At 41.1% G+C, this 72,089-nt stretch overlaps 1 protein-coding gene across 1 annotated transcript; it reads right to left on the minus strand.

The window, feature by feature from the left end:
- Window positions 1-4,047: 4,047 nt before the first annotated feature.
- On the minus strand, window positions 4,048-59,588 carry DIPK2A (divergent protein kinase domain 2A). Its single transcript, XM_089672556.1, has 3 exons — window positions 58,690-59,588; window positions 19,718-20,021; window positions 4,048-11,105 (listed from the first exon to the last, which is right to left on the minus strand). Exons 1-3 carry the CDS (start codon window positions 59,341-59,343, stop codon window positions 10,774-10,776), a joined length of 1,290 nt encoding a protein of 429 aa, XP_089528682.1. The 5' UTR covers window positions 59,344-59,588; the 3' UTR covers window positions 4,048-10,773.
- Between the last annotated feature and the right edge of the window lie 12,501 nt (window positions 59,589-72,089).

Raw genomic sequence — 72,089 nt, forward strand, 5'->3', positions numbered from 1 at the left:
AATATATTTGAAACTTTTTTGGGGGTTGGTCCTGCTATCTTTTGCAATCTGTCGGTCATTTTCAATTTTTGCGGCCTTTATTTCCTTTTTGCATATTCTGTTATATTCTTTGTAATGTTTCAACGATGATAGCATTCCTTCATTTTTATATTTAATAAAAGCGCTTTTCTTATTATCTAAAGCTTTTTTAACTTTGGCCATAAGCCACATAGGTTTGATTTTTAGCCTTTTAAACTTGTTGCCCATGGGAATATATTTTGCAGTGTGTTCACATACAGTCATTTTGAAGAACTCCCATTTCTGTGTTGTGCTCATTGATGCCAATATTCCCTCCTAGTCTAAGTCTTGGAGGGCAGCTCTCAGCCTTGGAAAATTAGCTCTCTTAAAATTGAGCATTTTTATTTTTTCCATATGTGCCCCTTTAAATGTTCCTGCAGTACCATTTCTCCAGTCAATTTCTGGGTAGTTAAAATCCCCCATTATTATCACTGTCCCAACCCTTTCGACCTGTGCAAGGAGCCGAGTCTCCACATCCTCATTAACACTGGGAGGCCTATAACAAACTCCGATGATTACCTTTGTACTATGCACCCCCATGTGCAGTTCCACCCATAATACTTCAGCCTCATCACACTCTCCATCAACTAGGTCCACTTTCACACTCACTCTGAGATCATGTCTCAGAGACATACGCCTCCACCTTTCCTATTTACCCTGTCTCTCCGAAAGAGAACACAGCCTGGAATATTAATGGCCCAGTCATCTGAAAAATGAAGCCAAGATTCAGCACTACCAATTAAATCACAGTTCTCTTCATGCACCAAAGCTTCCAAGGCATCTATTTTGCTTGGCAGACTTCTGGCATTGGTAAACACTTTAATTCATTGACACCTTGTTCACACGTATTTTGAATATTTTTTTTATTTTCATACAACTGGTACCAATTCCACTGGTTGTTTGTAACATGGGAACCTTCTTATCTGCCATATCCTTCCCCCCATCTTTCCCCATTCCACCCACCAATAAGTATAGACCCCTGTCTGATCTGTCTACCCCGTTATAATCTAATTCTTCCTCACCCCTCCATCCTAGTTTAAATACTCCTCCAACCTTCCCATAAATCTCTCCACTAGCACAGCAGCCCCCCTTCCATTTAGGTGCATACCATCTCTAGCATATAGGCTGCACCCCAATGAAAAGTCAGCTCAGTGCTCTAGAAACCCAAATCCTTCCCTTACACCAGGTCTTCAGCCATGCATTGAGTTCTCTAATCTCCACGTCTTTCCTGAGTTGCGCATGGCACAGATAATATTTCAGGGTATATCACCTTGGAGGTCCTTTCCTTAAACTTGCAGCCTAGTTCTTTAAATTGATTCTTAAGGAGCCTCCACCTTCCATGTAATCTGTCATTGGTTCCAACATGAACCAAGACCGCTGGGTCATGCCCAGCCCCTCCCATTTATTTATCAACCTGGTCCACCACATGCCACACCCTGGCTCAGGGAGACCGCAAACCAAACCATTCGGTTGAGGCAATGCTGGCGACAAATTATTCTATCAGTTCTTCTGATTAAAGAATCCCCTACTACCACCAGCTTTCTAGGCCTTCCTGCACTACCTTTTCCAGATTATCTGCCCTCCTGGCTGTTAGGGATAGCAGTGACATCCAGGGCTGCCACCCCCACATCCTCACCCAACTTGTCAAATCGGTTTGGGTGCACAAAGCCAGGGCCAGCCTTTCTTTTCTGTAAGCCCCTACCACTCCGTCTCATTACACTAACCCATCTACCAACCTGATAATCCTGATTAGCCCCTCCGCCCTCCTCATCAATCGCATTAGCTTGTCACTTACAGGTTTAGTAGACTCCTGTTATCTCCTATTTTGCACTCCTTTTATCAAATGTCCACTTAGTCAAAAGGTCCGACAAGCAAAATACAGGCAAGCTCAAAGTAAGCTCTACAGCAAGTTATACAAGACCTGTATCACCTGTGACCAATTAACCCCTGCCTTTAATTAGACTGAAGGAAGACAAGGAAAGGAAGAAAAAAAATGCTATTTAAAAAGTGACAGAAAAAGAGATTTAAAAAAGTAAAAGCTTTTATCAAGACCCAAAGAAGAAAATAAAACTACAAGCACCAGCAGTCAAAAGTAAAACTTTCAAATGTCCCACTCTTTTTAGCTATCAGCCAGCAAAAAAAGTGGAGAGCACATTCCCTCGCACCTAGACGTTGACAAATAAGAAAGTTGGCCTGACGATCTTCTACGCCTGAAATGACAGAGCGGAACGTGAAATTCTGTCCAGAAAAGAAATAAGTCTGCTTCCCTTTAAGCAGCACGTCTGGGGTCTCCATGATGGTTGATGTAGGCAATGTCCACCTGGATTCTTGTTGAGTGACCTCACAACTGAGTGGTCCTCCATAGAATGAGAACACTCTAATTGCACTCAAGTTCCAAGATGTTAATGGGAAAGAGGAGATTCCTCAAATTCCCCTGAATTTGGGACTCCTAGTCAGACACAAGGATAGAGACAGTTTGCGACAGAATGTTAAGCTGCAACTGTATGGAATGCAAATGGGTATACAGCACCACTTTGAAGGAGGCTACCATCAGGCCAAAGACCCTCATGCAGACATGAAGCATGGGTCAATCCTAACATCTGAAAGGCCCAAGTATGACAGCAGAGGGGCAGAAGGATCCCAGACAGGGCCATATGCAATGTCGGGCCCAAGTACTAAAATCAGTGGGTTGGTTTCAGTTACAACTTCAAAGGGTTAAGGATCTAAATCTCTGCAGAGGACAAATCCTTTAGTAAAGGGGTCATCCACATAACCGATCTGAATAGTGTTTATACACTGGAGCAGATGTGCATGTCAACCAGTTTCTATCACAGTTATTCCAGATTCTGGATGCTCCAGTTTTGATAAAAATATTTTGCTGTGTCCGATGGTCATTTTATCTATTTTTACAGCAAAGATCTGCCAGTTGGAAGTTGCCGGCAAGTGCAAAGGGGCGGCAGTACAGGACTGGTGATGATTTGCTGAAGGGAAATTGACTGTTTCCTTTGAAAGAAATTTCCCTGCTGCTTAGTGTATGAAGTGATTCTTAGCTGATTGCCATTAACCATCTATTTTTTTTTTTAATATTTTCCTTGTACATGATTGGGTATTTTTGCAAAGTGAAATTTCACCACATTCACTAATCTCTGGGGAAGATTCTAAAAGTGCAACTTCCCTTAAAATGTTAGCATATTTTCAGTTAGAAAGACAGCCCTCACTGTGTACTTTGACGTTACTTTGGGTAACATGCCAGATGTCCACAACTGGTTAACCAGAGGCAGAAATCCTGCCCACCCTACTCCCAGCTTTGGTTACCGTAGATGCGCTCCCTTTCAAATGCCCACATAGCAGTTTGCAGGCTTAATCCTGAACAGCACACTTACACACAGTGCAGCGCTGCTCGGCTAACCCCAGCCTCCCACCCACTTTCTCCCCACAGGCTGCTTGACAGCAGGAGCCATAGTTCCCGCTGCTGCCCCCATATCCAGTGATGAGAGAGAGAGAGAGATATAAGACAGCCACTGCTCTAAAGGACAGATGATCAAGATTAGGCAAGTATTTGGGGGGGGGGGGGCCTGAGGGGAAAGCTGAACACAGGGTGTTTTTACCTTAATGCAGAGAGAATGCATTAAGGTAAAAAAAAAAAAACTTCTCCCTTTACAACCACTCATTAAATGAAATCCAATTACCTAAAAATTCCCTGACGCCATAAGCATTTTGTTTTGCATGCTCCAACTGATGTGCAAAAAATTACTTGCATGCAGGTCACTGGGCAGCTGGTAAGCTTTAAAATGTGTTTATATTTTCATGAATAGAAATGTAACCAATAATTCTTGATGGGTGCTATATTTGATGGAGTAGCCCAAGCTTATAAGATCAAGACACGTGCCCTTTTTAACATTGTATTTTCATAAGCAATGTACATCTGTAACTAGGTCGATAACATCTTCCACCTAAACCCACAATACCAGTAAAGAATGAGAGGACACATGAAATCAAACTATTCTTTATTATTCAATTGCATTAAAAGCTGTAGAAATGACTTTTAAATGTAAAAGGCACAGGAAGACCATTCTGATGAAAACATGAAATTAAATGATAATTTACAATACATAAAAGACATTGTTGGTGCACAAACCTTGGAATTGCTCTTTTAAAAACAGAAATGTTTAACATTTATGTGAAACTATACTAAAATAAAAACTGTATAATGCCATTTACAACCATATATTATCTGGTGCAAAGTAAGAAATTATTGCTCCTTACATGAACTCCTCCCTTACCATCCCCAATTACTTGTGAATTTTTCAATTAGAATATTTTAGTGCCTTCTGTATCATGTATATCAATTTCATCAGACCATTCTAACAGTATAAACCTATTCTGAGCAGGGCTGGCAGTGTTTTCTCTTCTGTGGTTTAGCAATCAGGAAAAATGTACAAACCTGTTCATCAGGAAAAGAAAAAAAAGCACATTTAATTTTCAATCAGCTGGCATGATTAAACAATGACTCCAAGACATGCTTATATTGCTGGGTGAGGAGAGCTCTTCACATTCTTCCTTCTGAGAATTTCACTGCTTTTGCTTTGAGTGGAAAGCAAGGAAGAATGCAGCTGTGCTATGGAAAAGAATAATTGCCACGAACACCGTGACACTGAAAAAGAATCAGTAAGTTGTTATAGCAACAAATTTGGCATTATGGTTTTCAAGGCTAACTAAGCTTATTAAATTGTTAACTCATTTATCGATCTCAGTGACAAGTGAACAGTCATTATGTTGAATATTTTACTGGTATAAGCCTACATTACTAACCAAGTGATTAAGGACAAAAAGAAAAAATCTTCAAATCTTTTCATAGTTGTACTAAATCTCTACTGTTGCACATTTTTTTTTTTATTTTGAAGGAAAAGTACTTTATTCTAAAGTATGTGTATGAAAATTAAGTATGCATGTATTGAACAAAGTTCCCTTTTAAGAAACAAATGTAGAAACGTGCCTGGCTGGTGTTTACAAGACACTATGACTAACATACGATCATGGATCATCAACATAATACTTTACAAATGTAGAAAAGCTCCAGAGGGTAGGTTTATCAAACCTGAAGCAAGAAAATCCATAGAAATTTGGGGTAACTGCCTAATTCAACACATATGGTTGTATCTTTTATTCACATAGAGCCAAAACTGAAATCTGGGTGCTATGGGCAACTTGCTCCTCTTGATAGCAAAAACAGGCTACAATATATAAACCATTTCTATTTAACAGATATCTGTCTCTGAAGTTATAACATGTAAGGCTTCATTCACACAGGCATCAGTAGAGTTTAAGCACTGTTCCATTTACCTTTGTGTAGTGGCTGACCTGCTCTGGTTCAATGCAGCTTTGTTTTTAAAATGTAAAACCCTAGGTACATAAGAGTATAAAAGTACCAAAATCTAAGCTCCGTCCAGCAGCCAGTCATGTAGTGTCTCCGGAAGGCATGTGAGGGACATGACAATCTCACTGGTCTACAAAAGGTGGCTTTGGTTAGGATAACTTCACCCTAAAAAAATTAAACGCACATCTTTTTGTAGATAAAAAAACATTTTTTTAAAACCGAATTAGAAGCTGTAAAGCATTGCACTCACAATCAGAATGCTGGTGCAATGCAGGGCTTTTGCAGACTGTCAGGGCAAGCTGTCTGCTCACAACTCGTATGGGTGGGCAGTTACACACTGACAGGAAGCATCAATTAATCACCTAAACCACTCAAAGTGCTGCCCTGGTAGTTTATAGAGAACTACAAGCTGATAGCCACGAGGCTGACAATACTTGTAGTTCAATCATTCACAGAGCTCTGTGAATGAACGCCGTTGTGTGGGCAGAACCCTGCACAGCCATACTCTTCAAATAGTGACAGCAGGTACAGGGAGAAAATCCTCAGCCTGCTGCCACAGGGAGTGCGAGGATTGGGGAGCAGCAGCAGGAACATGTTACATGTTCCATCTTAAAACCGGGTGCAACATATCCCCAAAGGTGAAGTTATCCTTTCATTTTGAAATCTTCAGTTTGTGTGTTTCTTTTGAGAAAAACATTGGGTCTGTTTAATCCTCCCAACATTTCACCAACCCCCCAAGAAAAACACAAAAAAACAAAACACCACATAGTAAAGTCTTGTACACACACAGGCATACTACAGCATATGCCTCTGCAAGACCATGTTTACCTGCACAGGATATCACATTCCCATGCATTCCTGTGCAGGCAGTCCCATTGTGGTCATACAGTATGTGGCAACTACACGAATACTGCCATTGCTCCCAAGCTGACATCCATGTGGGTCCGAAAGCATTTCCCTAAGCTCACAATATCAGCGATCAGAGACGTGCACACACACAGATGTCAGATTGGAAGCAGCAGCTACATCCCAATGGACATGAATGGGACTGCCTGCATGGGGATGCACAGAACACCAGGGCACACTTTAGTATGCCCGATGTGAATGAGGCCTTTGTAGCAAATTAGTTGGAATTCTGCAAGTTGTGGTGTTTTTGTTTACACCAATAATGATTTGTGTATTTTTAGTGAAAATAGTGATTTTATGAAAATCTGTGCAACTATTGCGGGGCTTAAAAAAATATGTAGCGCTTTTTTTTTTTATTATATAGGTCCATTGCTTTGGGGGGGGGGGGGGTACAATAACCTCAGTTTTTTTATCAGAGTAAATTGTATTTAGCTTTGCATATCTTCAGTTTTCAGCACACAGAAAGGCGCAATTCAAAATTTACAAATATTCATTATGCACCAACTCAATACTTTCATTTTAAAAACAATGGAAAAAAGTCCTGGCCACTCGAATTTAAAAGTGGAACAAAGGCCCTGGAAGCAGAAGGGTTAATCATTTAAAAAAAACATTGTAGGCATAGCCCATTTTTTTTTCATTTCAGTTTGAGATTTTGCTGTGTGCCATTATGGAGATTTTCCTACACACCTGTCCCAGAAATGCAATAGCAAGTGAAAATAAATCAAGTCAGGAGGATTCACCTTTTAGATGGCTGCCACTACAACATGAATCCATTGGAAGAGTTTCCCTCAGCTCACCTCTTCCGGTAACATGCTGAATTGTCACACTGACAGATCTAAATAGCAGTGAGACTATCACTTTAGGCTGATAGCAGGCTTTAATAAAGTTTTAAGTAGCACTGAAGCTCACTGAAACTTGCAGGCAGTTTTTTTTTCCTTTTTAATGGCTGCACTTACAGTAAGACCCATTCTCAACATCCACAAACTGGAGCTCATGGTTGCTTTTAAGGGCTCTATCACAGATGCAGTGTTCTTTGAAGAGCAATCCACACTGGATCACTTCAGAGGGCATCTGAAAAGTGGTGAGAAATTATGTTGCCTTCTCCTCGCCCGACTTAATCCTGTAAATGCTTAACTATCACGCCACAATTGCATGCATTGCATGTTGCTGCTGCACAAAACACCCTGGCTTGCACTGGTCTTGTTAGGGGGCAGCAACACATAGCATAGTGCCTGCGGCATGTGTACAGCCCTGAGCTACTGTATGTCCAGTTTCAGGCAGGCGGTTTGGGGCAGTAAAACCACAGCTCAACCGTTTGGATTTACAACCCTAGCCACATATGTGATTGAAGCCTAAAAGTTTAAAAAAAATGCTACGTAAAGTTTGCTGAAAGCTTTGTGAATCCTTTGTGAAAGCCTAACATATACACACAGCCAAAGCCTATGTGAACATCCAAATCTATGAATCCCTTTTTGCTAGCTGATCAACTATTGGGGGAAAAAAAAAGGAAAAGAAAAGCTAAAGAAAAAATTACTAGAAACTAGTAGAAAGGTCTAACACAAAATGTCATAAAAAGTCTGCATACCATTTTTTTTCAACATTGTGGCACAGACCTGTAAGCTCAATATTGTACTTTGTGGAGTGATGAGTAAAAAAACAAAAAACAAAAACAAAAACAAATGCAGCTTCTTTGTATCAGCATGTGATTTGATGCAAACTGTTTAAAATCAAATGCACAACAATTTAAAAAAACCTTTTTTGATCTGAACTCCCAGTTTATACACTTTATAAACAGATTAATGTAAGGGCTTTATAAAAAAAAGAGCTTCAGAATTTGATCACAGTGTAAATAAAAAATTAACCAAAAAAACAGTTGCAAGAGAAACTAGATTTCCCCTGGTTATCTTCCTTCATAGCTTTAAGCTCCATTCACACTTAGGCATTTCAAATCATGGGTGGAATCTCTGCGATTCTGCCCACAATTTGAAAACGCGCTGTGAAAATGAGTGTTCAGGTGCCATTCATTTCACTGGCAACTGAAAACAAGGAGCCATTTTCCAAGCGTGAAATGCGCTGCAAGCAAAAATCGTGGGACACACAACGCCCAAAAAGGGTTCCAGAAAAACACGTCGCGATTGTGCCAGCAACGCCCTGCGTTTTCAGGTGCTACTGAAATGAATGGCCCTTCCCACGCGGATGCGCATTTTCAAATCGTGGCGATTCCCCCCACGATTTCAAACGCCTAAAGGTGAATGGAGCCTAAAAAGGGAAGAGCAAGTGTTCACGCAAGACCAACATTTTCACATTGTATAACATACTACTGTAGTGTTTTATTACAAAGTGTGGGATCTAAAGTGTATTTCCACTTTAGTCAAATTGGGATATTATCTACATATATGTGAGGTACATGTTTCTATTAATAAGAAGGATGTAAACATTGCTGGTTACCTTTTTACTTAAAATTCTTACATACTCTCCCTGCTTTGTAATTTATAGGATGGTCCTGTGGAGTAATCTTTGAAAAAATTAACCCTGTCTGTATTGTCTTCACAGTTCTTCATTATCAGCTGTAAACTAGATTTGGACACCTTCTGTCCTAACAAAGGGTTCAAAATTTAGAAACTGCCCTCCTGCATTGTATGTCAACTAGGCATAGAGCTGACCACAGACAGAATGAAAAAAAGGATTGATCTCAAGACTAACACAGGTAGCATAAGGTTCATACACTCTACAACTGTTGTAATCTTACAATAACTTTAAGTAGGGATAGTCTTCCGTTAAAACACTTGTCTAGTCGAAGTGGAAAACTAGTGATGTATAAAGCAAAGCTTTCATCTGCTGCTAGGCATCATTACAACTTTTCTTTCTGGCAATCTAGAAAGCCTACATAACATTATCCATAGGCAATAAAGAGCTAGTTTTTATTTAAAATTAAAACAATTTAAAATTAGCTTTTAAAAATGAATACCTTTTTAAGAGAGTTATAAGAATGTCTCAGATCCAAACTGCACAAAAGAAAAGAAAAACACAACACGCCTTGACATATTACAAGATAATTTTGCATGTGTTGAAGCCACTTTCAATTTTACCTAATTTCTTTAGAAACAATTGAGTATTCTCCATGATATTTTTATTTGCACGAACATATAATTTTCAGGACAAGCTTTCGGGGGGATGTCCCCTTCTTCAAGGTCCAAACAGTACTGCATACATTGCAAGCTTGTCCTGAATATTGTATGTTCATGCAAAAAAAAAAAAAAAATGTATCATGAACAGTACTCAATTGTTTTTGTCACAAGTGCACTAATACAGCTACAATCACCTTAAACCTAATTTCTTTCAAATAACTTTATTCTTGGTAAATTTACTTTACAATGCACAACCAAAAGATGGCTGAAAATACGCAATATCAGATGCTGCAATAAGTCTTGCCTTAACACAGATAAAAAGGTGAAAAAAAAAACACCAAAAACATGGCCTGTAAAGCTAGCCATACACCTAAATATTCAGCACCCACAGCTGTCAGAATAGATGCAGTCAGTCACTGTCAGGCCACCAATTTTCCACAAGATTGAAAAAGTGACTTGTTAAGCCAACTGGCCCACCTACATCTTCAGGTCGCAGAAATTGGATAAAATTCAAGCTATGGCAGCCTTAACTTCTCCAAAAAGCTCTCCTTAACCTGTAAATCTGCATCCAGGAGTTTTGCTTGTCATCTCTTTGGTGTAAATCTTATGTATCCAATTCATAACAACTTGGGTGCACCAATATTGGCAGGAAACGATAATAATGAGAGAACACAGGGTCAAGTCAAATAAATTGTTTAAAGAAAACTAAACAATGACTATATTTTAATGCAGAATTAGAATATATTTACAGCATATGTAAAAAAATTAATAGGAAACAGGACGCAACATAGAGAAGACCCGAAACAAATCAAAAGCTGGAAAAAAAAATATTGGTGCCTCAACATACAAATATGAAATGATTTAAGAAAAAAGCCTTTAAAACAGGCCAGCAGTCTTAACTTGAACTTTCCAAGTAAAGGCATCAGCTTCACAAAAATTGTGATACCAATGTAATATGCCATGTCAACTACTATTTGACACATGAATAATCAATTAAGCTACCAAAGTCCGTTTTCCTCCAGTCACCTGGAGATCTTGTGTGATCCGTCTCTCGGGTAATCTGAGAGAAAAATCAATAGTAGTTTCTTAAGTTTTAATTAGATAGAAACACGTACCTGGCTTGATTGCAAAGGATTGGATACCACTCTCCATTCCACTTCAGTTCAATATCATGGCATTTAAAAAGTTTCTATTTAGAATGCCTGGCTAATACAACAGTAATTTAAGCTGGTACGTGCTCTAGCTAATTACACTTTTCATTTGCTAGACAGAAAAAATAAAATAAAATAAAAAGAACAGTATAGACTACCTCACATTATTACTTAGCTGTGCAAGGTATTCTCTTAATTCCTTAGCAGCTTTAAACCTGCCATATCTTTTCTTTGGGTTTGCACATTCGTCCAACAGTGCCCCAAGATGGTCATCTTTGGCAATCTCTGCCGGAGGGTCGTGAAGGAGTCCCCCAGAAGTGCCACGCCAGGTAGCATGTCTAGATAAGAGGTTCTGGCAAATAGCATAGTAGTTATGGTCCACTGTAGTTCGAGAACAAAGAATTTCTTTTGAGAAGGATAAGCATGCTTCTTTGTCACAGTCATCAAATTTGCTTTCATACCATACATCCCAGTTTTCTTGTTTATCTAGAAAAGCAGAGAGGAGTTTTTATTAAAGGTGTAAACACAAACAATATTGTACAGAAACATACAATATCCCAATTTAAATAAAAGCTTTAGTACTAAAATTTGCTTTCAAAAAGTAAACTAGAAATGGATCTCCACAGAAGACACTACAGTGGGGATCGAAAGTTTGGGCACCCCAGCTAAAGGTTTGTATTAATGTGCATAAAGAAGCCAAGGAAAGATGGAAAAATCTCCAAAAGGCATCAAATTACAGATTAGACATTCTTATAATATGTCAACAAAAGTTAGATTTTATTTCCATCATTTACACTTTCAAAATAACAGAAAACAAAAAAATGGCGTCTGCAAAAGTTTGGGCACCCTGCAGAATTTATAGCATGCACTGCCCCCTTTGCAATGCTGAGACCTGCCAGTGTCATGGATTGTTCTCAATCATCGTCTGGGAAGACCAGGTGATGTCAAGCTCAAAGGTTTTAAATGCCCAGACTCATCTGACCTTGCCCCAACAATCAGCACCATGGGTTCTTCTAAGCAGTTGTCTAGAAAACGGAAACTGAAAATAGTTGACGCTCACAAAGCTGGAGAAGGCTATAAGAAGATAGCAAAGCGTTTTCAGATGTCAATATCCTCTGTTCGGAATGTAATTAAGAAATGGCAGTCATCAGGAACAGTGGAAGTTAAAGCAACATCTGGAAGACCAAGAAAAATATCAGACAGAACAGCTCGCAGGATTGTGAGAAAAACAATTCAAAACCCACGTTTGACTGCACGATCCCTCCAGAAAGATCTGGCAGATACTGGAGTTGTGGTACACTATTCCACTATAAAGAGATACTTGTACAAATATGGTCTTCATGGAAGAGTCATCAGAAGAAAACCTCTTCAACGTCCTCACCACAAAAATCATCGTTTGAACTTTGCAAATGAACATATAGACAAGCCTGATGCATTTTGGAAACAAGTTCTGTGGACCGATGAGGTTAAAATTGAACATTTTGGCCGGAATGAGCAAAGGTACGTTTGGAGAAGAAGGGGCACAGAATTTAATGAAAAGAACCTCTGTCCAACTGTTAAGCATGGGGTTGGATCAATCATGCTTTGGGGTTGTGTTGCAGCCAGTGGCACAGGGAACATCTCACGAGTAGAAGGAAAAATGGATTCAATAAAATTTCAGCAAATTTTGGATGGTAACTTGATGAACTGGAAGACTTTTGTAAGGAAGAATGGGCAAAGATACCTCAAACAAGAATTGAAAGACTCTTGGCTGGCTACAAAAAACATTTATAAGCTGTGATACTTGCCAAAGGGGGCAGTACAAGATATTAACTCTGCAGGGTGCCAAAACTTTTGCAGACGCCATTTTTTTGTTTTCTGTTATTTTGAAAGTGTAAATGATGGAAATAAAATCTAACTTTTGTTGACATATTATAAGAATGTCTAATCTGTAATTTGATGCCTTTTGGAGATTTTTCCATCTTTCCTTGGCTTCTTTATGCACATTAATACAAATTTTAGCTGGGGTGCCCAAACTTTCGATCCCCACTGTATATGATGAAAAAAGAAGATCTTCCATCTCCACCATCCTTGTTTCACTTAAAAATTGAAACCAGTAACTATTTGTGTACTTTTGCTTTCTTTACAATATCTAGGCTTGTATTCCTGATTTGCTTGCGATAGCTGACTGGCTTCAATACTGGTAGTCACTGTGTCCAATTTCTACAGTGTTTAAAGCAAGGCAAAGTACAATGAAATGAAGTTTACTTGTGTTCACCTCAAATCTCTAATTCTGTGCAAAAAAGGTTTTTTTCCTTTCTATACATAACTGCATGTTTGATACTTCACCCAACTTTAGACTTCAGTAAACAAGCACCAAGGGTGTAAAGATCTGATTTTACTGGCTGCTTACTTTATTACTAATCAGTGATTCAAACTATAATTGAATGACAGTCAGGCAACTAGGATTAAAGACGGGCTTACACTTTTTTTTTTGTAAACCAGCAGGCTGAACAAAAAACAGGTTCCTCCATCCATACAAATGAGGTATATCCCCCTTGCTATGAGATTGTATCCAGACTGCGGCATCTTCAGGTTTCAGAATACACTGCTGCTGGTCGACAAATTTTCCAGCATGTCCCTTCAAAAAAATTTGATCAAATGACAAACTTATGTTGAGGGTAGGGTTGTCCTACCAGAGTTTTATGTAGCCTTAAAACACTTCTTATCCTAGGCTCAAAACATTGCTCAGTACGGTTGTCTGCTTAAGTTAGGAAGTGTGTTAATTACAGGATTACAAGGTTAAAATAAAGGGGAAAAGAAAATAACTGCAGCCACCACATAAAGGACAGGTAAGCTGTAATACTATCTTATTTTCTCTTGAGTTTAGATACACAAACTCAGTACAGTTATTTAACCACTTCCCCTCCGGAAGATGTACCCCCCTTCATGACCAGGCTATGCGGAACTGTGCTACTTTGACAATTGCGCAGTCATGCAGAGCAGTACCCAAAATAAATTTATATCCTTTTTTCACACAAATAGGAGCTTTCTTTTGGTGGTATTTGATCACATCTGGGTTTTTTATTATACAGAAAAAAACAACAATTTTGCTATAAAACATACCCAATTTAAAAAAAAAAAAATGTCTTTGGTAAAAATAAAGTGTAAATGACATATTATAATATACTGGTTTGTGTGAAAATTATAGCGTGTACAGACGACAGTATATATACCAGATTTATTTGTTTACTAGTAATGGCAGCGATCAGAACTTATAGCGGGACAGTGATAGTACGGTGGGTACTGACATTGCGTGGGAATTGCCACCACCACTAACTGCCTGGTGACATCACCCGTGACACTAATACAGTGACCAGTGCTAACATTATGCACTGACACTGTACTGACTGGATAGGAAGGGGTTAAAATCTTGAGCAATCAAAGGGTTAACTGAAGTGTTTGTGTGGATTTTACTAAGGGATGTGTAGATTCTATTCCCGGCTTTGCAGGGAAACAAATCGGCACACCCCAGCTGACACTACAGAGCTCTGTCCTGTCTTCCTCTTCATCAATCAGCGTGTCCTGGCTGTCAATCATTGAGCAGTACTTACTGATCAGCTCGTACTGCAATGAATCACAGCACAGCCAGGTCAGCGGGCATGCGCGCCACCCAACTTGGAAGAGCTGGATCACACACTAGGTACATGATCCAGCACAGAAGAGCCACTCTAATGCCAAATAACCAAGTTATATGGTTGGCAAACAGTTAAAGTAAGCCAGTTTTTACAGTTTAAAGCATAGCTCTGAGCTTAAAGTGGTAGTAAAACTAACTGTAAACTTTGCCCTGCTCATAAGCAGATAATACATTTTACCTGTATATACCTTGGAAACAGCCTAAAGTTGCACTGTTTAGTACTCACACCGGCTCCAGCCAACCTGTGAATAAACACTACACTCTACATTTATGGCACACTCAGTGTTGGCCGTTATGTTGACCCACAGGCATCAGTTTCTTTAGTTATTTGTAAGGCAACTCATGCATGAGTATTTCGTTCAACCAGCGGGTTGAACAGGGAAAGAAAAAATTTAAAAAAAAAGACTGGATTCACCCACACATTCAATGTTGATGCTTGAATCACTCCCTCTGAGGTATTGTACTCAGACAGCAGGAAGACTTGCCCAACAGAATATACTGATCAGCACTGCCGGCCTTAGCCAGCAGCACTGATCATGTGAAAATTTTCCAACATGCTGCTTGTACAGAAGTCAAATTAAGAGCCACCTGAGTTTCAATCCATGTATGGCCAGATTAAGAAACTTTTAGGTGCATGCTTGTTTTAGGTCAGCAATGGCAGCCTGTACGAGGAAGCATTCATTGTTGAACTTTCCTGAAATTTTGCTGGTTGCCTGACACATGTTGACAGCCTTTACTTTATTCTGGAATCACTTATCTGGAACTGGAATTCAGATAAGGGCTTTTAACTTTACCTCAACTTCCTTAATCTGCAACATGTTCTGACTCGGTAACTCAGAACTATTCAAGCCGGAATGTAATAGAAGCATGGCAATTTGCAATTTAAGGTGAGCAAAGGGAGCCTTCATTTCTCTCATGACAGGTTTTAATAGACAGTGACTATTTACATGAGATCTAGCTAAATCAACCAATAGAAAAAAAAAGTGAAAAAAATGGTGCAAGAACACCACTCCATGTTACTATAACATAAGGTCTTGAAGCTACTGGATTTTGAAGTACAGATGTACCTCGGTTAACGTAATTTTCAGTTTACGAATGAAAATCCATTGAAAATAATGCCTCGGTTTACAAATTTTTTTTGCAATACGAAGTGTATGTCGGTGCCGATTTTTCAATGCAATTGCCAGCTTTTTTTCTTCACTATAGCTCACAGAACTAGCTGCCACTTTCCCCGGAGCTAAAGGATACTTTGTTTCTTTTAACTCTTTTAACTGCAATTACATTTAAACACCGGCACTGACCTATAGTGACAGCGACTTTTTTTTTTTAAACTTTTTTCTGACCTCCGGAATGGATTAATTGGTTTTCAATGCATTCCTATTAGGAAACTGCGTTTTGGTTTACAAATTTTTCTCAATACGAAATGTCCCGGAAAACGCATTAAATTCCTAAACCGAGGTACACCTGTAGAACTAAACTTTTTTGCCCAACACCACATGGGCAAGTCTCCTAGGTATCTTTGTACTGAACTAGCTTTCAAAGGTTTTTTTTTTCTCCTGGTGTTATTTTGCTCTGCCTTGCAGACCTTGCAAGCAATGCTCACAAAACTTCCAGTAACAGGCAGACAGCCTCAGACTGAGCTCCTTGCACACTAGAGTTTTTTTTTTTTTTTCTCTAAAGTGCTGGTTCACATATATGTCGTTTGGATGCACATAGGTCCCATGCACTGGCAGTGCAGATTCAGTGCTGTTTGAAAAAGAGCTGTGTATGATTTCTGAGCAGTGTAGTTCAGTTCAGGTGCGGATTACAGGCTATTAACTTCTATGGGGACCGTTTCTAAACCGCATATGTGCAAACAGGATAATCCTGAGAGCTAATCCCGTCCTGAACCTGAAGTAAACCTGACATGAACCGGTTAACTACTGTGTCAATTAGCTGTGAAAGCTGAGCTTCCATCCGTACGGCACACGTGAGTCAGCTCTTAAGCTCCCAGGAGCGGCTATAAGCTTTTGTCTGCTCCTAGAAGCTAAATAGTGTTTTCCTATGTGTCCATGTACACTATTTTAGGCTAGTGGTATTTTTCAAGCTTCAGCGTTTAGGAGCAGAAAAATAAAAAAATAAAAATACTCTGAATGTTTCTAAAATGCTACTAAAAACATGCTATTACCATCGTCTTCTGAGCTTAAAAAAAGTGCATGGAGTCGCAATCTTCCATGGTACCTTGTACTGCCATTCAGCAATGCAAACATTTGTCAAGAAGGGTGACTACAGTAGCCTTCCATAGCCACCCTACACAAGAAATTCAAAATCAATATTTTCTAAGGGCATTAGAAGTTATTTATTTTTATTACTTGAATTTAGTTGCATTTTAAAGGCCAGTTGCACACAGGCATAGTAATTTACAGATTTTTCTACTCAGGATCTTGTTGACAGAAAGATCCTGAGTAATGTTCCATAAAGACTTTGTGTAAATACACGTATAGGGGCGTGAAGGCGTGCAAGTGTATAGACAAGTAAAATTCTTCACTGTGAGTGTTGTAATATACTCATTTATGCTTGCATAAACATGCTTATAGATGCCCAAATATGCGTATGTGCATAAATTACTGCACTCAAAGTGTAAAATTTTCTACTTTTGTTTTACACCTCTACTTTTCACTGTATCTTTACTCAGAAGCATTGTTGGCTATGGAACAACGCACACAACTAATTTCAAATGAGTAAAAAACATGGCTTTTTTACTCCCATGTGCAGGAGGCCTAAATGTGTAACTAAACCCTTCATGGATTTCTTAATATCATCCACAGACCAACTGCTTCAATCAATACTGCAAACTTTACATACAGTCATATATTACAGTCTAATCGTATAGAGGTCTTAAACTTTCGTGTTACTGTGTTGTGAGGGCAAACAATTCAGTGCACATAAAGCTATTGCTAGTAAATTTAAAAAGGGGTTTACAATCAGAATTTAAACTGCATAGACAACTTCAGTCTTTTCAGTATGATATTTAAACAAATCAGTAAATTATTTCATTTTAGACCCACCATGGTTAAGAGGCTAGAAAGTTAAAGAATTAAAAACATTTTTTTCAAACATACACCGACTAGCTATATGACCACTGACAGGTTACGTGAATAACATTGATTATTCTTTGCAAAGACATCTGAAGGTCAGTGGGACATATTAGGCAGCAAGTAAACATGTTGCCATTGAAGTTGATGCGTTGAAGCAGTTTATTTATTGGTCTTTGAAGCTGTAGACTGGTTAGGAAGCCAATGCTGACCTGTGTCCACAGCCGAAAGTGACTACAATGGGCACGTGAGCTTCAGAACAGGACCATGGAGCAATGGAAGAATGTGGCCTGCTCTGATCAGTCATGTTTTCCATCAAACGGATGGCGGAGTGCATATGCGTTGCCTAACTGGGGTAGAGATGGCACCAGGATGCACTATGGGAAGAAGGCAAGCCAGCAGAGGCATTACGATGCTTTGGGCAATGTTCTTCTAAAAAAAAACCTCAAGTCCTGCCATTCACTTGGATATTACTTGACCCATACCATCTATCTAAACATTGTTGCTGTCCAAGTACATCATGGAAATGGTATTCAGATAGCAGTGGCCTCTTTCAGCAGGGTAATGCGCCTTGCCACACTGCAAAAATGGTTCAAGACTGGCTTGAGAAACTTAAGTTTGATGTGTTGACATGGCTTCCTAACTCTCCAGATCCCAATCTGAACATTTGTGGGATGTGCTGGAAGACAAGTCTGATCCACTGAGACCATACCACGCAGCTTATAAGATTTAAAGAATCTGCTAGTGACGGCATAACTTCAGAGGTCTAGTGGCATCCATGCTCAAAGGATCAGGCTGTTTTGGCAGCAAAAGGGGGACCTACTCAATATTACGTGGGTTGTCAAAGTTATGGCTGATCGGTGTATATCACATGCAGTCAAGAAATTTATATTTAAAGCAGCACACGATACAATCTGACAAATATGACTGGTGATAGAGTAATATCCGCTGACTTAGATATGGAAGGCCCCTGTCCATGCTCTGGGCACTTGTTAACCAATTAGCATACTACATGACCATCTCTGCCTATGCATCTCATTGTGGGTGTGTATAGGTAATACTGGATGGGCCAATTTACATAGTTAGTCTGGCTGAAAAAAGACAAAAGTCCATCCAGTTCAACCATAAAAAAAAAAAAAAAAAAAAAAAAAAAAAGTTGTGCTATACCCACAGTTGATCAATTTGTAATAAAAATATCACAAACCACATGCAACATTATCATGGGTATCATGCATAAATAGATTTAAGGCATGAAAGTCTGCTTATGTATGAAAGCTACTTGTAAAATGGATGCAGCTCCACAAAACATGGCTACATAAAAAAATCAGTTTATCATTCTCAACATATGGGGCAAAAAGCAAAAGATTAATCTGTAAAACTTCACCAATCAATCATGTTTGCCTCGTAGAGAAGCAGCTGGTGAACTCACAGGTCATGACAAATATGGGCATAATCTAGAAGCAAGCAGACAACTGGCCAGCTTTCCTGAAAATGTAACTAACCCCGCTTGATTTTGAGCCAATTTGCCTGTGTATTTTTACACGCCAATATTTCAGTGCTACATGTCTTTTCCTTAGAATAACTATTCAGTGACATTATTCACTGCTGATGCTCCAGAACAAGGATTAAAGTCCATGAATATGTGGATCAAAAACATGTTATGTGCACCTTCAGTGTTGAATGTTAGAACAGGAGAAAAATTAAAATAATGCAAATGAAAATGTTTAATAAATAACATTTTTATACAAAAATGTTTAAATAGGATTACATTCTTTGTAATGCAGTCAGTATGTCATTCAAAATAGGTAGCGGTTCTTTGCCATCCACTTGAATGCATACAAAATGTAGGATATATTTGGTTTTGTTAGTCATCCTTAGAAATGAAATCCTATCACTACCACTTTTTGCTAACCTGCACTCCCTTAATTGTATAACAGAAGAAATGCAGCAAAATAAAAAAAGAAAATAAAAAAAGGCCTCTTCTAACACAGAAAGAACTGGGTAAAAGTGAAAAATCAGATGCAATCCATGTACACCCATATTTCATCCATACCTATGCAATAAAATCCAAATCTTCAAAGCTTTCTTTCTCCTGTAAATACTTGCATGAATGGACAATACGGGGTTGATTTTACCAGAAAGTGTAAAAATAAGTAGAAGCTGTGCATGGTAGCCAATCAGCTTCTTAAAATAAATAAATAAAAAAACAAAACTGAGAGCTGACTGCAAAATCTGGTCCAGCTCTGCATAGCAACCACTGCCCAGTTTTAGTAAAGCAACCTGTGTGTCATTCAGTTAAGCAGCTAAAATGCCTAAAAGATTAGACGCCATTTTAGAGGTACACTTACTTTGCTTTATTAATTTTTTATCAGCTACCAAGACATTCTCAGCATCAACGATGATTACTTTTCCATCTCGAGGTCCAACTGCAAAGTTGTCAAAGCTGACATCTAAGAGGTAAAGTGCAAATTCAAAGTCATTATTTGTGAGCTGCTCAGCAATTTCCATTAGCTGCCATGCAAGGTCCACACGCTTTTCCCACGGAGCATTGTAGAAACTCCAAAGTTCTTCGCCTACATAATTCACAGCCACCATTCTTCCACATGCTCCCAGGTATTTAGCGAAAGGCCAGCCTTCATCCGATGGGAAGCTCTGGGTAAGAAAAAAAAAAAAAAAAAGAAAGTCTTTGGGTTAGATTACTGCACATGAACCATACACAGTATATGAACATTAAAGTCTTATTTGAGTAAAAGGAAAAAAAGACTAAAGTTATGACAGTGAAATATTGAGAATGGCAATAACTATACTAAGAATATGCCAAGTATAGTAAGCTGGGCTTCATGTGTCAATACGATTTACTCCATTTCCCCACAGCCACCTATCAGACTAAAAGTTTGATTGCCAAGCATCATTTTACAAAACAGATTAGGGAATTATTGTTAAGTTTGTGGGGACAGTACAGAAAGCGGAGCCATAACAAACAAGGACAAGTAACATAGCAGCATTAGAACCTAAACAGCTGAGTGATGTTCACCACTCCATTAAACAGCAGGCTGGAATAGGATTCATAGTACAGGAAGAGCTAAGCAGTGAAATCAAAGCGTTTATTATATTTTACCACTTCCTGAATAAAGAAACCCCCATTAAAGCAAAAATAAAACAAACTGAACATATAAAAAACACGAGAGGAGAAAAAAAAAACAAAAATATAGCAACGTGCAAACTGGTAGTTTAATTATAAAAAAAAATAAAGTAAAAATAACAATTTTAAATTTAAAACTCAACAGCAACATAAAACTTCTCTTTGAAGGACCTCAAAAATAAAACTAGCTTGACCCACTTTTATAAACATGTAGTAGCATAAGCCTTCTATAGGTTTAGAAATAATAATCAGTTAGCTTTTCTAACAGATTTGCATGTGTCAAAAAATCTTGGATGCATTTAGCTTGTTACCAAACTATTTAAAAAGCTTTAAAAACCATTAAATAATACATTAAGGTTCTTCTAGAATGACAACTTGCATCATGAAACCAAGAACATATACAGGCCAAGACATGCAGGGGCCTCTCATTTCATAACGTTACCCTGAATACGGGTGCAACATGTTATGAAAGGTGAACGTATCCTTTAAGTGTAGAAGAATGCAACTACTGCAAAACCTCTACTATTCTTTCATGGCAACTCTGAACATATTTTCATAGTGACCACCTTCACTGGTCTACAGTTGTTGATATACCATTCCACCTTACCCCAAATATGGGGACCACGGGGGTATTACAAAGTCACTGAGGCCCGTAAACAAGCTTGGTATGTGTGCAATGACATGTTACATAAACCTGCTCAAATAGTCGCTGGAAAACACAGGTGGGCACAGCTTGGACCAATGTATGTATGCATGCGCATATCTGCTTGATCCCTGTGGAAGCTGGAATACACTGTAGTAAGCACCACTATTACAATTATTGCTGCTAGCTTCCAGATCCCGTTTGATCAGCTGACTTGCTGTATAGTGAACATGGAAATGTGGAAGAGGGGGAAAGATTAGGTGACTTAGGAAGACAATTGCTCGGCAAGTGCCATTCAGAGAACAACTTGCATTTTTTAAAAACACATATTGTTCTCAATTGGAAGTGGAGAAATGGAGCAGTAACATCAGTTACCCGCCTTGTCAATGAGAAAATGCAAAGTGATCTGCAAGCAAGCGACCTTCTGTGCTCATAGGCAGCAGGGCAGGCTCTGGAAGCTAGCAGCGATCAGTGTAGTAGCAGTACCTATTACAGTGATTTCCAGGTTCCACATGGATACATTGGTCTAAGCTGGAAAAAAAAAAACACACACACCTAAACTTTGATTAAGTGGTCTAATCTGTGCCAAGAAAATGTTCCCCAAACCACTGCACGACCACTACAAAGCTGAACCATCAGTGCCTGCTGTAAGCATGCATGCAGGCTGTGTATACCAAATTCTGAACCCAACTATATGTTGAATCTCACAAGAACACACTGCATTGCCTATATATTTGGGGAACAGTTTTAAAAGAGGCATTTAAAATGTCTATAAGCTGTGTGCATACTGAATAATACAGGTAAAGGCTGAGCATGAGCATTTCGTAGCCACATTTGCCTTTGGTATGCTTTTTGTGGCAAATCGCAAGTAACAGCCACCTTGAACAAGCCCTGGTAAACAATATAAAGTGGAATTTCTATGCATTTTTTTTCTCTTCTTAAAGCCCAACTCTGTGGCCCACGGGTGGCCTACTTCTACAACCCCACATTGTAAGATTTTCATTTTTAATCTGTTTTCTGGCTGGTCACATGACAAGCAATTCTTTCTTCACCGATTGGAAATGCAGACAGTGGAGCGGATATAACGAAGTTACCTGTGTCTGCATGAACAGACTATGAAGGGCACCAATGGTGACACAGAATATAAGGCCATTATGCCCTCTATCGTAAACACTGATTTTTATTTTGTAAAGCTGCCCATACATTTTTTTAATCAATCAGTCATATTCAAGGTGAATAAAAGGAATCCTCCCCGCTGTAATATTGTATTCTGACAGCGGGTACTCCCCTATCAAAATGTACTGATCAGCACTGCAGCACTGATAGAAGCAAACATATTTCAACAACCTTGTTCTACAACAGCTGGTCCTTAGATTGACTGCTCTTGAATGGGAATGGCCATAGATTGATCGCAATTTCGCCAGTACCTGCTGAACCAGCCAAATTTTGATCCATCTATGGCTAGATTTACAGCTAGGCCCCTTTCACATAAGTCTACTTGTCAGTTTTTCATGTGAACCTGATTGGACCATCTATTCTTGCTTATGAATCGGCAGGGGTAAAAAGGTTTGTGTCTGGACAGATACCCTGCTGATCTAATCAGAGTCCACCACGTGTGAAAGGGGCCTTAGGCTTTAAGTCAGCTGTAGAGATACAATTCCCACTGTACACATTTTCTTTTTTCTAGCCTCACAGGAAAGGCTAAGGTTCTCTACTTCTGCATTCCCTTAAAAGCAAAACTAAATTTAAAAAGAATGCTAGCAGGTAGGGTTTTCTGATAGAGAATTGTCTCTTCTACCAAAAACTCTTACCTTCTAGTAATTTTTTTTTTTTTTTATAACTGCACACATGCACACTGCAACCAGCTAGTAGCTTTAATTTTCAAAGCTTAACTGAACAAGCTTAAGGGCTCGTTCACACTTGATTGTTTTACCAACGCTTGCCAAACGCCCCTAGAGCTTTTGGCAAGCATTGGTCTGGCGTTTGCGGAGCGTTTTTTAACGCTCCGCAAACGCCGCATGCACGGTTTAGCGGCGTTTGCCAAGCGTTAAAAATGCCCCACAAACGCCTATAATGAAGTTTGAATGGTGTTACCGCTCTGCAAACGCCCTGCAACCGCGTCGCAACAGCACCGCAAACGCCGGCCGGATGTTTGCGGAGCGGCACCATAGACTAGAATAGGAGGCTTCAACGCCTCCTGACACGACCAGAGGCGTCAGTTTTGCCGCGACGCTAATGCTCCCGTTAGAACAGCACCATGTGCTGCCATGTGCAGAATTGTCCGAGGCGTTTGGGAAGCAGTAAAAATGCTTCCCAAACGCCTCTCTGCCACCTGCACACAACGCTAGTGTGAACGTAGCCTTAGTTGGAAGCTGATTGGATATTATACATAGATGCTCCAGTTTAAGTAAATTCTCCCCACATCCAATCAGCTTCCAGCTTATTCGCTTAAAGTGATAGTAAAGGCTTTTTTTTTAGATTTTAATCAATATCTCAATGAACAAGAACAATTTCCAAAGTTTTGACAAAACTGAGTTTTATAGAACATTTGTGTAGCTCATTACATGAAAGGTTAATAATATAACGGATTACAAAATCTTCAGTTTTATTCAAATTAGTTGATGCAAAAATGAATACAACCCACAACGAAAACTACTACATCTAGTTTTTTGTATGACCTCTATGAATTTAAAGGACAGCACCAAGACTTCTAGGCATGGAATGAACAAGTTGGCGAAATATTGCAACATCTATCTTTTTCCATTCAAGAACGACCTCTTTTAGAGCCTGGATGCTGGATGGAGAGTGATACTCATCTTTTCTCTTTCAGAATTCCCCATAGGTGTTTGATTGGGTTCAGATCAGGAGACATTCTTGGCCACTGAACCATTTTCACCCTGTCCTTCAGAAATGCAACAGTGGCCTTAGATGTGTGTTTTGGATCGTTGTCATGTTGGAAAAGTCAATGACGACCAAGGGCACGGAGTGATGGTAGCATCTTCTCTTTCAATATACAGCAGTACATCTGAATTCATGATACCATCAATGAAATGCAGCTCCCCAACACCAGCAGCACTCATGCAGCTCCACAGAAGGGCACTGCCACGACCATGTTTCACTTTAGGCACCATGCATTTTTCTTTGTACTCACCTTTGCAACGCCATACAGGTTTGAAGCCATCAGTTCCAAAAACATTTATTTTGGTCTCATCACTCCAGAGTCGCAGTAGTCTTTTTCAGCATGGCCCCAGGCAAATTCGTGGTGGGCTTTTTTGTGCATGGGCTTTAGGAGAGGCTTTCTTCATGGATGACACTCATGCATGCAATTCCTCTGCAGTGTACGCCATATTGTGTCAGGGGAAACATCACCCCAGTTTGGCTTTTTACTTCTTTAGGTAACTGCAGTGAACTTGCAAGGTGATTTTCTTCAACCCTTCTCATCAGAAGATGCTCCTGTGAAGGTGTTACTTCCATGGATGGCCTGGACGTCTCTGTGAGATGGTTGCAGTTCCATCTTTGTTACATTTTTGCTACAGTAAAGCTTTGCTGATCTTGTAGCCATCACCTTTCTTGTGTAAAGAAAATATTTTCTCTCAGGCCTTGTGACATTTCACATCCATGTGGTGCCATTGCTGACAGTATGAAATGAGTTTTCTTTGTTAAGCAACGCCCTTTTATAAACAACTGTCTGCTGAACGCCTCTTTAATTAGGCTCACCTGTAGTTGGATTCTGTCTAAAATGTAGCTTTGCTCCTAAGACTTTCATTGGGTGTACTCATTTTTGCAATATGGTCTTGAATTAATTTGTTAGGAAAAATATTTTGTGCGTGCAAATTAACAAATCTTGTTTGCAATCAGTGGCCCGCATTTGTGGGTGTATTTTGTAGTCTAGTGTCCCATAGAAAATGTTGATTCTGAAAGAAAAGTAAAGGTTTTCTGACAAATCTGTTGGGGTGTACTCAATTATGCTGAGAAATTGTGTGTGTGTGTGTGTATATACACATACATACACACACACACACACACACACATATATATACACATACATACACACACACACATATATATACACATACATACACACACACACACACATATATATACACATACATACACACACACACATATATATATATACACATACATACACACACACACACACACACATATATATACACACACATACATATACACACACACATACATACACCTTCATTTTCGGATAATCACCCCTATCATTGTTCAGATTAGTTGTCTCAACCCTCGAACTGTCACCTTTTGCTGGACAGTTTGGGTAGTTAAGGAAGTTAAAGTACTAGTAAACCCAAAAACAAACATTACTATAAAAGTAATAGGAAATGTTCCAATGGGGACACTAGTTCTGGTGACACCCTGGGATTCCCTCACTTTGGAGGGATTTCCTGTAACTTCCTGCTGTGGCTATGGGATAGGAAGTGAAGGGAAATCTCCCAATGGGACACAGATGGCAAAAACTGATAGGTGTTGTAATCATCTTACTCTATCCAGCCTTTAGTTCTACTTTAATGCTACTGTCAGACATTTTTCTTATTTGACTGTAGCCAGAATTAAACATTAAAAGTAATTTAATAACAAAACATGTCAAATACTTAGATTTAACCACTAAGTAATGAATGAATATTGTGGGATCTTATGATGCATTTTCAAAAGGATATGTAATCACAAAACTACCAAACATCTTGAACAGCCTGACAGAAAACACAATTTACAATACAGTATTATGTATGTAATGTGCACATGCCTTAAAAGAATAATTTTATGTAATAGAAAGCTCTGTGCGTTTAAGCTGTATGTGCAACCAATAAGAAAATAAAATACTTCAACATTAATCACAAGCTACAGCACTCCCAACATTCAACGGCTTTCACCAAATCTGCTGAAAAGACAAGTTTCATAAGCAATATCCTTTCAAGTGCATGTCTCTAGACATCGTATCAATATTTTATTGCCGCACCTCCCTGTGTTTCACAGATCCTTTATCTAGGTTGTTTCTAGAGAATACACATTAAAAATGTGCACTGTTTTTAGTCTTACTTTTAATTTTCATTTCATTCTTGTGGATGAATTTCCTGTGTAAAATAATATCTAAAAGTTTAAAGAAGTGTGGTGTCAAAGAACTTAAAGCACAGCACCAGCCTCTGGCAAAAAAAAATAAAAAAATATAAGACAGCAACTATGAAAACTGTAGGAGGGGAGGAGAACTTCTGCTTCCAATCGCCTAGACAGAAGTGGGTGCTTGTATAATCAAGTACCCGCTCCCCAAATGTGCCAGTCTTTAACGAGGAACAGGAGAACAAGGCCTTAAACCGGATCTTTCCCTCTTGGGTGGAGCGCCACTTTAATTACAGGTTCATCCAAACAATTGATCAACATCTTAATTCAGAAAGTGGGTGGGAGCTTTTAATACAGTCTTTCCATACCTTTTTAAGCCACACTTGGCACATTATCTCCTATGTTTTATGAAGCAGCACCTTCCAACGCACACATTCTTTGAATGGTGCTCTTTCAGGTATATGCACTGCACCAACAACACACAGGTAGAAATTTATACATGTAGGCTGTCCTCTGGCACAGCTACTGTTAGACCAACATTTTTTCTTTCTCAGCTAGTCTACTTTAGGTCAGGTCTAGAAATTAATTTGTTGCTTACAAGTGAAATCTTCAAGCATTCCAATGGAAGAAGCACAACTGGATCATAATGCTGCTCGAATGCACTGCATCCTGCTTTAGGTGCTCCCCTTGGCATGAAATATAATGTGTAGAGTGCGCTGCAGGGTTGCTTTACAGGTCCATCATGCTATGGTCTTAACTGGAAGACAAAGGCAGGATGAAGTCTGAACCCTTTTTATCTTGCCTGCATGCAAGCTTCAGTGCTGAGTAATCACACACAAGAAGAGGCCTTGTGAGTACATTAAAATGTGTGAGATAAAAGGGCTTTTAACTATAAAACAGGAAAAAAAAACCTTCACACAATCTGCAGGTATGAATGAAGTTATGCAGACTGGACATTCAATAAGATAAGTGCAGCACATACCAACTGGCAGAGAAGAATTTTCCCCAACTAGGAAGCATACTTTTAGCAAGATTATTTCAATAGAGAAATGGAAAGCAATCAAGTGCTGCCACACTGGAGGGTGTGAAAAGGCACAGAATCCACCTGGCCCAACTATCTGCTGAGAGAAAACAAAATCTGTGGGCTCTACGAATCTAATAAAATGCTTTAAGAAGAGAAATCTATCTTACAAAATAGCATTTTATAAAGATATTTGAAACATTTTCAGGCACTGATTATACATGTCCTGAAAGGGCATTTTCCACCTAAAATGGCATAACATTAAGAGACCCATTTCTAAAGCATTGGTATAGCCTTAAAACAGAGCTAAAGGCAAAACGTTTTTTCCCCATTTTGGATGGAGAGGAATTAGACCTCCTGTCAGGTGTCCCCGTTAGGAAGATTCACCCTCTCGGTTTGTCCCAATTACCATGATCATCAAAAGTAAAACCCAAATTTTGGGTTGTCCCCAGAAAAGAGGGTAAATCTTCCAATGGGGACACTAATTTTGGTGACCTGGGGGTCCCCATGTGATTCCCTTAATTGGTAGTGATTTCCTCTCACTTCCTGTTTTGGCTATCGGGCAGGAAGTGAAGGAAAATATCCCCAATGGGATGCAGATGGCAAAAAAAAAAAAAAAAAAAACCTGACAGGGGTTATAACCTGCCAATACTTATTTAAAATGGAAAAATATAAGTTTTGCTTATTAGTTCCACTTGAATAAAGACATTTTGTTGCTTAAAAAAACACATTTTAAAGGAATGTCTTTGGGACGCCACTGGTATCATTTAAAAATTTAGTTTAGGGAATACAAAATTAGGAGAAACCAGTCACATAAGCTGTCAAAGTATTGTGACTGACTTTCCTCCAATCACGAGAGTCATTTCTGCCGAAGCAAAAAGCTTCATGACTTTTAACCATGCTCCACACCATAGCCTGCAGACAAGTGTTCTACTGCTCTTCAATATCCCAACACCAGCTGGTACAGCAAACAGATTTTTATCTTTGGGATAAAGGTTTTCCATAAATGAATAAAAGCTGATCATTGAAAGCACCCATCAGTGGTTTCTCAGCCATCCAAAGCCTCACTCACAAGGGAATGCTAACGCATACATCCGTGCAAAGAGCCCTCTTTGATCACACAGGATGCACAGGGTGCTTGTCTCCAAAACACATGTTTAGAGACCCACACAGCTGTCAGATCAGGACCAGCAGCTGTGTGTGTGCAGCTGCTGTGTCCTAATAGACAATGAATGGGACTGCCTGCATGCAGACGCATGGAACACCTGAGCATCCTAAGCAGACAAAGACAGCCCTACGCACCAAAGTACACCCATGTGAATGGAGCCTGCTACTTTGTCTGCACAGCTTGGTCTGTTAAAAACAAGTTTAAAAAAAAAAAAAAAAAAAAAAAAAAACACAAACAAAAACAAATAGACTTACAGGCTGGATCAGCAGGCAAAAATAAAAGGAAAAAAGCCTAAAGAGATTTAATGCAGCCAACACAGCTAACACTGGGCTCAAACGTTAAAACAGGGCTTTTGCTGCCCATTTATAGAATCAATTTTCCATGGACATCTTAAAATAAACAGGAGTTTGTCTCCAAAGAAAAGTCACCTTAAAAATGGAGAAACTGAGGATTTTATTTTTTGTTGTGGTGTGTTAGCCAAATCACTGAATGCAGACTGCTTTACTAAATTGAAATATTCAAGTTATACCTCCAACTTTAATCCACAAGCAAAAACACATTCTAATCTCCAATTAGAACTAGATTACCTTTTTTTCTTAATTGGCTAGTATGGCACATACACAGTTAACGGCATTCCACAGCAGAATACGCACCCAGCCAGAGGGTTCATACATCAGACACCAACACATCCACTCTGCAGTTACTTGGAGACAGTAGTAATATGATTCTAGTGAACAGGCAAGGAAAAAGAAAAAATCAAGGACTGTAGGTAATGCAGCAGACAAATGAGAACTGCATGCTGTGGTCCTGTGCTTTTAGAAAACCAATGGAAGATGAGGAGATTGGGAACTAGCACAGCATTATTAGACCATTATGTTTTGCATAGCAAATCACACAAATATGACCCTGCCTACTGAATAATTTTGCTATAATGGTATAAATGTATAAAGTAACAATCTGCACGAATTCCAGATATGTCACTATACACAGCAATATTGGTGAAAAAAATAGCTCTGTCCATTATCCAAAACAAAAAAACAGAACTCGAGTTCTAGTAAAGCGAGTCTAGGCTGAGATGTCAGTCTGCTATAGGCAGGAGTAAGCATTTACTCAGCCTCCTCATCTCAATGATCAGATCACAGCATTGTAACTTTGGAGTCTGACAGACTTGGAAACACAGTAACAACTGCTGGGCATCAGGATGAACATTAGGGGTGTTCAACCTTTTGAAGAGTGCGGACCAGTTAGGTGATCTGGTGACAAGTCATGGGCCAGAATAAAAATAAATGGATCAGAATTTTAAATGTTTTATTTTGAATAGCATAATGAGCATTTTCCGCGTGCAGCTGCTGAATGCCGACAGGAGGGAGAGGGGATGAAGTCAGCTTTCAGAGGATGCAAGAGGAAAATGAAAAGGATTGGTTCCTGTATGTTGTCCCCAACCCCCTCCTGTCCAAGCATAAAACAGTGTGACTGGGAGGCTGCCAAGGCCCCCAGGAACATAGGGGTGTGGTTGGGGGTGTGGTAAAAACACATCTCAACTATGAGGTTTTGATGCCCCCTAAAACCACAAATATAAACAAGTCCACACTGACCTGAGCCCCCTATAAAGTTGTTTTCACACTGATGAGCTGCAATTTACCTGCACCACAGTGCACCTGTGGCTTTCCTGCGAGTTAGCTGCACTTCACCATAGACTTCTATTGTATCCTGCAGGTGTGGTGCATTTAGTGAAAGTGTACCAAAACTGCATTCTGGAATTTCAGTGTGGTTTCAGAAAGTGCTCCAAACCCACAGGACATAATAGAAGTCTAGGGCTCAGTGTAGCTAACCCGCTGGAAAGACGCAAGTGCACCGCGCTGCACCTGAAGATCAGTGGGAAAGCAGCCTAATCGTTAACTTGTATAGGTGCTAATATGCCCTGTGCAAAAGCAGGCCACAGCAGAGGGCTTCCAGACCACGGGTTGAGCACCCCTGATGTACATGACTACTTTATGTGTAAGCCAAAATCTTTGTACAAAAACAGAAAAGCAGAGGAACAAACTGCATAGATGAGTTCTGTGATCTCTGAAAAGTAATACAAGTGTTACAGCTACACATTGCTGCACTTAAAATGAACCAATCCATCTAATTAGTCCACTTTAGTACAACTGTGGCTAGGAATTTTAACCACTAGCCTACAGGGAACGTATACCCCCTTCCTGCCCAGGCCAATTTCCAGCTTTTAGCACTGTTGTACAATTGCGCGGTCATGCAACACTGTACCCACATTAAATTTTTATAATTTTTTTGTGACAGCTTTATTTTGGTGGTATTTAATCACCTCTGGGTTTTTTTTTTATTTTTTCTTAAGCCAAAAACCACCGATTTCCTCCTTCATTGATGTGAGCTAATGGGGCTGCACTGATGAGGAGGCACTGGTAGGTGGCACTGATGGGCATTGACAGGCATCACTGATGGGCACTGAAAGGCAGCACTGAAAGGCAGCTCAGATGGGCACTGGCAGGTGGCATGGATGGGTACTGAGAGCTGGCACAGGTGGACACTGACAGGTGGCGCTGCTGGGGCTACACAGATCATCAGGGCACACTGATCATTAGTGCTCTGATGATCTGTGTACATGTCCCCTCCGAGGAGTGCAGATTACCAGCTCTCCTCACGAGCTGTCAGTGTGACAGCTCGTGGGGAGAGAAATGCCCATAACCAGCATTTCCCTGTTTACATCTTCGGCTCTTTCCGTGGATCGGTGATCCGCTGTGTCCGAGGGACACAGCGCACCGCCGATCGTCGTGCTGCACGCTCAGAATCGTAGGACGTCATATGACGTCCTCCCAGAACGAGAGAACCGCCTTCCGTCCATCATATTACGATATGGTGGGCGGGAGGCGGTTAAACAAAAACACCTTTACTGTATAGGCACTATTAGGTGTCAAATTGTCTCCAATACCCCTGTACGGGGACAAGCCACACCAAATCCTTAACCTATAAAAGCTAAGACATTGCAATAGCATTGGATAAGCACTTAGGAGGTACCCTGCTGTTTACAGTAAAACTTTTGTATAACCCGAGCCTACGTCTTTCATCCTGCTTACTAAAGAAAAATTCTAGGGAGAACACAGTTCTTCAAAACTGAATACAGGATCGGTTCCTGTATGTTGTCCCCAACCCCCTCCTGTCCAAGCATAAAACAGTGTGACTGGGAGGCTGCACAGGCCCCCAGGAACATAGGGGTGTGGTTGGGGGGCCACACAGTTCTTCAAAACGGATTACATTTTGATTTTGTAAAAATCTGTATATCAAAATGCCCCATGTGACTGCACAAAATTGGGTCAGACACTTTTAAGTCCCAGGACATACAGTGCATCCAGACTGTATTCACAGTGCTTAACTTTTGCCACATTTTGTTATGTTACAGCCTTATTCCAAAATGGATTAAATTCAATTTTTCCTTCAACATTCTACAAACAATACCACATAATGACAACGTGAAAGAAGTTTTGATATCTTTGCAAATTATAAAAAAAAAAAAAAGAAGACCTATACACAAGTATTCACAGCCTTTGCCATGACATTCAAAATTGAGCTCTGGTACATCCTGTTCCCACTGATCTTCCGCGAGATGTTTCCACAACTTGGAGTCCACCTGTGGGAAATTCAGTTAATAGGACATTAGGAAAGGTATAAACCTGTCTATATAAGGTCCCACAGTTAACAGTGCATGTCAGAGCACAAACCAACCCATGAAGTCCAAGGAATTGTCTGTAGACCTCCGAGACAGGATTGTATTAAGGCACAGATCTGGGGAAGGGTAGAGAAAAAAATTCTGCAGGATTGAAGGTCCCAATGAGCACAGTGGCCTCCACAATCCATAAATGGAAGACGTTTGGAACCACCAGGAATCTACCTAGAGCGGGCCGCTCGGCCAAAATGAGAGGTCAAGGGAGAAGGGCTTTAGCCAGGGAGGTAACCAAGCACCCGATGGTCACTCTGAAAGAGCTCCAGCATTTCTCTGTGGAGAGAGGAAAACCTAGAAGAACAACCATCTCTGCAGCACTCCACCAATCAGGCCTGTATGGTAGAGTGGAAGCCACTCCCCAATAAAAGGCAAATGGCAGCCCACCTGGCATTTGCCAAAAGGCATCGGGGGGACTCTCAGACCATGAGAAACAAAACTCTCTGGTCTGATGAAACAAAGATTGAACTTTTTGGCCTGAATGCCAAGTGTCATGTCTGGAGGAAACCAGGCACCGCTCACCACCTGGCCAATACCATCCCTACAGTGCAGCATGGCGGTGGGATGTTTTTCAGTGGCAGGAACTGGAAGACTAGTCAGGATCGAAGGAAAGATTAATGCAGCAATGTACAGACATCCCTGATGAAAACCTGTTCCAGAGCGCTCTGGACCTTAGACTGGGGCGACGGTTCAGCTTTCAACAAGACAACGACCCTAAGCACACAGCCCACACAACAAAAGGAGTGGCTACTGGCCAACTCTGTGAATGTCCTGGAGTGGCCCCAGAGCCCAGACTTAAACCCGATTGAACATCTCTGGAGATCTGAAAATGGCTGAGCACCAACGCTCATCATCCAACCTGATGGAGCTTGAGAGCTACTGCAAAGAAGAATGGGTAAATTTGCCAAAAAAAAAAAAAAAAATAGGTGTGCCAAGCATGTAGCACCATACTCAAAACGACTTGAGGCTGTAATTGGGTGCTAAAGGTGCTTTAACAAAGGCTGTGAATACTATGTACATGTGTTTTTTTTTTCGTTTTTTTTATTTTTAATAAATTGCAAAGACTTTAAAACAAACTTCTTTCACAATGTCATTGTATGGTTTGTAAAATATTGAGGAAAAAATTAAATGAATCCATTTTGGAATAAGGCTGTAACATAAAATGTGGCAAAAGTTAAAGTGTTGTGAATACTTTCTGGATGCACTGTAGACATGTCAACTCTTGTAACAACTTAAAAAAACAAAAAAAAAAGTGATAAGACACTGGTCTAGGTTAAAAGATGCATACTGCAGGCAATAAATGTTCAGTTTTCCTTTTTTTGAATTACTTTACTGAAAAGTATTTCACTTTGTGGAGTACATATATAAAGCGACACAAGGGAAACTTAGCATGCACATACCACTGAAGTAAGAACTCGCCTGTGAAGACGACCCAGTACTTAATTGCAGGATTAGAACACACAAATGTTTGTATTTCTACCTCACGTTATAAGGCAGCCAAAATCGTACTTTACTTAAGGCAGACGAAAAAAAAAAAATCAGTTGACATCTGTGTTTAGTTAAAGCGTACGTGAAACAAAAGCTCACAAGAAAACATAAAATGTAAATGCAATTTGCATCTCTTCATTGACAGAATGAAAGAAATATTAGGTAGCTGTATAAAAACCTCGGGGGGTTTAGAACCTTCAAGAACATTAAAATACATTGCAAGAATTTAGCAAACTATTCTAGATCCATACCTGTTTCTAAGTTCACACATACATGCCCTTCCACTGACTTCCATACCCTGCCAAGTGGGAGGATCTGCTTACTATGGTCATTACCTTATGTGTTTAAAAAAAAAGTGCTAAGGTAAAAAGTAAAGTGAAAATCAAAAGAGCAAGAAGTGACATTGGGCGATTATTACTTTGTATTTCTTCCATTTGCGAAGAAATTTGAAGAAGGGGACATGCCCCGAAAATTGTATGTTAGTGCAAATAAAAAATCACAAACAGTACTCTGCTTCTGTCGCAAGTGCACTAATATGGCTACAATCACCTCAAGCTTTCATTTGCGAATAATCACAATTGTCTCTTCTCACCAAGCTTCTTGAACGATGTTCTTGTAGCCCATTCCAGCCTTGTGCAGGACTACAATCTTGTCCCCGACTTCCTTTGATAGCTCTTTGGTCTTGCCCATGAGGTTTGAATGGAAGAAAGATGCTGTGGACAGGTGTCCTTTATACACAAAACAAGTTGTCCTTAGGAGCACCTTCTTTGACAGGATAATCTGTGTACCACATGAGCACAGAGCCTGTGAGAGCCAGAATTATTGTTGGTTGGTAGGGGTATCAAATACTTTTTTTTACTCACTGAACTGCAACTCATTTTATAACATTTGTATTACCGTATTTTCTGGCGTATAAGACGACCCCCTACTTTTCCTGTTAAAATATAGGGTTTGAGCTATACTCGCCATATAAGACTACCCCTCTTCCAGCGCACACCAAATAAAAAAATATCAGATTTGATTTCAATATGGTATGCTATTTCAGTATGGTATTCCAATGATGGGGTGCTATTCCTCCCACTGACACCAATGATGGGGCACTATTCCTCCCACAGATAACAATGATGGGGCACTATTCCTCCCACTGACACCAATGATGGGACACTATTTCTCCCACTGACACCAATGATGGTGCCCCATCATTGGCGTCAGTGGGAGGAATAGCGTCCCATCGTTGGCGTCAGTGGGAGGAATAGCGTCCCATCGTTGGCGGCAGTGGGGGAGGAACAGCGTCCCATCGTTGGCGGCAGTGGGGGAGGAACAGCGTCCCATCGTTGGCGGCAGTGGGGGAGGAACAGCGCCTCATCGTTGGCGGCAGTGGGGGAGGAACAGCGCCTCATCGTTGGCGGCAGTGGGGGAGGAACAGCGCCCCATCGTTGGCGGGAGTGGGGGAGGAACAGCGCCTCATCGTTGGCGGGAGTGGGGGAGGAACAGCGCCTCATCGTTGGCGGGAGTGGGGGAGGAACAGTGCCTCATCGTTTGTTAGTGTGGAGGAGGAATAGTGCCCTATCGTTAGTGTCAGTGGGGGAGCGGCTGCTCCTTCTTCCAGTTCGGCCGCTCGATTTTCGCGGGGCTGCTCGGCTCCGCCTCCTCGCCGGTGATTGGTCGCCTGTGTGCCTTTCCAGTGCTGGCGCCCAATCACCGGTGAGGAGGCAGAGCCGAGCGGCCGAACTGAAAGAAGGAGCAGCCGCGCTTCCTGGACCGGATCGTCGTGGGACCGGAGCCAGGTAAGGTACAGCAGCCCCTCTGCCCACCCCTGTACTTAGTGTCTGTAGGAGGAGGAGGGGGGGCGGCGCCGCGCCGCCCCTCAAAAAAGTGCCACCCTGACACCGGCTCGCACCGGCGTATAAGACGACCCCCGACTTTTCAGAAGATTTTCAGGGGTTGAAAAGTCGTCTTATACGCCGGAAAATACGGTATTTTTTTTGGATTTTTGGTCGATATCCTGTCTATCATTTAATATATACCTATGATAAAAATTATAGACCATTCATTTCTTTGTAAGTGCGTAAACTTACAAAATCTGCAGGGGATCAAATAATTATTTTCCCCACTGTATACTACTACAGGCTAAATCTGGTAGCTATAAGACTCACAACAAAATGTTTATTTAAAGAATGTAAAAAGACCTTAAATGCTGTTTTACAGATTTTCAGACAGGATTGGAATATGATATTATGCATGACAGACTCCCTTGTCATAGGCAGGAAGCTTGATAGAAGCTACCTGTGCCTGCTATCAGTTATGCTGACCATAAACAAAATTTTTCCTTAGAACATTTTTATACTAAGAATGTTTGTTCGATTTTATAATGGTTAGTGGGGTCACATCAACATTCATTTTTGACCACGGTGACAGTACAGAAATTACATTCATTTTAAAAATGAATGTTAAAGTGAAATTTTGAAACGATTTTCATCCATTCATCAGATGTACAAAGAATTTTTCTGTGAATATTCTTGTCCAAAAATTGATGTGTATGGCCAGCATAAGACATTTATTGGCAGCAGCATGCTTTTTTTTTTGTTATCACCTGTCATGATGGGGTCAAACATTATCCCTTTATCGTACAAAAACATCAGATAATCATTACTAGGGGTTAACATACTGCAAAACAGTGAAAGCAATATATTACTTATATAATTTTAAATGTAGTGCACAGTGTCACGATCGTGGCATCAGACCCCAGACCTTCTCACCCAAACTCGTGACCAAAGGACTAGCCAATCTAAAACCGCGATGTGACGTGCGTAACAATGCCACACCCAGCTGCACCCTGCACAACGATTTTCCAGCTAACGGACCACAATCGATGTACCGGCAGCCTGGGCGATTGTTACTGGGTCAGGTTAATTACACAATAAACCTTTCACACTGCCACCACCTCCTTTTTGTACAGAGAAAGAGGAAACTCTGCGTTATCAGCTATAACATTGATTGAGATAATCGTCTGTATAAAATGGTCATAACACAGGCTTGTTATACAGAGGGTTAAGCAAACAGTAGCGTTCTCGTTAGAGGCAGGGATTCCTAAATTGCAATACAGAGCTATAGAAACAGTTCAACACTTTCAGAAAGAAAGATTTATAACTAAAAAGGTCAAACGGGTGCAATAAAAATATTTACAGAAAAAAGATGTAACTAAGAGATATATATATATATACACATATATACACAGAGCATAACAGCACAGCAAACAGATAACAGAGAGGTTAAAGGGTTAAGGTACTTGCCATTAAGCCTTGGATAAAAGCAGATCAAGTTTCAGAGCAAAAAGGCAGGGGTCTTCCCAGGTGGTATTGATGTTAAAATGGGAGAGGTCTTCAACTTCTTAATCTAAGGCCTGGCAGCCTGTTTTGCAATACCCCAGCAGGGGGTGGCTCTGTAGTCAAGGACCAATCTCCGCTTAGGGCGTGGAGAGATGGGTGGATGCCTCAACTAGATCAAAAATCTCCCATAACTCATATTTGGCCCATACCTTTTCATCTGCACAAGTGACATTAGACCCGCGGGTAGATTATGCAGACAAGTCTGAGGATTGATTAGATATGAATTATGAAAGTGTACACTAAACAGTTCACAAGATCTATTTTTCTGCTTTCCTGTGTGTCCGAGACAAGGCGAGTGACCCATCAAACTGTTCGTCTGCTCATCGTCCATCTGACGATATGTTCGGTTTTTATGTAAGTCTCTCATATTCCAAGATATGAGACATAGGGGAAAAATGGTTTTAAACAAGGTTATCCGATTCTGTCACCTACGCCGAGTTAGGTTTTATGGAGGTTGGAATCTCTCTCAACTCCTGAGAAAGCTTGCCTTATCTCTTCCGAGGTGTGAAATGGTACAGCTTTCCAAGACAGCTAAGCACCTAGCTCAGAGATGCCTTGGCCTGCCAGTGACCCACAACCAGCACACACACCACACTGGCCACGTCTCCTCTCAGAGGGAGGGGGGAGGGAGTGACGGGAGAAAATGGATAATCTTAACAAAATGGAGTCTGCGTCCTTCACTGTGTGTTGCGCACGTTTGCGACACTGCTAGTAAATGTTTACTTAACTAATGCCTTATATTATCTCCAGGCTATCAGCCTACAGCTGCTCTGGGTTCAAATGCTGATCTTCCCTGCAAAAAGCCCTTAATGCGATTGTAAACAGTTTTGTTTTTTATTTTAATAAACTTGTCATACTTAGCTGCTCTGTGTAATGGTTTTGCACAGAGCAGTCGATTTTCCTTTTCTGGTGATGGCCCACCCTGCTTGTTGCCCCAGCCTGACCAACCCAAGCCTTATCCCAAAGTTATAGATCTGTCTTGCCAATTTCCTTTAATTCAATTTTTCTAACATGCCAGAGGCTGTACAGGATATGGGTAAGGCCTGGCACAATATTACACTCTCCTCCCCAGATTTTCAAGGGCCAACGGGAGCTCAATGAACACCATCGGAACTGCTATGCTTTCCACAGCTTGGGCCCCTATCGCAGGGTAAACCCACTGCAGGGTTCCCTACCCTTCAAAAAGAAATCTCCCCGAGAACCCTTGATACAGCAAGCACCACTTACCCTCCCCCCAGCGGGTGCAGCAGGGCGAACTAGCACCTCTCCTCAGCCAGTGCCTAGCAGCCAACTTAGAACTGGTGCAGAGACCACTGTTTAAATTAACCCCCCCCCCCCCCCCGGCAGCCAAGAAATTCCAGGTTTATTCTAAAAGCATGACAAATTAGAAAGCTTTATCAGTGACTTTAAGGAGAACAGGAAAAAAGGATCCAAGTTGAAAGAGTGGCCGGGATCCAAGAAATCAGTTTTAAAGTTTGTTTTCTTTAGGACTTTTAGTGCTTGACATTGTTTGGAATGATCTGCAGATATTCTAGGAAACTGGAAAAGAAACTGATAAAATGTAGTCTTGTATATCAAGCATTCTGAATATTTGCAATCTGCATAATTTACCAAAGTTTATTGCCTGTAATTGCTAGCACTTGACAATCCTGCAGCATCAGTAAATGATTGATTCAGCTTTTATAGCTAATGTACAAATCTTTGACATCTGCTGTCTGAGATCTCCCTGTTCTCAGAAGAGATTATCCTCTGTATATTTGACAGACTGGAATAATTAAAGCATGGTGTCCTGCCTTTGGTTTGCTAGCTAACTTTTGTAATGCTCTGTACAGCTGTCATTTAATCCATAGCACATATTTCATTAACTCTAGTCTTTATCAAGAACCTTATTTGCAGAAGAAGCCGATTCCTCAAGATATTGTCAGAAGTGTAAAGTGACATGCAGAGGAGGAGATTGCTTAACCCAATTGGGATAAGCTGGTACATGGTACAAGGGAATGTAAGCATCACATTGCTATCAAAAGTTGAATAATAATATTGTAGATCAAAATTTGTCATTCTGTGCATTAAAATGGAGAAAATTTGTCAAACCAATCCAGGGCTAGAAGATTCCGGTTAGCCAGGCTGCCAAATTCCATATCTTGGTAACCTGCTCCACATAGTTTAGGTAGCGGTCTGGCTGTTGCAAAAGGGTATGGGGCCCCAGGAAGGATTGCTGGCCTTACAGTCCACAGGCACTTCTCTCAAGGAACTTCTGTAGTAGAGTGGTGCACAGCTAACCTAGCATTGCATAGTCAGAGTATCTGAGGAAAGGCACTAGGCAGGGCCCTCAGTACACAAATCCTTCCCAGGTCTTTGTAGAAGGAAACTGGCGAGGGCAGCATGGGACCCAGACTGGAAATGGGAGAGGTAGGATGGTGGAGAGGGTCATGTGGGCACCATAGCCGGAGAAGGTGCTGGTAATTTGAAGCAACGGCACTGCTGACGACTATCAAAGGCTGGGGGATTAGAACCTCCGAGTACTGGGCAGGGCACATATTGGTAAGATGGGAGACATAGTGTGCACAATAGATGAATAGGCTCAGAATATAGCACTGGGTTCTGCTCTATCATTATTGAAAATGCCATCATGATTTGGCCTGACACACAGAGAAGGAAATGCTTTTCACTGAATAGTAGTTATAGGTGTTAGATGCAGTTCTTGTCATACAGGTTTGCCCTCACAAAGATATACACTGCTCAAAAAATAAAGGAACACTTTTTAATCAGAGTATAGCATCAAATCAATTAAACTCCTGGGATATTGATCTGGTCAGTTAAATAGCACAGGGGGTTGTTAATTTCATTAACACCAAAGCAGCTGAAACTGATTAACAAGTGCACTAGATGGGCATCAATGAGACGACCCGGAAACAGAAATGGTTTTACAGGTGGAGGCCACTGACATTTTTCCCTACTAATCTTTTTTGTTTATCACTAGTTTTGCATTTAGCCAGTGTCAGTGTCACTACTGGTAGCATGAGGCGATACCTGGACCCTACAGATGTTGCACAGACAGTCCCACTCCTCCAGGATGGCACATCAATACGTGCCATTGCCAAAAGGTTTGCGGTGTCTCTCAGTGCAGTCTCAAGAGCATGGAGGAGACTCTAGGAGACAGGCAGTTACTCTAGGAGAGTTGAACAGGGCCGTAGAAGGTCCTCAAACCATCAGCAAGACCGGTATCTGCTCCTTTGTGCAAGGAGGAACAGGATGAGCACTGCAAGAGTCCTACAAAATGACCTCCAAACAGGCCACTGGTGTGAATGTCTCTGACCAATCAGAAAGACTTCATGAGGGTGGCCTGGGGGCCCAATATCCTCTAGTGGGCCCTGTGTTCACTGCCTGGCACCATAGAGCTTGATTGGCATTTGCCATTGAACACCAGAATTGGCAGGTCCGCCACTATTGCCCTGTGCTTTTCACAGATGAGAGCAGGTTCACCCTGAGCACATATGACAGACGTGAAAGGGTCTGGAGAAACCGCAAAGAACGTTATGCTGCCTGTAACATAGTTCAGCATGACTGTTTTGGTGGTGGATCAGTGATGGTCTGGGGAGGCATATACATGGAGGGATGCACAGACCTCTACAGGCTAGACAATAGCACCCTGACTGCCATTAGGTATCGGGATGAAAGCCTTGGACCCATTGTCAGACTCTACACTGGTGCAGTGGGTCCTGGGCTCCTCCAGGTGCACGACAATGCCAGGCCTCATGTGGCGAGAGTATGCAGGCAGTTCCAGGAGGAAGAAGGAATTGATACCATTGAATGGCCCCCATGTTTCCCTGACCTTCATCCAATTGAACACCTCTGGGATATCATGTTTCAGTCCATCTGACGCCACCAGATTACACCTCAGACTGTTCAGGAGCTCAGTGATGCCCAGGTCCAGATCTGGGAGGAAATACCCCAAGACACAGTCCATCCTCTCATTAGGAGCATGTGCCAATGTTGTCAGATATGCATACACGCACATGGGGGCCATACAAACTACCAAGTACCATTTGAGTTGCTGCAATGAAATTTCAGAAAAATGGAATAGCCTATGGCATCATTTTTTCACTTTGATTTTTGGGGTGTCTTTGAAGTCAGTCCTCTGTTTGATCATTTTCATCAAACAATGGGGCATCCTTACGTTCCCAACACATTACCCAGTCCATATCATTATAGATGTCCAGCATGATATTTTTCCCCATTGAGATCTGATGTGTTTTCAAAGTGTTCCTTTAATTTTGTTGAGCAGTGAAGTTTTGGAAATTTGAACAGGATGACACATGCTTCTGTTGTACACAAGTGGGTGTAAAGTATATCCATATTGGTATGGCAGATCTCACCTTTATTAGACCTACATTATTTGTAGTAAAATTTTACGGCAACGCCTTTGTTTTTATTAAAAAGGCATGCCGATTTGTATAATCATATAAAGTTTGAATTGTGCTGGTGCCTAGGTTTTTAAAGCTGGCTAATGGCTATGGGTAAGTTTTGTTCATTAACATGCATTACATTTACATTCCTTCCCTTAGATAGGCCCAGCATAGTTTATTGGTTGTGCTCAATACTCAGTATAGCAAATAACCAAGCTGAGGTTTGAATTCAAAAGTTCAAATACATTACTGTGTACTTTAGTGAACCACAAAAAAAAAAAAAAAAAAAAAAAAAAAAAAAAAGAAGTAGCATGTGTTTAGGGTATACATTATAGCATGATAAAAACGCATGTCTGCATTAAAAACTTAAACTGATGGAGTGCATCATCAACTGATTTTGAGCAGCGACATAAATCTGCTTAAAGATTATGTAAACCCAACACTTCATATTCCCAATATGTGCCTGCTGTACCATGTACTTGTAATAAAAAGTATTGTGTTCTCTTTGTATTGCTTCCTTTGTGTGAAATCCCTGGTGTTCCTGCCAGTCCCGCTGCTTTCCTATTACCAATTGATCACACTAAACAGGAGAGCACACTGTGGTCATTTCTCCAGCAGTGCTGTAAGGGCTCATTCACACTTGGCTGTTTTACCAACGCTTGCCAAACGCCCCTATAGCATTTGGCAAGCGCTGGTCTGGCGTTTGCGGAACGTCTTTTAACGCTCGGCAAATTCTCTGCAAACGCCGTATGCGCGGTTTAGCGGCGGTTGCTAGGTGTTTGCTGAGCATTAAAAACACCCCACAAACGCCTATAATGCAGTTTGAATGGTGTTACCGCTCCACAACCGCACCGCAAATGCCAGCCGGGCGTTTGCGGAGCGGCACCATAGACTAGAATAGGAGGCTTTAACGCCTCCTGACTCGACTAGAGGCGTCCGTTTTGCCACGACGCAATGCAAACGCTCCCATTAGAATAGCACCATGTGCGTAATGTGCAGAATTGGCAGAGGCGTTTGGGAAGCGGTAAAAACGCTTCCCAAACGCCTCTCTGCCGCCTACACACAACGCTAGTGTGAACGTAACCTAACTCAGTCTGCTCTCCTCCAATAATCAGACTTGTGCAGATACCTCTATGCAGCTGAAAACAGAGGATATGTGATCATTAAAATAAATAAATGGGGGGGGGTTATATAATGTTTTTAACATCTATACACAAATGTTTTACCCCTCATTTCTATTTTAAACTATATAGATTGTTTCAGAAGGTGAGGGTTCACAGGGACCTCAGGTAGTCAGGTGCGCCTACTATAATCCAGGGATTTTTTTTTCAACCAGTTGGCAAATCTCCCCACATAGTAGGCAGCAATCCCCTTTCCATTTCTATGAAAAACAACAACGTATTAGATGCACTACATGTGCACTGCTGTCAACTTCAGTGCTCGAGAAATTCATGCAAGGGTAGGCAGGACAGATATTTCACAGACCAATTTTGGGAAGGTATTTGCTTATCTGTAGTCAGCCAATCTCGACATGTTTTGCGGTTTCCCGCTTAGTATTATTGATTATTATACAGTATTTATATAGCGCCAATAGTTTGCTCAGCGCTGTACATTACAATAGGAAACAGTACACGAGACAGTACAGTAACAATACAATTCGATACACGAGGGGTTAGAGGGCCCTGCTCTTTGGAGCTTACAATCTAGGAGGGAGGGAATAGTGGAACAGGAGGAATTAGCTGTGGGGGATGGAGTGTTAGGAAGAGTGGAGGAGATCGGCAATTAGTGGAGGGCTGGGTAGGCTTCCCCGAAGAGATGGGTTTTCAGGAAACGCCTAAAGAAGAGGAGAGTAGGCGATAGTCTGATGGATTGAGGTAGGGAGTTCCAGAGGATGGGGGAAGCCCTGGAGAAGTCCTGGAGATGGGCATGGGAGGTGGAGACCAGGGAACTAGAGAGTAGGAGGTCTTGTGAGGAGCAGAGAGTATGTTTTGGGTGGTATAAGGGTATCAGGTCAGTGATGTAGTTTGGGGCAGTGTTATGAACAGCTTTGTACGTCAATGTTAGTCATTTGAATTTTATGCGTTGGGCAATCGGAAGCCAGTGGAGGGATTGGTAGAGGGGGGTGTTGGATACGGAGTGGTTAGTGAGGTGGATGAGTCTGGCCGCAGTATTCAGGATAGACTGAAGCAGGGATAGCCTGCGGTGAGGTAAGCCGGTGAGGAGGGAGTTACAGTAGTCGAGTTGTGCTATGATACGGGAGTGAATGAGTTGCTTAGTAGTTTCCGAGTAGTTAAAGAGATTTGCTTTAGTCTATATACAAATTTTTTTCACACAACTTTTTCCCGGGATTCACACTTTCAAATTAACCAATTTAGAAAATATATAAAAATTCTAGGTGAGAGCTGTGTGAATCTTGTGAAAAAAAGGATTTTTTTATTTATACCCCTGAATATTGTCAAAACTTAGCCGCTTCTTCAACTGATAACAAGGATGTAACTCTAGGTTTTCTGATTCCATTTCTACACCTCACCTTCCTTACTTTAAAAGATCAGTTGTTAATCCTTCCCTTCTCCTGGAATGTAATGTGATGGAATATAGTTCTATAACATGCATGCATACGGGCAGCTATGGACTTTAGACTTGCTCCCACATTCACCCCAGGGAATGATTGGCGCCACACTGGTCTGATTCTATAGATCCATCCGATGTACTGGGGTAAGTGACAAGACAGTCATTTACAACGCACCCCATATGTTATGATAAGCTGTATTATGATTTTTTATATTATGCTGTATTTTGTATATATATTTTGTTTTGCTATAGAAATATATTCCCTCAATATACTCCTGAAGAAGCAAAAAGCCGTGAAACAGGTTGAGGTTTTCTTACCACAGACTCGCCTTTAGTTTGGAACAACATCTAGTAGGTGTGACATAGCACTATTGGTGTGATTGTAGAACAGCCTATTCAGAGGGATTTTTAAACAATGTTTTAATATTTGTCTATAATAAAAATATATGGTTTTAACCTTTAAATGTGTCTTTGTCGGCTCCAAGAAAATCCTACTGCCTGTTCTTTGGATCTTTTGAATAGATAATTAGGATGTAGGTACCTTAATCTTGGGTTAAAACCCATTAATACTGAGCACTTGCTATTTAAAAGGGTTTGTTTTCCGCCTCTAGCATTTCTGCAAGAACTGGAATGATTTTTGCATGAAGAGTGGAATCAGATTCCATTATCCACCATCCAAGACTTATATTTGTCAATTCCCAGGAGAATGCAGGCAGTCTTGGATGCCAAAAGTTGGTCCAACATCATAATAGGTAAGGATTTTGCTCTTTTACTTGGCGTTTCCATGATTTTGTCCAACCCACGCCTCTGTCTTAAGGTTATCAATGATTTAGGCAAGGTGTGGGTTGCACTGCTCAGTCATGAAAAACTAGCACTGCCATGACAGCAAGCTACAATTAAGGGTTTTTTTTGGCTGAACAAAAACAAAATACTGTGGAGGATGAAGGAATCACTTACCGCTGCTACTGTATTTTGACAGACATGCCCCTGTCAAAATACTCAGACTTAATCTGATTGGATGATGCCACTATTTAGCAGCACAAAAATTTAGAAAATTTTCCAAGTTGATTGAAGGGCTGCCTTTTGTTTCCTCAGGAACTAGCCAGATTCAGTTGCATGACAAGATTGAGTACTGAGGGACGTTTGTATTTTGCACCTTTTGGAATATACTAAGCAAATAATGCATTTTGATACAGAGCTAGTTTTTTTATTCTGTCCCTAATTAAAAAATATTAGCAATGTACTGTGTAATATACTGGGACACCCCTCCAAAATCATTGGACTCAGGTGTTCCAATCACCTCCATGGTCACAGGTGTGTAAAATCAAGCACCTAGGCATGCAGACTGCTTCTACAAATATTTGTGAAAGAATGGGTCGCTCTCAGGACCTCAGAGAATTCAAGCGTGGTACGTGATAGGTTGATTCTGAGGAAGAGGCAAGTCCTCAAAACGCGTTAGTCTGTTGGAAATCTAAGGTTCCCATTGCGGATAGACACGTAGTGTGGATTGGGCAGAGCTGTTCTTTCATGATGTGCATTTGCCATTATTGTTGTTTGTGAATACAATACCTACTTTTATCGCTTTAATAAATGTTTTTAAGGTAATACACTAGGCCGGTGTGCCCGGTTTTCAGTACATTTGGACTTCCCCGGTCCTCTAAGGGCAGCAAGGAGTGCACATTCCAGGACATCCGCGATGTGGTCATAACCTTTGAGTCCACCCCCAAGCGCAGGAGTATTTAGGTCTGCTGTTTTCGTCATGATGGGTTGCCACCTGTGCAAAAAGTCCATCCGTGAAATTTCCTTCCTAGTAAATATTCCACGGTCAACTACTAGTGGTGTTTAATAATTTGTAAGCAACTGGGAACAGCAGCAACTCAGCCACGAAGTGGTAGGTCATGTAAAATGACAGAGCAGGGTCAGCGCATGCTGAAGCGCACAGAAGTCGCCAACTCTCTGCGGAGCCAATAGCTAAAGACCGCCAAACTTTGGGTGGCCTTCAGATTAGTACAACAGTGCGTAGAGAGCATTATGGAATGGGTTTCCACGGCCGAGCAGCTGCATCCAAGCCTTACTTCATCAAGTGCAATGCAAAGCATCAGATGCTGTGGTGTAAAGCATGCTGCCACTGGACTCTAGAGCAGTGGAGACATGTTCTCTTGAGTGATGAATCACGCTTCTCTGTCTGGCTTCTAGGTCTGGCATGTCTCCAGACCTAAACCCTATTAAGCATCTGTGGGGCATCCTCAAACGGAAGGTAGAAGAGCGCAAGGTCTCTAACATCCACCAGTTCTGTGATGTCGTCATGGAGGAGTGGAAGAGGACTCCAGTGGCAAACTGTGAAGCTCTGGTGAACTCCATGACCAAGAGGGTTAAGGCAGTGCTGGAAAATAATGGTGGCCACATAAATTGACACTTTGGGCCCAATTTGGATATTGTCACTTAGGGGTGTACTCACTTTTGTTGCCAGCGGTTTAGACATTAATGGCTGTGTGTTGAGTTATTTTGAAGGGACAGCAAATTTACACTGTTATACAAGCTGTACACTCACTACTTTACATTGTAGAAAAGTGTCATTTCTTCAGTGTTGTCACATGAAAAGATAGAATAAAATATTTACAAAAATGTGAGGGGTGTACTCACGTCTGTGAGATACTGTACATTGCTTTAATGATAAAACGATCAGTTTGTAAATATAAAGAAATTAACCACATACTTTTACAGCGATTGTGACTATTTTGTAAGCACTGCTACTTTACTATAATCCGTACTACAAATAGATGACAAACTTCAAAAGCAACCAAGAACAGTAATCCCACCCAAAAAGATTAAAGATTCTGGCCAATAGGCATCTGAACGAAGACTAGTGCTGTCCAAGAACAAATATTCACACAAACACTAGAGCAAATGCATACTTATTGCATAAATCAGGTTAGTAAACAGATAAGGACTCCAACAAGGGCCAAAAGCCAATGTTTTCTAATGGACTGAACTCCAGCCTTACCTTCACTCTTTTCTGTACTGAAATTGCTTAGGGCCTTGCACTGCACTCCAACTGCATAGACCGTCCAAAGCCAGATCATCCTATGTACATAGTTCACACTACTGCAGTACAGTGAAAAAAGTGCACAAAAAAAAACGAAAGCCAGAAGTAACCTCAAAAGGAAATGCAAACTTAGGAAAAATGCACCACAAATGCATGTAAAAAAACACGTCACTGTACATGCGAATTCTTACTCAGCTTTCACTGCATACTGTAAGCACTTCACAGTGTGCATTAGAAGCTGCATGTCAGAGAACCCCCCCCTCCTGGCAGGAAAGCGCCCAGCATCACCTCTTTTCTCCCAAGTCAAACCCCTTTGAATCCTTGGATTTCAGTTTAGTAATGGTGACTTAAAAAGGATAGGTTCATCTTTAAAAAAAATAAATAAAATAAATCCACATCTCTTTGCAGGTAATGGGTGCATTGCATGGCTTCCACAGACTGTCGGTATAAGCTGTCAGCTCTTACCTAGTACAGGCAGGTAGTTACTGAATGGCAGGAACCAACAATGAACTACCTAGAGTGCTCACCAGCGCTCTGGTAGTTCATTAAAAACTACAAGCTGTCAGCTGCAAAGACTGACGGTAGTTTTCTCCTTCACAGAACTCTGAATGAATGACTCGGCCGGGCTGGTGAACCCCAGAGGGCCACTTTTTTTTTTTTTTTTTTTTTTTAAATTGTGGCCGCCAGTTCAGGGAAAAGATTCTCTGCTCACTGTCACTAGAGGTGGTGGGTCGGGGAAAGGCTGCAGCAATGGGAACATGTTACATGTTCCAACCTAAAAATGGGTGGAACATAACATGTTCCCAAATGTGAAACTTATCCTTTGAAAACAAACTCAGTGTGCACCTAGCACATTCAACCAGTAGACTGAAAAAAAAAAAAACTCAAATTCCTGCATCCACGTAACCAATGCCCCTCGCTGTGCTATTGCATTTTTGTCGGCAGAGTCTCCTCCCCTGTCAGAATACACCGATCAGTGTGGGATCGGCTAATCAAATGCTGTCTTTCCAGCCAGGACTGTTCATCAGAAGCCAGTTGGTTTCTGTTAAACAGAGGGCTACACACTGAACCAGCTGAAGTTTGATCCGTGTGTACCCAAGCTTTATGCATCACATGTGGGAGTCAACTAGGGCAATCTGCATACAAATGCATCATGCATAGGTCATCTCTCTCATCCAGACTGACAAACATTCACCTAACAAGGCATTTTGATATTTACAAAACACCTCCCAACAGCCAGATCACTGTTTGCATCAGGGCCAAGGGAAGGAGCAGTAAGCACCCTGGCCCCTTCCACCAACCATGATCTGCCTGCAGAATAGAAAAGCACACAAACCCAGTGATGAGGTCACTGGGTCTAAAATAAGAAATAATTACAAAGCAAGAAATTTTATTTGAAGATGAATTCCAGGATTGATAAGACTATAAAAGGTTTTTTTTTTGGGAAAAACTTTTTCTAATTGGATGTGACACTTAAAATTCCAAAATGTCCTGAAAATGTGACAAGATAAACCACTTGCCCTACAGAGGATTTACTCCCCTTCCTGACCAGCCCATGTTTTGCATTACATCACTGCGTTATTTTAACTGACAATTGCGCGGTTACACAACGCAGCACCCAAATGAAAGTTATGTCTTTTTTCTCCCACAAATAGAGCTTTCAGTGGTTTTGATTGCACGTGCATTTTTTTTTTTTGCGCTATTAAAAAAAAAAAATAAAAAAATAAAGGCAGACAGTTTTGAGGGGAAAAAAACAAAACAATATATTTGACTTTTTGCAATGAAACATGTCCAGTAAAAGAATTTTAAAAATCAAATTTCGTCATAAATTTAGGCTAAAATGTATTCTGCTACATGTCTTTAATGAAAAAAAAAAAAAATCCCAAATTAATTGGTTTACGTGAAAGTTAGTGTTTACAAATGGCAGTATATATACTGGGATTTTTTTTTAAATTTTTATTAGTAATGGCAGCGATCAGCAACTTATAGTGGGACTGCGGCGGGCATTCTGACACTGGGGGGAACTGACTTGGTGTCACGGACATCCCCAGTGACACCAATACAGTGATCAGTGCTAATAAAGAGCACTAACAGTACTAATGACACTGGGCATGAAGGGGTTAACATGCGGGGTGATCAAAGGGTTAACTGTGTGCTGTTTTACATACTGGGCTGTGTTTGTGCTTCACTGTAAGCACATTGCTTTGCATGGCTGTTCTACGCACAGCCATGCAAAGCAGTGTGCATGAGCTGACAGGGGCGAAAACTAGTTTACAAACAGTTCTCCCCTCTCCCATCGGAGATGCTCGGCAATCACCAGGCGCTGGCGAGTAATAACCGGCCGGGACCCCGTGACTAACGGCGGAGGCCACGAATGGTGGCGTGGATAGGGCACGCCCCCTACCTATATACACACGCGTGATTTTTTTCGCACCCGTGCCGCCCTGTAGCAGTACTTCTGCTATAGGGCGGATGGGAAGCGGTTAATAAAGATTATTATTGATGACAGAACTGGGGAAAAGGAAAAAAAAAATACATTTCACAAAGTAAACTGAGCAAAGCTGTTACATGACCCTGAGACAACGCATTACATAATTAAATGCAGTAAAATATTAGTACCAGCACTACAGGCAAAAGGCACTCCTTTCTTTGACCAAGCAAAAGCTCACCATCAAAAAAGCCAGTGTATATGGCGACAGTACTCAAAACACTGGATTTGCAGGTCACAAATAAGTAGCAAAAATGTTTTCATTGCTTTAAAAAAGACCTACGTCTACTGAAAATGTAATATTTATCCAACCTAAGGTATGGCATTAACCATTCTTCGTCTACTGAAAAAACACTGAAACAAAATCAATAATTCTCTCAAGCAGCAGGAAAAGAACAGAAGGAAATGGTATTGTGTGTTCATGTGGTAGGTGTGACTGGAGTTTACTCAAATTTTTACTCAAGCACATACAGATCATCAGCAAGCTACTTTTTGACATGCTCAATACCTGCATATTGGTACCAAGTTTCACGCTTTAGTAAAGCAGGAGGTTATGGTACCAACATATAATGGGTAGCAAAAAAATATACAAGTCTGCTTGAATTTACAGAAGCTGTCACTAAACCAAGACAATGAAGATAGTGGATCTTGTTTTTGTAATGGAGCATAATGGAGTCAAACACAGGAGTCAAAAAATGGCAACTTCCATCAACAAGATAACACAAGCTGTTTTTTTTTTTTGTTTTTTAAACAAGAGCCAGCTTTCAAAAGCTTACATTTTAACTAGTTGATTTGTTATTACTTTTCTTAATTTAAAAAAATTGCCCTTACAAAAAGCAGCAATAGCAGTTCACTGCTACAGCATTTTAGAAGATGAAACATTTGTGAGTCAGAAGACATCAGAGGTGCCAAACGTGATTAGCATGTCACTGGAGGAAAAAAAAAAAAAAAAAAACTCTATTTGATCAGTATGTCTTTAAACTATTCTTGTACTTGTATGACTACACTGTAGAATAGCTCCTGCGCAAATATGCATCCCTGGCAGTGTCTCCTGTGCAGGCAGGCACAACATGCCCTTGGCAGGACCCATTAGTCACCAAACTCCCTGGCAGGACCTCCCGCATGTTCACGGACCTCCATCACTTTTCTAGCTACTAACAATTGTGCTGAACATATTTTTCCCCCCTTTCTTCTCCCTGCACTTACACAAAATGACTTACCTTCCTAAAACTGAAATTCAGAGAAAACAAAAACAGTGTACATAGGTACCATATTAGTTGTTGGCCCATAAACAATGTGAAGGAGGCACATGTGAACCCTATAAATTAGAATGGGGGGAGGCATGTGTAAGAATGTTTTGTGTACATGCCTACAAAAAATACATGTTCATTAAAAGGACAAGTTCACCTTTTAGAAAAGAGGAATTTTTTTATAATTACACTAATATATATATACACACATACATACACACACACATATACATATACACACACTTTTTTTGCAGGTTAAAAAAAAAAAAAATGTGCATTTATTATTTTTGCCTGTAGGAACCAGGAAAGCATTGCACCAGCGATCAGTAGATCGCTGATGCCATGCAGGTCTCCTGCAGACCTGTCAGAATAACTGATAGCTGTACGGGATGAATGCACTACCACGGCGCTGTGGTAGTTCACGGAGGACTACAAACCGACAGCCATTAAGGCCGTCAGGACTTGTAGTCTCTCATTCATAGATGGCTGAATGAGTGATGCGGCCGTGTGGGGGCAGGGCACCGCACAGTCACTTTTTTTTTTTTCTTAATTTGACAGCTAGCGAGAAGGGAGAAAATTCCCTGCTAGTCGTCAAAACGGGGAGCGGGGGCCAGTCTGAACAGAACAGGTTACACCCTGAATACAGGTGTAACATGTTACAAAAGGTGAACCTATCCTTTAAGTGGCTAGTTATGTAGTTATGCTAGTTCATGTAGCATGGAGAGTGTTGCATGCTGTGTGCACACTACGATAGTACAGTAACAGCTGAGCTAGCACCCTTTTGAACTGAATTAATTTAATGAGTAACCCTCCCATGATAGAAGAGAGATCTTGTAACTATAATGAACATATATTTTTTTTATCCATTGGCCTTCACCATTTTCCATTGAAGTGGATTATTAAAGGCATAGTCCACCTTAAAAGAAAATAAACGCACCAATTAAAAAAAAAAGAAACATGATAATGTGCATTTATTACAAGTTTGCATTCAACCCTGCAGAGATTTAACACTGATTACAGTGTATCATAGCTCAAATGCACAGGCTCCTGTATTGTATACTCCCTGCTAAGAGGCTGGAGAAAAACAAACGACTACAATTGCTGTGATATTTCTGCACTTGTGCTGTATGATCTGTGTCTTTGCTGCTCTGGCTGATGGGACTTACAGGATTCTCATTCACATAATTCTGTGGATGGATGATGCCGCTGTGTGGGCAGAGCCACACAATCACACTTAATTCAAACAACCTGGAACAAGCACTCTGCAATGCAATTCAGGTAAGAAAAGGGGGGGTCATCAGCTTGCAGGACTGGCTCACGGGTCTATGCTTTATGTAACACCCTAAATATGGGTGCAACACTTACAAATTGACTATTTTAAGGATCTGTTCACTGATTTATTAAAGAAACAAACTTTGTAATTTTTGCATTACTATAAAGTATGGAAGGATCCCCCACCTTCCCCAGCTGGTGCTCTCAAAATTCTTTATTTTAACTGTGTTTTGACTTTCAATCATTAGTAGGCTCAAATCAGCATTAATTTTCAATCGCAGCAATGCAACATTTCAAACGACAATCAAGTTATCAAAAATTGTTCAAAAATTTACAAGCCCCATCTATATGGCCAGCTTTACTGTAGGGGCTGAATCTCTTGTAAAAAAAAAATGGAAATTCTGAAGTTGGGATTACCCATGGATATTAGCACTAGTCATCAAATAGTTGCTTATCTGTCAGCAGAGCTACTAAACCCATGGATCTAGTAGTGGTCACCTGGCACATATATGCCTGCTGCTGTGCAGTTTGCAGGTTCACTATTGGAAACATTTTTTAGTAGTAGAACTAAAGCACTATTTGCAGCTAATCAAATAATGTAGTATTGCAAGAAATTCTGCTTCTATCCTGAGCAGTGCCTGATAGGGGCAAGAAAGTTTCCCAAGCCTAATAATCACATTAATAAAACTTAGAAAAAAAGGAAATCATGTAAATCTGAGCTGTTACAGTCTTCTCACCTTCTCTAATGTACAGAAGGCTATCCCAATACCAGCCTTTAACATCTTTTGTTAAAATACATGCACTTTCAGCCTGTGGCTGTAGCAATAGCACCAAGTAGTAGTGAGGTAGATATATTTACAACATAAAAGACTTTTATTCCCACCTAACCCAGACCTATCCAACTTTTTATTCTTTCTTATGTTGTGGTCCCAAACATTATATTATCCCCATGGGATGCCAAAGCTCTGACACCAGTCAGTGTGCAGAATACGGTCTGTATTCTTTGTAATATTTGTTCTTTTACCATTTGTATAGGTCCCAGAATTTATAGGTTTTATGGACTAACTGATGAGAGTTCAACCAGTGTACAAGTTGCTGATAAACAAAAAAAAATTCTGAATTTGATAGCTGTGATTAAACTAACTTATCCCCTTCCCCCCAAATGAACCAAAAACTATCAGCTGAATTAGGTGTGTGTACACAGCAGCTGATAAAGATAAGTTCTATGAAAACTAAAAGCAGTAACCATCTCTTCTTTGCTAAAACAAATCAGTATCAGACAGTACCACTGGAAAAATGTGGGAAGTTGGTCACGCACATGATTTAATAGAATGCAGCAACAAAATCTAACAGGGACAGCAATTTCCTAAACATAAGAAGGGTTTTGAAAAAGGAAAAAAAAGCGTTATGCACAAATGAAGGAAAGGTTTCAGTCTCTCAACAGCAAATTCATTGATTACTACCATCCAACCAAGAAGCCATTATTGTATGAAATATATATACACACACATATATACACACACATATATATATATATATATATATATATATATATATATATATATATATATATATATATATATATACATACATATATACATATATATATACATACACATATACATACACATATATATATACATACACATATACATACACACACACACACACACACACACACATATATATATACATACATATACACACACCATGACCCAGCACTGCCATCTACTGCGCTCACTTCTCCCTGTCTGTCCTGATAATTCAGAAAAACTGACTGCAAGCTTACTGTGTCGACATCGCATTGCAAATATTTAGACAAGACAGCAATGTAAACAAACAAGATTATATTAAACAGGATTTAGCAAATTAGATTTAAAAGTAATCTTAAAAAAAAGGTAATTTACTGCTCCTTATTCACTTTGATATATAAAGTATGTGTACACTATGACCTGTGTATAAAAATACATTACAGAGGCTTTATACACAGGTAAAGCCAATAACAAAAAGGTAAAGTCTTCCACTGTAAGCATCACCTTAACGCTACACATTGCTTCCCCTCGCACACACCAGAAGACAGTAGATCAAAAGACATTGTACTGTAAAAGGCAGTACATTGAACTTAATGTACAAAAGGTGACAACCACCCCAAACCTATAACTAGCCTTGCAGTAAGGTGCACATAGAAGGGCACTGTACTTATGAAACACATTCTTGAACAAAATTTTGTTGAAAAGTTAACTTTTCTTGGGTGCACTGACTACTGTCCTTAGAGTACAACCACTTAGAAGAAAAATCAAATGCATCTTATACTCAAGTGGTGTACTTAGAAATTATCGGAAGAAAGATGAACAAAACCACATTAAATGTTCACTACTCAAAAAACTAGCCTTTCGAGCCAACTTCTGACGCCGCTAGTAATTACAGTCAGCTATACCTGCCTAGCAGCAAACAGGGCTCACCATGACTGTATCAAATCATTTATGGATCACTTGTCAATATACGAAACCAAACTACAGAAAAAAGCTACAGCTTTTTTTTTAGGAGAGAAGAGAAACCCACTCAACTGCAATTCATTTCATACCAAACACAAAATGCAATGAAATAAGCAAGCAGTTCATTTGAAAAATAAAGCATATCAGAAGCAGCTAACAGTATGTGTATTATATACATTATATAACAAAGGAGGACATGAGCTTAAACCAGCACAGACCTTTTCTAATGTCCTTTTTAGAATCTGTATGGTCAGGCATCAAAAATGTATTTATATGAGTTGCTGACACAAATGCAAAAGTGTACATTTAGGCAGAGATTTTACCTGAAGGAACAAACACATGGTAGTCAGGTGACCTAACACACCCACCATTGATATCAGAATGATAGCGATATGAAAACAAAGATTGTAAGGCTACACCCACACAAATCTCCTGTGTTTGGATCAGGAAAAATGATCTGCAAGTCTAAACAAACTTTCTGCTTCCCAGATCACTGTGTTTTAATGTACTTATGTTTACATGCATTTAACTTGTTCAGAGTATCAAATCTGATCAGGACACTGCCAGAGTGAATCTGGACACTGCCTAACCTCATCGCAAAAAAAAAAAAAAAATGGGATTAATCCTTTGTATTGTGTAAACCTGGAAATCTCCAGAAACAGCTGCCTTTAATGAACATGACTAACAAAAATGGTGAAAAGAGTAATGTATACAGGTAGTCCAACGGGAAACAAAAAAAAAAAAAAGAAAAAAAAAAAAAAAAACTTAGGTAGGTACTGAACATAGATACAAAGACCTGCTAGTACAACCGTAGTACATTCCACCAACAGTCAGTATCACTCAGGTGCAGAGTATGCTGGGACCTGTAGTTAGACAAAAATCAGGAAAGCTTTCCTAGGAGAGTCACAGGGGTGCCACTGCCATCTCATTCTGTATACATCACATCCTGTTGTCATGTTTAAACACTTGCTCTAATACTTTATCTCTTACCTGGAACAAGCATGAAATACGGATGTCTGGCTGTACATATACTTCCTCAAATAGAGGACTAGACATAATGTAGCTCCAGAAGGGGATTACCACTAACAGCCCCCCCAACCACCACCAATATGTCTCAGGGAGGTTTGTTTTAATAATTCATATTCTGGTATAACTCCAGGGTAGGTGCTGAACTTGGCTATTTCTGTAATATCCAACTTCTAAAGCCCTGCTCCAGGCAAGAAAAAAATTGCAATGGGGCCCCACACTGCAAGAGCAAAATGCTGATTAAGTCTAGAGGTAGAGGAATAAGATGTCATACTTTCCCTATTCCTCACACTGACAAAGTACAAAGCAGAGCCAACAGCCCTGCATTGTATGTAAGGATCCGGAGACAAGAGACTTCCATGAGGGGGGGGTTATTATGCCTTTTTCTTCTAATACCTGCACTTAAACATTTAACACTTGCCCTACTGTAAGGACAGATTTTTCTACAATCCAAGTTCAGCTTTGAAGTATAACTAAACGCATTTTTTTACATATTTAGACAGAGTGGTGAGGATGTAGAATCACTACCAGGTTTTTATTCTCATCTCCCCATTAGGTTGATTTACTGTTTCCTTCCGACCACCCATAGAGGACAGCGGCCGAGTCCATATTTGCTCTACACAAGCGGATTGTACACAGACTTATCATCCACTTGCTCAGTGGGGACCAGCAGACAGATCCCCTGCTGTGCAACCAGATTCGCTGATGCCCAGTGTGAAAAGGGCGTAACAGTTGTTTTAGGGCTCAATTACATCATACTGCCTGCATTTACTGTGCATTTCCAATCACTTTGTGTGCTGGCGTGCATTTGCAGTTTGTTTTTGGCATGTTTCATTTGAATATATCATTTTACCAAGTTGTGCATGCATGCATTTGCTCATGTGTTTACATGCATTCACATGCACTGGTGCATTTGCAGTGCATTCTGCTGCAGAAAATGCAGCATGCTTTCCTTTGCTGAAAGCACTGCAACTGTGTAATTTGGGCTATTTGGAATACATTCATTTTTCATGAACATTTCTGCTGCGTTCATACTGTGTTTACAAAACACACTTGACTGCATCTGTTGTGAATGAGTATTAGAGGAACTTCACCTTTGTCTACTATCCACGTTTACCTGTTATGCAGAGTTACTTTCAAAAGACATATTGCCCAGTGGACCCAGCACTGTCCTGCTGACATCTGGGTCCTATGCCACTGCCCCCTCCCCTTGGAGATCTTGCAGCCACCTCCCCCACCTCCCACAATGATGCACCATGTGGTCACAGTGTGTCCCTGCACTCTCCTGAGATATGTGACAGGAGGCTGCAAGAGCAGGGAAATGCCATTCTCACCTACATGAGACAGGAGGTAGAGGGTGGGGGGAGCAAAGAGAAAAGTAAACAAGTTTTTTTGTGAGAAAAGGTTTATAGGAGTGAGTGCTCATTTACACCACAATTTCTGCATTCACTATGTGTTTCTGTATGCATGTTTACCATGAATTTTGTGGAACAATTTTCTATTTTCTTTACTAAGCTACACGTACATGCATGTGTGTGTGTTCCATGCACAAGTTCAGTATGTTTGCTCGTGGTTAATGTGCAAAAAAAAAAAAAAAAATGCAGCCTGCTGTACTTTTTTTTTTTAAACACAGGACAGCACTGCAATGGTGTAAACTAGGCATCTTGGAATACATTCTTTTTTCCTGCATATGCATTCATGCTGCATTTAAAGAGGCACCTGACTGCATCTGGTGTAAATGTGCTCTGAGGTAGTGGCCACACACTGCCCTTGCAAGAGGTAAGGGAGTACCATAGAACTGTTAATAGAACCAGAACACAGCACGTTTGTGTCAAATTGTATGTACTTTGTGGTTTGGTATGCTATGTCCTGGAAAGTAGTGCTTGCATTTTTTTTCCCTGCAATTCTCAAATGAATGGGCTGTCGGGAACACACTCGTACGTGTCCTTTCTGGCCCTTATGGGCCAGTTCACACCATGTCTGCATCTGAATTGCACAAGAATGTGCTGTTTCTGTGCAATTCAAACTGCATGAAAAAACATACTATATGTGCAATCTGCTGTGGGTGTCAGAAAGTAAGCCCTGGTTCACACTGCTGTGACTTGTCATGCAACTTGACAGATTAAAGTGGCATGACAAGTTGCACCCTATTTGCAGCTATGGAATCAAATTGGTGCAACTGACTTTGAAAAAGGTCCCTGCACAATTTTTTGCAATTTCATGCGTGACTTGCATTGACATCTGTGCATGAAGTTGCACCGATGCTGGCAAACTGCACATAAAGTCACAATGACTGGTAGCTTTGAAATATTACAATTTAAAAGTCGCATTTAGTGTGAACCAGGGCTTAATGCACCTCAAGAGCAGGCTGCAGATGCAGTTTGCCTGCACTGGATGGCATGTTACTTTTGTACCATGTAATCTGCTGGTAGCGCATACACTACTTTTGGTGCAGTTTCGCTGAAACCGCACAGGAACACACTGGATTCCTGTGTGCTTCAGAGGCAGGCCTTGAGTGCACTGGCCCTGAAGGAGATGTAGGGTCAAAGCACGTCTGGCCCTACTTCTGGAGTGCATGTTGTTCAGCACTCCAGTGATCCGGATTCAGCTGACTAAAACCCACTGTTGGCTGATGTTATTCAACTGGTCCATACTCTGGAGAGATCCTGACTTCAACGTCAGGATCCACCCAGATACCTGTACCGACAGCTGGCTCAGCCTTAGCGATCTGCTGAGAGCCTGAAAGAGCCACCCTCTCCACAGCCCAGCACACCAGTGAGCACTGGGGGAGTTGAGAAGAAGTCTGATGACCCACAGTTACCAGCTCTCTGCAGACAGAGAACTGAGTGATCAGGGGTGCTTGATCGCTCAGTTCTCCATCTTAGATACAGTGGGGATTGGTACTGCGTCCACCTAGATACGTGTTTAATTCCCGAACTTCTCTATTAAGATGGACTTTACCATGACTATATCCAACATAAAGCGTGGTGTCTGTAGCTAGAGTGGTAGAAGTCAGCCAGGCGGAGGATGGCCATGTTAGGTGCAGTCACACACACAACAGGTAGCCGGTAAAGTTCGGTAGGTGTCTCACCTGCAGCACCAGCGGCTCGGGGTTGAAGGCCAGGGTGAGCAGCAGCTGCATGCGCTCGGTGTCCTTGAGGTTCTTGAGCAGGAAGCTGCCGGAGTCCTTGGTCTCAGCGTAGCGCCGGACCAGTCTGTCGAGCAGTCTCTGCGAGGGGCAGTGCACCAGGTCGGACCATCCTTCCACCACGTCCGGGGTGAGCAGGCGGACGTCTCCGTTGAGGCGGGCGAAGTCGGTCTTGTACATGGCCTGGAGCAGGTCGCAGCGGGGCCGCCCGGTGGCTTTCTTGCAGATCCTCTGGTCCAGGTCGGCCAGCTCCTGGTTGGAGCCGAGGCGTTTGAGGACGACCCGGCGGCTGCCCTCGCGGGGCTCCCCGTACTGGGCGAAGTGCACGTTCTTGACGTTGAAGAAGTCGAGGAGGCGGAGCCGGCTCCAGCCCTCGAAGCTCAGCTGGCCGTTCATGAACTTGCGGCACCAGCTGGTCCCGAAGCACGCCGGGCACTTATTGAGGCTGAGGAAGCGGCGCTCGGTCAGCTCGTTACGCTGGAAGGAGGCGAGCAGAGAGTGCGTGTTCATCAGCATGACGACCAGCAGGCTGGCGGCGAACAGCAGCTTCACGTAGCGGTACAGGCGGCCGAACTTGAGCGAAACAAGGCGCCACATGATGGTCCTCCCGCTCTCTCCCAGCCCCCTGCCTCCTCCTCCACCTCAGCGGCGGCTTCGCCTCCCCGCGGCGGCCGCTGTCTCCCCACCGGCGGGGCCAGTTCGTAGCCGAGGCCGGCAGCGTTTGGGGCGCTCAGGTAACGTCTCCTCGGTGGCGCCTCTTCCTCACTCCCCGCGCTCGGCCAGCTCCGAACTTACTGACAGAGGCGGCTCGAAACATCCGGAGCCAACAATCGAGGGGAGGGGGCGTGGCCGTGTGCTGGCACGGGGGAGGGAGGAGGAATGGCTTGTGTTGTGTCACGTGGATCTGGGCGGGCAATGGAGGGGAGGCGTCGTGCGGCTCGCTGCCGCCATCTTGGGATGGGCAAAGTTTGGGCGAGGAGCAGACACTCCCATGTTTTTGTTTTCATTTCCCTTCTTCCGAGTAACACGCCGTTCATGTATATTGCAAGGCTTCGTTTTATTGTGTCTCTGTAAATGAACTCTAGGCAGACGTAGAGGACTAAAAGGAATGCAGGACCAGAATAATATATTGTGAAATGTATTCTAGCGAAATGTGCTATCAAAATCCATAAGAAAACAGTCAATGTATTGCAGATTACAAGCTCCTGGATGTGATTGCTGCATTGGTTTTCCTTTTTAGACTTTCTTTGTTCAGAACAAGCTGTCCAGCAGACGTAGCATTTAGAGGGTTGAGACAAACCATCTCCCGCTGACGGGTGCTTAGGATAATACGCTTTTATTTATGTATGTAAAATGTTTATCCCAAAAGGAGAAAACTTGCTGTAAATGATTATAAAGTGTTAGCTGGAGTTTGGCTTCAATTTGTTAGCGTTAGTGGCTCAACAAGCTGTCCTGCTGATGTAGCAGTTAGAGGGTTGAGGCAAACCATAGGCAGGATTGCTTTGTTTTATTTTGTAAAGCACTGAGTAAACTGTTGGCGCTATATAAATCCTGAATAATAATTGCTTAGAATGATCAGCTTTTATTCATTTATGTAAAAGGAACAAAACTGTTGCTGTAACTGCTTATAAAGTGTTCACTGGAGTTTTTCTTGAATTTGTTAGTGTATTTAAATCTGCTAGTACAGCTAAGGCTGTTTTACACTAGCTTCAAAAGCAGGCGTTCAATGAGCGTTTTTGAAGCTCCACGAACATTTGTCAAAATTTTGTGGATTGCAGTGTCCAATGTTGTTCACCTGGTTCCTTTAGCGTCGCCACCGCATTGTGTTACATCAAAATTGACCCAACATGTGGCGTTTGCAGCTTCCCAAACGTTTTCATTAATGCCAATGTAAACGCGCCACAAACACCTGTGTTTGAGATGCATTTAGATACATGAGTTACCAAATCAATCCATGTAGTGAGCGTCGTGATGTCATCAGCCCCTCCCCTACGCGTTACGCCACAGGGTCACGTGGCTTCCTCAGGGGAATATGATTCATATGGAGTGGAGGATGGTACATGTACACTTACGCAGATCACGCTGTTTTTACATGTGTATTACATCTGGTGTGATGAGCACCTAGAAAATGTGAGTGGTCACTGTTTAAGTTTTTCATAGAATTGAGTTGTTTTAAGGATAAAGCATTATTGTGTTTCCCTATCTTTCATATCATATGTGGAGTGGAGGAGGGGCTCTTTAGGAAGTGGTGACCTCTGGATGAGATCCTGCCTTGTGGATACGTACACCATTACATGTCCATTTTTTGGGACATGTGCGTTTTTTGACCTAATGTGATGTGAGGTCAAAAACTCCAGGTGAGGGCACATCTGGTGGTTGTTTGGTGGAGGATTTAATCTATATGAAGACAGAAGGTTTATTCAAGTTGGAGAGATTGCTCATTTAAGTGGAAGAAATTTTGAGAGACTTTGCATTGACACATGTTCACTTTATTAATGCATGTTCACAGTCATTGTTATATGTTCATTATATTTTGCACATGGAATTGGTTTATGTGAATAGGGAAGCTCTGCACGGTATATTTACATTCTTTTTTCACGCACAGGTTATGAGTATGCGAGTAGCGTGAGCTGCTTTCACTAGTTTAAAGGGGATTATACACGTTATTGCTCGTGAGAAACAAAATATTGTTTAGGTGTGTAAATGGCGCTCAAATTTATTTGCACATCTAAATGAGCCCTTACACTGCTCTCCAAAGGTGCCTCCTGTGCTCCTCCAGCGCAGAGGCATTCTAATACAGGAGGTATGTTACAGCAGATCACCTTATGAAAATAGATGGAAAAAAGCCTAACAAAAGCAAACTAAAGCAGCCTTCACATCTAATCACTGGTAAGCTGCAATACAATACAGTTTTGGTTTGGGCTTTAATGTAAAAAGTCTATAGTGCTGCAGACCTCCACACTTACCAGGTTTGAGTCTGTTTCTTTGATAGCCTGTACTTGTGTTGTATAACATATCTAAAAAAAAACTTGTCCCCAGTGACAGTGCCTGCTGTAGGGGGGTGGCTCCATACCCTTGCTGGGTCCCATGGGGCCACTTCTGTGTGCGCGCCAATGGCTGGGACTTCAGCCGAGTGTCCCCTCACAGCACACATTCAGAAGTCAACAGTGGCAGGCCACTCCCTTACTCCTCCTACCAGGAAGATTGGCAGCAACCTCAGCCAACTGACTAGTCCCCTGTGACATGCTCAGTGTGTACTGCCCCACCCAAATGTTTGGGAAAGCAAAGCTGAGCACTGTGGAACCGGCAGCTGGAAACAGATAAAAAAGTAAGTGTTGGGCAAAACTATTCACTAAACAATGTGCTGCAGATTGTAAAAATTAATTTAAAAATAGTAAATTAAAAAAGAGTTTAAAAAAATGAATACTACAGTGGATATAAAAAGTCTACACACCCCTGATTGGGGGGGGGGGGGGGGTAAACATAAAAAAAAAACGAATGTGGTTGCATAAGTGTGCACACCCTTTCATAACTGGGGATGTAGCTGTTTTGAGAATTAAGCAATCACATTCAAAATCATGTTAAATAGTCAGTACACACCTGCCATAATTTAAAGTGCCTCTGATTAACCTCAAATGAAGTTCAGCTGTTCTGGTAGGTCGTTCCGGACATTTTCTTAGTCACATCCTACAGCAAAAGCCATGGTCCGCAGAGAGCTTCCAAAGCATCAGAGGGATCTCATTGTTAAAAGGTATCGGTTTGAAGAAGGGTACAAAAGAATTTCCAAGGCATTAGATATACCATGGAACACAGTGAAAACAGTCAAGTGGAGAAAATATGGCGCAACAGTAACATTACCAAGAACTGGACATCCCTCCAAAATGTATATAAAGACAAGAAGAAAACAGGTCTGGGAGGCTGCCAAGAGTCCTACAGCAAAATTAAAGGAGCTGCAGGAATATCTGGCAAGTACTGGCTGTGTGGTACATGTGACAACAATCTCCTGTATTCTTCAAATGTCTGGGCTATGGAGTGGCAAGATGGAAGCCTTTTCTTACAAAGAAAAACATCCAAGCCCGGCTAAATTTTGCGAAAACATATCTTTGGTCTCCCAAAAGCATGTGGGAAAATGTGTTATGGTCTGATGAAACCAAGGTTTAGCTTTTTGGCCATAAGTCCAAAAGATCTGTTTGGTGCAAAAACAACACTGCACATCACCAAAAGAACACCATACCCACAGTGAAGCATGGTGGTGGCAGCATCATGCGTTGCTGCTGTATTTCTTCAGTTGGAACTGGGGCCTTAGTCAAGGTAGAGGGAAGATTAAAGTTTTGGAATGGCCCAGCCAGAGCCCAGACCTGAATCTGATCGACAATCTGTGGGGTGATCTGAAGAGGACTGTGCACCAGAAATGCCCTCTCAATCTGACAGATTTGGAGTGTTTTTGCAAGTGTGACAGTACAAGGATCTGTCACTGTGTAAGTGGTCAGCAAACGGACACAGGGTTTGCACTTTGCTGAGCGCAGAACTAGGGAGTAAATGCTCTGAATAGAGAACTGCTTTTGCAGCTTTCTCCAGGTTTTGGTAGTGCTGGAAGGGGCTCCGTAGTTGGGAGATTCCATGGTGCCTCGGGCGGAACGGAATCTCCAACCCAGTGTCTGGGTTTTGTGGAAGAACAGCAGAGTGTGTGTCCAGGTGCACACAACCCTTATAATGGAGGTTTAGGAATACCTCGGGGCTCCACCCAAGAGAGACAGGAGGTCTCCTACGGGAGAGGCTGCAGGTGGCACCTGAAGTATGAAGGTCTGCAAGAGACAGTTAATGGCCTGAGGACTTGGCCAGAGGCGTCGTGTGCAGCTCTAAGCTGTGTGCCTGAAAGAACTGGTAGTCAGAAGGACCAGTGTCTATAGCAGCAGTGTTGCTGAAGAGTAGCCAGGTGGGCTAGTATTTTAATTTGGACTGTGTATACTTTTCTGGAGAAGAACCCCTGCGTGGGAAACCTTAAATTGGACTTTTGTTTTTTCCTTTCTTTTTAATAAAAGTGGGCTGCCAAGCCCTGAAATCTAGTTCCTGACTTGTATGAACTCACTTGAAAACGCATCTACTACTGAGCTTAACATCTCCCATATGACACAAGGAAGAGTGTGCAAATATTGCCAAGTCACCCTGGGTTCACATCTGTGCGGGTGGTGCCGCTGCGGATTCTCACGAAAATCCGTGCAGCTGTACCACCCCATACAAAGAAATGCGGACCCGCAGGCAGGTGCCATTAGTTCTAATGGCAAGCCGCCCGCACTGGAAAACGCAACCATACTGGGAACCGAGGTTCCCGTGCGGGCTGCTTTTTCAAAAGAAATGCAGGGACTTCTTCCCTGCGTGTCACGGGCATGGGAGTCCATTCAAATGAATGGGCTCTCGTGCCCGTGCAAAACATGGCTCGCACGGCCTCATATATGTGAACCGGTGTGCCATGCTGATTGATAGACTCATACCCAAAAAGACTGAGTGCTGGAATAAAATCAAAAGGTGCTCAACAAAGTATTAGATTAAGGGTGTGCACACTTATGCAACCAAATTATTTTTGTTTTTTATTTTTCTTCCCTCCACCTAAAAGATTTCAGTTTGTTGTTCAACTGAGTTGTACAGTTTATAGGTTACATTAATGGTGGAAACAGTTCTGAAATGATTTGTTCTGAAATTATTTATCCTTCTCATTTTTTTACATCACAGAAACCTGACATTTTAACGGGTGTGTAGACTTTTTATATCCACTGTACTTTAAATGCAAGCAGTGCAAGTGCCTGAATTTGACCTTGTTTGAGCCTTTTGCATTCCCTGTATAGAAGAACTCAGACTGGAAGGATAAGAAGGAGTACAGGGAGCCAATCTGTTCATGTGACAACAAGAAGCATGCTCATAGAAGGAGAAAGCAGAGTAACAGAGAAATTAGCTCATCACTGTGAGGCTTCTGCTTTTAATGTCTGTTCTCAGGTTGGAGCGAGGTCATCCTGGGCTCTGACGTAGTGGTCGAATGATGCTGGCCATTAGACTGAGGACACTGGTTTTATTTCTATCCATGACTCCACTGTGAAGATTTTACCCATAACAACCACAAAAGAAATGTAATTAGTTTTCACTGATATAAGGAAGACACAGTCAGCAATGTTAACCTCTTTATGCCTCCTCCCTTCTGCCTTTTAAGTGGCATTTAATGCTTCAGGAGGTGGTGCAGCTTCTCTGTCAAGTCACCACTGTGATTGGCTCTCACAGCAGTCACATGATCAAGGGTCCATCCATCTGTCTCCCAATCAGTAGTTGTGACCAGGGGCGGACTGACCATTTGCAAACTCGTGCACTGCCCGAGGGCCCGGGGTCAGTAGGGGGCCCAATGAGATGCCCCTGGTACCTTTTTCATAGGCTTTTTTGAGTTTGGGCAAGGACACAGGGGCCCCATGATCCCCTATTGCCCGGGGGCCCCATTAGTTGTCAGTCTGCCCCTGGTTGTGACTGAGGCTTGGTTCATACTGATGTGATGTGGGAAACGCACAGGAATCGTGTTTCCTGCATCGCATAGCAATTGAACAGTGTTCATGCTATCTGCTGCGAGTGTGAATTAAAAGTTAGCAGCACCCCAAAATCAGGTCGCAGAACGCAGTGCTTTTGTCTGAATCGGATTACATGGGTATGAACACCCATGCAATCCGATTCCAGTGCGGCAAAAAAAAGGTGCCTGCACCTTTTTTCGTACAAATTCGGAGCAATTTGAGCCATACAAAATGATGGGCTCAAATCGCACCGCAGAAAATCACACATGATTTGCACAGGAATGCGGTGATATTCCTGTGCGAATCACATGCGATGTGACAGTATGAACCGTGGCTAAGAGCTGTCAGTGATAGCTCAGTCAGTGTGCTGGGAGAAAGCAGTGAGCTTACTTTCAGCGCACAGCCTCAGCCCACCATGGTTACATATGTGCAGCAGCTATGTGCTAAAGCTCACCTTCTTTTCCACTGCATACATACATTACAATGGTCAGTAAGAGGTTAACATTGTCAGGTTCTAACTTTTCTTCACACTACTAAGAATGTGTGTTTTTTATTTTCTCAGTCCCTGTTTGAAATATTTCCATTCAGTCCTTGTACTTGGATTGGAACCTCTGTTAGCCTTTTATGGCAATCTCTGTGTCCATTTGAGTGATATCACATCACTGACAGGTGTCAGAGAGAATAGTAAATGAGGATAACCACACACACACACTCTCTTCCTGTGTATTTGACAGATGGTGGAAAGAAGAGAAAGTCTCACAAGGGTGACAGAGGCAGTAATAAAAACACAATTTCTGGTAGGTAAGGTTCACAGTTTGTCAGGATTCCATTGCTCTCTGAATCCCCACTGCAGAAAGCCCTTAACTTCCTGTACAGGTGACAGCTGTCAGACAGAACAGGAAGATGGTCAATATTAGCTCTGTGGAGACACAGATAGCATTTAAAATCTAAAATAAAATCTCTATTTATTTAAAACTTGCCAGATGTTTAAATTTTCCCTGACCTTTGTATAGGGTTGACACATTTTCTCAGAAAAAAATGCCATCTTTATGGGTTCTTTCTTACTCATACACCAACAACAGGTCCCACATTTAATGACCGTTTTGTCTTTATATTTAATAGTAGTAACGTCTTGTTTTGAGTACAAGTAACTGAAAAATTAAAAAGGAGAAATAGCATGAAATGGTCCTACACATATAGTTTAAAGTCTACATTCAGTTTTATAGTAATTTTTGAAAATAATAAATTTTAAGTACAACTACAGACACAACTTTGTTTTTCTTTTTTTATTTCGGTGTAAGGAAGGAGATTTTGACATCTGTGCCCATTGAGGAGATTTACTTTCACTTCCTGTCCCTTTGTCAAAACAGGAAGTGAGAGGAAATCCTTCCAAGATGAGGGAAACCCTAAATGTCACCAGTGTCACGAAAGCTAAAAATCCTAATACGTGTAAATTAAATGGTTTATGTGAAAGTTTTAGCATTTACAAATGGCGGTATAGATACTGGAATTTTTTCATTTTTACTAGTAATGGCGGCGATCAGCGACTTATAGCGGGACTGCGGCGGGCACTCTGACACTGAAGGGGACTGACTTGGTGTCACTGACACCCCCAGTGAAACCACTACAGTGATCGATGCTAAAAAAATCTACTAATGGCACTGGGCAGGAAGGGGTTAACATGAGGGGCGATCAAAGAGTTAACTATGTGCTGTTTTACTTGTGTCTGTGCTTCACTGTAATCACACTGCTTTGGATGGCTGTGCTGTGCACAGCCATCCAAAGCAGCGTGCACGAGCTGACAGGGAGGAGAACTGTATTGTTTGCATACAGTTCTCCTCCCCTTCAGAGATGCTCTGCAATCACCAGGCGCCGGCGAGTAATCACCAGCCGGGACCCGGTGATTGACAACCACGAATGGCGACGTGGGTAGGGCGCACGTGTGTATATATATATATATATGTATATGTGATTCTGCACACCCTTGCCGCCCTGTAGCAATATATCTACTATAGGGCAGTCTGGAAGCTGTTAAAATATGATTTACTTATTGTTTGTTTGCGCAGTCATGTTGGAACAGGAAGGGGCCATCCCCAAACTGTTTCCACAAATTTGGGAGCCTGAAATTGTCTGAAATGTCTTTGTATGCTGATGCTTTAAGAGTTCCCCTCACTGGAACTAAGGGGCCAAACCCAAACCCTGAAAAACCAACCCACACCATAATCCCCCCTCCACCAAACTTTACACTTGGCACAATGCAGTCAGGCAAGTACCGTTCTCCTGGCAACTGCCAAACCCAGACACGTCCATTCGATTTCCAGACAGAGAAGCATGATTCGTCACTCCAGATAACACATCTCCACTGCTCTAGAGTCCAGTGGTGGCGTGCTTTACACCACTGCATCCAACGCTTTGCATTGCACTTGGTGATGTAAGGCTTGGATGCAGCTGCTCAGCCATGTAAACCCATTCCATGAAGCTCTCTATGCACTGTTGTGTTAATCTGAAGGCCATACAAATTTTGGAGGTCTTTAGCTATTGACTCTGCAGAAAGTTGGCAGACAGTTGGCAACATCTGCGCACTGTGTGCTTCAGTATGCGCTGACCTGCTCTGTCATTTTTCGTGGCTGTTGTTCCCAGTTGCTTATAATACCACTACCAGTTGACCGTGGAATATTTATTAGCAAGGAAACTTCACAGATGGACTTGTTGCACAGGTGGCAACCTATCACAGTACCACGCTTGAATTCACTGAGCTCCTGAGAGCGACCCATTCTTTCACAAATGGTTGTAGAAGCAGTCTGTATGCCTAGGTGCTTGATTTTATACACCTGTGGCCATGGAGGTGATTGGAACACATGATTCCAATGATATGGAGGGGTGTCCCAATTTTTTTGGTAATATAGTGTATATTGTACATTCACATCAGTCCCTGCCCTCAAGGAGCTTACAATCTAAGGTCCCTAGCTCACATTCATACATACACATACTAGGACCAATTTAGAAGCCAAGTAACCTAGCAGCATGTCTTCAGAGTGTGGGAGATAGCCAGTGAACTCAGGGGAAACCCACACAGGCACAGGGAGAAAATGCAAACTCTGTGCAAGTAGTGCCGTGGTTGGAATTCAAGCTGATGAGCCCAATGCTGCTAGGCAGAAGTGCTAACCAATTAACGACTGATGCTCCATCCTTTGCCTGTGTTAATTTTATATGTGAACCTGTTTGCCTCAACGTCAGTTTGTAGACCTTACCTATGCCTGTGAACTTGGTATATCACTTGGATCTGCAGTTTCAGATGTCACCAGTGGAGTAAGCCTGAGGTCTGGGACCTTGAGACAGCCCATACCAAGGGATGTTTATTCAACTCCATGTTTTGGCCAAACATATGCCAATTCTCATTACTATTGATTGTCCATTCTATCCCATTATAGTTCATCAACCCATCATAATACGTTGTACACAAAATCCTACTACACTAATCTAATATGTGGTTTAAAAGGCAAACTCTAGTTTGTTAAATCCCCTTCCCTGAGATGCCCCCTGCAATTGAAAAAAAATCTATTTTTCAATTTTGGTCTGATGATGCAATGAGTCATTTCTTTTCTCCTCCAGCGAAGGTGGGGGATAGTGTTTACTGCTGCACTATACAGCACTCACATCATGAAGTGTAAGCACTGTTCCATGTAGTAGAGCCCAGGCTACAAGATGAAACACCCCAAGGGGCAGTTCCATCACAGCCTGGTATCCAAGGAAGTGGGTTGGATGATGCCCATCAACCCACAAGACTGGTGACATCTAGTGACAAAGAAGAATTTGAACAGGGGACAGTTCTGAATTGAAGATGTGTATTCCAGCAAAAGTTGTTTATATATTTTTATTGTTTAATGGGCTATTCATATTTTATTTTTGGTTGGAATTTGCCTTCAGAAGTTAGCTGTAGTATTCAGCATTCAACATGTCTGTAATTTCTGATCTATTTGGTATAAGTTTGTTTTGCTCTCATCATTTTGTTTATTACCGGTACTTATATAGCGCTGTCAATTTATGCAGCGCTTTACATATATCTTGTACATTCACATCAGTCCCTAACCTTCAAGGAGCATATAGTCTAATGTTCCTAACTCACATTCATATAATACATACTCATACTAGGGCCAATTTAGACAGGAGCCAATTAACCTACCAACATGTCTTTGGCACATAGAGAACATGCAGCCTTCAGGCAGGTAGGGCCGTGGTTGGGATTCAAACCAACGACCCTAGTGCTCCTAGGCAAAAGTGTTCACCACTTAGCCATTGTGCTGCTCATCATAATTACTTTTGCCATTAAATACATTTCCAACCCAGCTCAGAAATTAATTCTCATGTTTTGATTCCATATGCTGTAGCATTATGGTAAACCTCTAACTGAAGGAAACCTTTATTACCAATTTAGGTTACCGTTGAAATGTGAAAAGAATTATATACTCTTGAAGGTGTAGTTCTTTTGTACCTGATTAAGGAGCGGGGTAATACTTGCAAAAGCCCCCTTTTCATGGATTGTTTTATTTTACAGAATGCCATTTTTATGGTACTCCCCTTTATAGTTTACATTTTTTGCCTTGATGTTGATTTCCAAATATCTAATTTTCTTTTGTGCAGTCTAGAACATTGCTTCTTGATTAGTTGTGTTGTGTTGCCAAAGCTCTTTATTCTCATAAAACATTTAAACATGTTGGATAAAATAAATGATCTACAGTTGAATTATAATTGTTGTTTGTGTTTTTTTAATTTGGTTAAGTTTACTTTTTTTTTACTTATTGTATAGATTTGTGTCATTTTTAGAGCCTAAAATGACAGTTTTAGCTGTATATTTCATTTTGGTTTCATGTGTGTCTCTTCCAAAAGCCAAGACTTTGATGCATGCTAAAAAAAGAGAACATTGGCTATATGCTGCGTAGAATAAAAATATGCTTCTGGTCAGAGATGGTATTAAAATAGTTAAGAATCAGACCTGTGCCACACTACTGTGTTTGTTTTAAAGCATGGGCTGCCTTCTAAGACCTTGTAATGTTTCTATGGTAATACAAGTACTAATAAAAAGTAGATCTGACACTACTGTTTTGAGTACCAAACTAGCACAATATGTTAGACTTAATTACCCTTAACAATTGTGTCTTTTGCTATCATTCGTCTCTTGCATGAAATTGTGTATTATCTACAATCATATACTTGTAATTTGATGTAAACAGTTTATAACAAGAGATCTGTTGTTTGCTAGTCTTTAAGTGGAGGCTGGATTAAATGGAGATTTATGGCTAATGTGTCCTTGTTGATTCTCAGTTATTATTTTCAGCCAATTATATTTGCCATGGCAATTATTGTTCTTTTTTGCCTTTTATGTTTATTATTCTTCTTTTGCTTAGAAACAGGAAAAGCGAAGTACAAACAAAGGAAAGAGAAACAGGACAGACTGTGGAGGAGTTTTGCCTCTAAGTGCTACATGCCATGTCATTGTTACTTCCATATTTCATCTTTTTAATAGTAAAAAGCTGATGCTCTTTGGTATTTGCACAGACAATTTCAGGGTAACTTTGCTAGTTTGTCATTTTGTGAACAAGTTTGGTCCTATTGTTTAAATAGGGATCTTCATGTTGTATACTCTGCATCTGATAGACAATGGTATGGATTTTTGGGGGTTAATAATTTTAGGTTACTGGAGATCACATTAGGATGTGTATAAAAGGGCACCATTCATCTTGTTTCCATTGTTTTTTTATGGTTCAGAATTAGAAGAGTGAGAGATATTTACATAGATCATTAACAAATAACTATATTTAAGTGTTGAGTGATTAAAATCTATCATATTTTATAGTATTTTATATGTTTTCCCCATTAACCACTTGAGCTCCTGAGGATTTACCACCCTTAATGACCAGGCCTCTTTTTGCTACTGGGCGCTGCACTAATTCAACTGATAATTGCGCGGTCATGCAATGCTGCACCCAAACAAAATTTACGTCCTTTTTTTCACACAAATAGAGCTTTCGGTGTAATTTGATCACCTGTGCGCTTTTTATTTTTCACGCTATAAATAAAAAAAGGCCAAAAATTTTGAAGAAAAACAATATTTTTTACTTTCAGCTATAAAAAATATATAGTAAACTCAAAGTTGGTTATAAATTTAGGCCAAAATGTATTCTGCTACATGTTTTTGGTAAAAAAAATCGCAATAAGTGTATATTGATTGCTTTGTGTGGAAGTTATAGCGTCTACAACTATGGTATAAATACTGCAATTTACGCCATTTTTCTGCTATACAGCGCTGTGCTAGTTTAACGGACAATTGCACGGTCATGCAATACGGTACATAAATTAAATTTACATCGTTTTTTTCCCCACAAATTGAGTTTTTTTTCGGTGGTATTTGATCGCCTGTGCGGTTTTTATTTTTTGAGCTATAAAAAAAAGGCTGACAATTTTGAGGAAAAAAAAACAATATTTTGGACTTTTTGCTATAAAACATGTCCAGTTAAAAAAAAAAAAATGCAAAAATCAAATTTAGTCATAAATGTCCACCAAAATGCATTCTGCGACATGTCTTTGCTAAAAAAAAAACCCAATACGTGTAAATTAATTGGTTTACGTGAACGTTATAGCGTTTACAAATGGTGGGATTTACTGGGATTTTTAGGGGTTTTTTTATACTAATAATGGCGGCGACCAGCGACTTATGGTGGGACTGTGGCGGACATTCTGACATTGGGGGGTACTGACTTGGGGTCACTGACATCCCCAAAACACTAATACAGTGATCAG

This window comes from Staurois parvus, unplaced genomic scaffold (assembly GCF_062004578.1).
Source record: "Staurois parvus isolate SC_StPar_1 unplaced genomic scaffold, SC_StPar_1.0 ptg000131l, whole genome shotgun sequence".
Classification (NCBI taxonomy): Eukaryota; Metazoa; Chordata; class Amphibia; order Anura; family Ranidae; genus Staurois; species Staurois parvus.

What these genes read in the sequence shown, in the direction of transcription:
- DIPK2A (XM_089672556.1), bottom strand. Translation starts at nt 59,343, where the DNA reads ATGTGGCGCCTTGTTTCGCTCAAGTTCGGCCGCCTGTACCGCTACGTG. An exon ending in CCGAGCCGCTGGTGCTGCAG is followed by an intron (nt 20,022 to 58,689) that starts GTGAGACACCTA and finishes TTTCTTACCCAG; the next exon opens with AGCTTCCCATCGGATGAAGG. An exon ending in TAAAAAATTAATAAAGCAAA is followed by an intron (nt 11,106 to 19,717) that starts GTAAGTGTACCT and finishes CTGCTTTTCTAG; the next exon opens with ATAAACAAGAAAACTGGGAT.